Raw genomic sequence first — 72,089 nt, 5'->3', positions numbered from 1 at the left:
GCTTGTTGCAAGCATACGGTGCAGCAAGGCAGAAGGGATGGAGTTTGGAGTTGGCTGTTGAGGAGAAGGGCACAGATAGGAGGGACTTACCAGCTGAGCAGAGCTCATGGGGGGGGGGAATCATAAGGGGAGATAAGTGAAGAGAGATAGTGAGGGGCAGCTGAGTGAGTGCATTTGTAGGTCAGAATGTGGAGTTTGAATTCGGAAATGGATGGGAAGCCAATGAAGTGGCTTAGGAGAGCAGTAACGTGAGTAAAGCGGCTCTCCCAGAATATGAGTCGTGCAGCTAAATTCCTTCACCTCACTTAACCATTCTGGCTGTCATTTGGCTTTCTTTCCTCACTTTTTAATACATGGACTATATCTGATCTGGGGTTCCAAATGGTACTTTTGAATGACATCCACACCTGCTGTAAATTTTTGACCTTTGCCACCTTTGAACTCTTGATGAGTGTCTATGTGTTTGTGATCTTGGTCTTTCTATCTATTCTTCCTGGTTACTGGTACCTCCCCCTAGGCTCTAGGTTACAGGCAGTTGTTCTGATACTGACAGCATAGGAAGGTTAAACCTCAAGGGAAGGTGCCCTGTATAAACAGAAAGCTCTTTACCAGGTTTGCCATATCCTGGAGGGAACTTATTTTCTTCACTTCCCCTCACTCAAATTGGAGACACCTTTTCTTTTAGTCAAGTCCCTTTCTTCACTCCAACCAAGCCACGCTTCTTTCTGCCACTCCTGAGAGAATGACCGAAAGAAACAAACAGCACAAGGAGCAGTAGCCACCCTTTCTCCTTGTAGCTCTGGATATTCTTTTTTTTCTCTCTCATGTTTCTTAGCAATGTGCACTAGATACCTGGTTTCCAATTGACAGCATATAAGCAGTTCAAGTGTGGTATAGTGATTAGAGCTACAGGCTCATCACCCTGAGGTTGTGGGCTCAAATCCCATATTGTTCCTTGTGACCTTGAGCGAGTCACTTAATCCTCCTTTGCCCCCAGTACATTAGTTAGATTGTTAGCCTGCCAGGACAGATAAGGGAAATGCTTCAGTACCTGATTTGTAACCCATTCTGAGCTCCTTTGGAAGGACAGGCTTAAAAATCAAATAAATAAATAAATGTTGTTAGAGGGTACAAGTATCCCCTCCATAGGGATCAGCTCTGATGATAATATGTTATTGTATAAAGTTCAGTAGAAATAATAGTGGTTCTCAGCTAGGAAGTTGTATTTGTTAGTGCATTTTTGGTTCATTGGCACCTCTTAAAAAATTCAGTGCATGCAAAATTAATTTAAATGTGCATTAGCCTACAAATTAATTAATGTGCAATCAATTTGCATGTGTTAAAAAGGTTTAGCACATCCATTACAATGAGTCTTCTCATCTCAACCTTCCACTGGGTGAGAAGCAATATGTCTCCTAATCAGAAATTGCCTCAAATACTGAGGTTAATAGAAAACATGCATGCTTTTCACAAAGAATAATATATTTCTCTGGACATTTTAGAAATAAAAAAGCCTCTATATCTTTAACTTTAACTTGAAACTTATAGACACATGCTTGTACTATATATTCACATATCACTTTGCAAAGCAAGGAGCCTTGCCCCAGCTTCTTGGCATTGGCTCAAAGGCTGGTTACTACAGCTGGGTTTCTCCTCTAACTGGTAGCCGCAGTGGCAAGCATTTCTTCAAAGGGGAGCAAAATGTTTTTTCCATTATCCAACAGAGCTTTCTATGCAACAGGTAGTAACAGAGAGGGTGACGCCACTGAGAACTGCCTTATGTATAGTGGGACAGATGTTTTTGTTGTTTTAACGATTCCTTCCATCAATCTGCTCAGCAGGCTCTCTTTTCCCTATAAATCATACTATACATAAAAAGTCTGATTCCAGTGTCATCTCAGGAAAATAAAATAACCCCTCCCAGAACCAGGACACGGTACTACTCGAAAGGGTCCAGAGAAAAGCGACTAAAATGGTTAAGGGGCTGGAGGAGTTGCCGTACAGTGAGAGATTAGAGAAACTGGGCCTCTTCTCCCTCGAACAGAGGAGACATGATTGAAATATTCAAGATAATGAAGGGAATAGACTTAGTAGATAAAGACAGGTTGTTCACCCTCTCCAAGGTAGGGGGAACGAGAGGGCACTCTCTAAATTTGAAAGGGAATAGATTCCGTTCTTCTTCATCTAGAGAGTGGTGAAAAACTGGAATGCTATTCCGGAGGCTGTTATAGGGGAAAACACCCTCCAGGGATTCAAGACAAAGTTAGACAAGTTCCTGCTGAACCAGAAAGTATGCAGGTAAGGCTAGACTCAGTCAGGGCACTGGTCTTTGACCTATGGGCCGCCGCGTGAGCGGACTGCTGGGCACGATGGACCACTGGTCTGACCCAGCAGCAGTAATTCTTATGTTCTTATGTAAGAAAGAAAGAAAGAAAGCCCCCTTTTACAAAAATGTGAAAGTGGTTTTTAGCATCGGATGGTGCACTGAATGCTGTACGCTACTCCGACGCTCATAGAGTACCTATGAGTGTCGGAGCACGCACCACATTCAGCGCAATTGCCAATGCTAAAAACTGCTTTTGAGGTTTTGTAAAAGGGGTGGGGAGTGGGGAGAGGGTTACAGGGCAGAGGCTGCGAATTATACACCGGTGAGTCTCACATCAATAGTGTGCAAACTCATGGAAACACTAATTAAAAGCAAATTGGACACGATCTTGAATGAAGGGAATCTTCGGGATCCCAGTCAGCATGGATTCACCAAGGGTAGGTCCTGCCAATCCAATCTCATCAGCTTCTTTGACTGGGTAACAAGAAAGTTGGACTTGGGATAGTCTTTGGACGTCGTGTACCTGGACTTCAGTAAAGCTTTTGACAGTGTCCCACACCGCAGGCTGCTAAGCAAGATGGAATCGATGGGGTTAGGAGAGACACTAACTGCATGGGTCAATGATTGGCTGAGTGGCAGACTTCAGAGGGTGGTGGTTAATGGTACCATCTCTAAAACATCGGAGGTGACCAGTGGAGTGCCGCAGGGCTCGGTCCTGGGTCCACTCCTTTTCAACATATTCATAGGGGATCTGACTCAAGGGCTTCAAGGTAAAATAACACTATTCACTGATGACACCAAACTATGTAATATAGTAAGTGAATGCAGTTTACAGAATTATATGGCGCAGGACCTGCTTACATTGGAAAGTTGGTCCTCAACCTGGCAGCTAGGCTTCAATGCTAAGAAATGTAAGGTCATGCACCTCGGAAGCGGAAATCCATGCAGGACGTACTTCTTGAACGGAGAAACTTTAACTAGGACTTCAGCAGAATGAGATTTAGGAGTAATCATCAGTGCAGACATGAAAACTGCCAATCAAGTGGAGAAGGCTTCATCTAAGGCAAGGCAGATATTGGGTTGTATCAATAGAAGTTTCGTCAGCCGAAAGCCTGAAGTCATAATGCCGTTGTACAGGACCATGGTGAGACCTCATCTGGAGTACTGTGTGCAATTCTGGAGGCCACATTACAGTAAAGATGTGCGCAGAATTGAATCGGTTCAACAGACGGCCACCAGGATGATCTCGGGGCTCAAGGGTCTCTCATACGAAGAGAGACTGAACAAATTGCAGCTCTACACTCTTGAAGAACGTAGAGAGAGGGGAGACATGATCGAAACATTTAAGTACCTCACGGGACGTGTCGAAGTGGAAGATGATATTTTCTTTCTCAGGGGACCCTCGGCCACAAGAGGGCACCCGCTCAAACTCAGGGGCGGAAAATTTCATGGCGACACCAGAAAGTATTTCTTCACAGAGAAAGTGGTTGATCATTGGAACAAGCTTCCAGTGCAGGTGATTGAGGCAGACAGCATGCCAGACTTTAAGAATAAATGGGATACCCATGTGGGATCCCTACGAGGGTCAAGATAAGGAAATTGGGTCATTAGGGCATAGACAGGGGGTGGGTAAGCAGAGTGGGCAGACTTGATGGGCTGTAGCCCTTTTCTGCCGTCATCTTCTATGTTTCTATGTTTCTATGACTTCAGCAAATCTACCATTACAACACTAACTTCCATAAATATACAGTGGGCCCTAGCACATCAGTATACCTAATTAGGAAAACTAAACTCCTAGAACCCTTTTACAAAGCTGCAGTAATGATTCCTATTTGGCAAATGTGACATAGCCCATTCCATTCCTATGGGGTGTGTGACATTTGCCACGATGGGACTCACTACTGCGGCTTTGTAAAAGGGACCCACCAAAAAAACTAAAAATATTTCCCCATCTACTGTGCAAAATATGAAGATAGTAGATATACAGTACATTACAAAACCTAATATTGCAATCATAACGTGGCGGTTTACTGTGTGCCAGTTGCCTGTGATAAAAAAAAGGTAGGTAGGAGAAGGGGCACGATAAATAGACAGACAGAAATAGAGAAACACACACTGAAAGACAGGTGGGAGTGAAAGACACACACAGAAGGGCTACTGCTTGGCAGGGGGAACAGGGAAGGGCTGCTACTGGACAGGGGGAGCAGGGAAGGGGTGCTACAGGACAGTGGAGAGGTAAAAGGAGGGGAGAAGGGCTGCTGCTGGACAGGGGGGAGCAGATAAGAGGTTCTGCTGGACATGGGGGAGATAAAAGGAAGGGAGAAGGGCTACTGCTGGACAGGGGAGCAGGCAAGGGGTGGTGGTGGATAGCCGAGGAGAGAGAAAGAAAGAAAGACAGACAGACACATCTATTCTAGCACCGTTAATGTAACAGGCTTAAAGACTAGTATATTTATATATTTAAAATTATTTCTATTCCACTCTATCTATAATTCAAAGTGCATTACAATAAAATATATGTGATTTTCAACACAAAAGACACTAAAAAACCACAGATAACATAAAAGCTCATGTTCAGTTCAAGGTATCTTACAATTCATAAAAACATCTCACACAATATTATGGGAGCTGTTACTTAACCACTGTAAATCACAATGACTTCTCCATCTCAGTTATTTGCACCAGTTCTTTAATTCCCATTGTGTTGATTGATATTTCTCAAATACCACAGTAATGTTATATCCGATCCACGTTGGCTCCACACATATTATTAACTCGATGTCCCGTATCTACTCATTTACTTTAGCTGGTTTGATAGCAGAAACGATCACTCGGTATTTATCTCATGTTATTGACCACAATTCCATTTGTTTGGCTTAAATACTTATGTATTTTTATGTTGCCACAAATGTATTTTCACTGGTGTCATACCTGTTCCTATCTGTATATGTTCCTATCTGTATATGTTCCTATCTGTATATGTTGTTATTTGTTCTATGAAAACCAATAAAAAATATTGAACACACACACACACAAAATCTCACACTATACTGAGAACTCAGGATACCTTATGTTATTCAGATATCCAATACTCTGAAATAATAGTCTTTAAAGTTTAAAGCCTTTTTAAAGTGTTCTAAATTACACATTGATCTCATAACATCAGGTAATAAATTCCACATTTTTGGACCTGCACGATAGAAAATAGCATTTCTATATCCATCCAAATAAGTCATGCTGTATGAAGGAACTTCTAATAAATTGGCTGGCACAGATCTTAATACTCTCCTTGATTGGTGTAAGTGTAAACTGGAAGCAATCACTCTGGATACTTTATTTCTTACACTTTAAAGGCAATCTAAACTCAACAGAGAGTCAATGCAAATGGACCAAAGCAGGCATGATGTGGTCAAAACATGATAAACCATGCAGAATATGAGCAGTCGAGTTTTGTGCAATCCAAACAGACTTGAGGGCATTTTTTGGTAATCCTGCAAATAAACCATTATAGCAGTCAAAGTGAGGAATAAACACACTCTGAATCACTAACCAAAAGTTATCTTTTTAGCAAATGGGTAGCACACACTGAGCCTGAGCATGGCACACTTGCGCCATTTATAAGCACTATTCTGGTTAGCTTGGAGGTCACCCACATGTGAGAATATGCTGCCTGCTTGTCCTGGGATAAAACATAGTTACTTACCATAACAGGTGTTATCTAGGGACAGCAGGCAGATAGTCTCACAACCTACCCACCTCCCCTGGTTGGCTTCTTAGCTAGCTATCTAAACTGAGGAGACATGCGCCCTAAGTCCGGCGGGAAGGCACTCGCGCATGCACGGTGCGATCAGTCGCAAACTTTCTAAGGAACTTTCTACGGAAGTATTGAAGTATTGTGTTCAGTTTTGGAGGCTATATCTGGCAAAGGACATAAAAAGACTTGAAGCAGTCTAGAGAAAAGCAATGAAAATGGTAGGAGGTTTGTACTAAAAGACGTATGAGGAGAGACTGGAAACCCTGAATATGTATGCCCTAGACCAGGGGTGTCAAAGTCTCTCCTTGAGTGCCGCAATACAGTCGGGTTTTCATGATTTACCCAATGATTATGCATGAGATCTATTAGCTTACAATGAAAGAAGTGCATGCATATAGATCTCATGCATATTCATTAGGGAAATCCTGAAAACCTGACGGGATTGCGGCCCTCATGGAGGAACTTTGACACCCCTGCCCTAGAGGAAAGGAAGGACAGGGGACATATGATTGAGACATTCAAATATTTGAAAGGTGTTAATAAAATATTTTCCAGAGAAAGGAAAATGGTAAAATCTGAGGGGATAATTTGAAGTTGGGAGGGGTGGTAGACTCAAGATTAATGTTAGGAAATTCTTCTTTACAGAGAGGGTGGTTGATGCCTGGAATGCAATCCTGAAGGAGGTGGTGGAGAGGAAAACAGTGACAGAGTTAAAAAAAAAAAAAAAAAAAGAAAGCATGGGATGAACACAGAAGATCTCCAATTAGAAAATAATGGTATATATTGAAGAACTAAGGCCAGTACTGGGCTGACTTTCCGATTTGTGTCCCGTATATGGCCATTCAGTTGAGGATGGGCTGGGGAGGGCTTCGATGGCTGGGATGGTTTAGATAAGCTGGAGTGATCATTGACAGAGACTGCAGTAGATGGAACCTAAGCACAGTATCGGTTCGAACTCTAAGTTTCTGGCCCAGAAATATCTAAGATAAAGGACAATTTAAATTAAATCATTAATTTATAGAAAGTGTATTTTGGGTAGATTGGATGAACCATTTGGGTCTTTATCTGCCGTCATTTATTCTTTTTAAGCTTTTATTCATTTATTCTTTTCAAGCTTTGGCGCTCCTTGACCAATACTGCATCCAAAACTAATCATTCTTCATCCCCTTCTGCGGATGCCTTAGCTTACTTCTTTCAAGACATGATCTCCACTATTAGACAATCTTTATCTACAACTGAAATTGATTACTCTTCCTTTAATTGTAAAAATTTTACAGATGAAATTCCAATTGATTGCTTCTGGCATTCTTTTACTCCTGTCTCTGAATCCCAAGTCCTTAGATTATGTGAAAGGATGAGTAAATGTAAATGCTTGTTGGACCCTTTTCCATCTTATTTATTTATTAATATCTCTCCTCAAGCCCTCAAGCCATTATGTGGCTGACTGCTCTACTTAATTTTTCTTTAGAAACAGGTTATTTCTCACACTCTATGGGTCGAATAACGCTTTCTCTTCTTCTTAAAAAAGTTGACCTAGACCCTACCGTGTCCTCTTATTATCGCCCAATTGCTAACATTCCTTTACTGACAAAAATGTTAGAATAAATTGTAGTCAGCCATCTTACTGACTATCTAAATAAATTCTCCCTTCTCGAGCCATCTCAACATGGCTTCTGCTCTAATTTTATCACCAAAAACTTGTTGATCTCTCTCCTCTCTAAAATCCAACAAATTCAATCTCAAAACAAATATTCCATTTTACTTCAGTTTGATCTATCTGCGGCATTTGATGTGGTTCATCATGACATCCTTCTTCAATTACTTACAAATATAGGTCTCCACCATACTGTCTTGGACTGGTTCTCTAAATTTCTTAAATACCGCTCTTATTCAGTTCATTTCCAAGGTAACACATCCATTTCCTGGCAATCTTCTTGCAGAGTCCCTCAGGGCTCCCCGCTTTCACCAATGCTATTTAACCTATACATGACTACCCTTAACTTCTTTAAACTATCCACATATAAAACTCTACTCACTTATGCAGATTACATTTTTATTCTGATAGAGATAGAGCCGGACACTATTTATTTATTTTTTTTATTTAAATTTCTTTATTCATTTTTTCATATTACAAGTGTATCAGAAAAATACATATAATCTTATAAACACACACTTGATTTTCCTTCATGAATACTTTAAGTACAATATATCATATTTATATTCATATTTTTATAATGTTTTAGATAATATGTAAAGCATTTAATATGTATGACAAATATAAATAAAATAAAAAGCCCCCCCAAGCCCTCCCTTCCTATTTCAGAAAATCTAACCTAATACTTCAAAATGCATTAATTAATTCATACAAATTGTGAGATAAATAAAATAATACCCACTCACATCCCCACTTAACAAATCTCTTATTATGGGAAAATGTTATTAATCATTACAAAAATCTGCTAATGGTCTCCAAATCTTCAGAAATTTACCAAAATAACCTTTCTGTGTTGCTATTGTGCGCTCCATTTTATATATGTGGCATACCGAATTCCACCAAAAGTTATAACTTAATCTGTCATAATTTTTCCAGTTACATGTTATTTGTTGAATTGCTACTCCAGTTAATATGAATAAAAGTTTATTATTATGTGACAAAATTTGACTTTTTGCTCTCATTGTTGTACCAAATAAAATAGTATCATAAGTCAAGGCTACTGGATTGTCCATCATCCTATTTATTTGAGGCCAAATTGATTTCTAAAATAATAATATATATGGACAATAGAATAAAAGATGATCTAATGTCCCAGCCTCAAGATGACAGTGCCAACATTTATTAGACTTAGAGCTATCTAATTTTTGTAAACGAACAGAGGTCCAAAAAGCTCTATGCAAAAGAAAAAAACATGTTTGTCTCATAGATGCTGATACTGTACATCTTATCCTCCAAGACCAAAGTCGTGGCCATTGAGATGCATTAATTTGATGCCGGACACTATTAATGTTAGTATCTAAAGTAAATCTATGCATCTCTAAACTTCAAATGTGGGCCCAGTCTGTCCAAATGAAACTGAATGCATCTAAGACAAAATTATTGTGGCTTGGCCCGAAATTGGACTATCTTCCTAATTCTGTAGCACTGGTATCAGGAACCTCCTTACAAACGGAATTTTCTGCCAAGATCTTGGGATTCCTTTTTGATTCCTCACTTTCTTTCAAGGATCAGATTAGTTCTGTGATTAGTTTTTCAATCTATGTATGCTGAGGAAAGTCAGACATCTCTTTCATCAACAACATTTTTCCATTCTGGTTCAGTTGATTATTTTATCTCATCTTGACTTTTGTAATGCTCTCTACCTTGGTATTACAAAAACCTGTCTTTTTAGATTACAATTGGTCCAGAACACTGCTGCTAGATTGATTTTCAGGAAATGTAAATTTGATCATGTGACACCATTACTCTATAACCTTCATTGGCTCCCTGTGTATTTTAGAGTCCAGTTTAAATGTGCTTGTGTCATTTTTAAAATTATTTTTGTTATTTTAATTCCTTTAGTTTCTCTATCTTGGAATCTCTATAGATTCTCTTTTGCAAGGGGTGACCAACAATTTAAGCTATCCTGTCCATCTAGTAAAGGCATTAAAAGAACTAAGGAGCTCATAATCAAAAGAAAAAAACATCTAAAAAGTGGCTACTTGGACGATCAAAAATCCGATGTCGTGGGGAGTTGGGGGTGGATTTTGTAACCGGTGTTGTTTTTGACAGACACCGGTTACAGAATCCAGCTTTTAGGCGAAGGACTGGCTCCTCTTTCGCCTAAAAGCTCTTGTTTTGGATGTTTGGGGCTTAGGCTTTTTTTTGGTTGATTATAGGGTATAAGTTTAGATGTAGTGGTGGTCTGGGCGTTTAAACAGCTGAACGTAGAGGCAGGCCATTATCAAAAAAACCCTCCTTTTGGACGTTTTTTTTTATAATGGACATTTTCCCTGCTTCTACTTTCAACGTTTAAGGCCTTAGGCCAAAAGGGGACTTAGACGTTTTTTTTTATTATGCCCCTCCACGGCTTTTGGTCAAATTCTGTCCTTCAAGTCACCTAACTTTGGAATGATCTTCCCCCTTTTTTGCAAAGATCTAGTTCCTTTCTTTCGTAAGTCTTTGAAAACTATTCTGTTTACTAAACATTTTGGTAATTAATTTTTCCTCTACTTCTGTTATATTATTGTAAGCTTAATTTAATTACTGTTTTATACTTTCATTACCTTAACCGGTGTTGTTTTTGACAGACACCGGTTACAGAATCCAGCTTTTAGGCGAAGGACTGGCTCCTCTTTCGCCTAAAAGCTCTTGTTTTGGATGTTTGGGGCTTAGGCTTTTTTTTGGTTGATTATAGGGTATAAGTTTAGATGTAGTGGTGGTCTGGGCGTTTAAATAGCTGAACGTAGAGGCAGGCCATTATCAAAAAAAAACCTCCTTTTGGACGTTTTTTTTCATAATGGACATTTTCCCTGCTTCTACTTTCAACGTTTAAGGCCTTAGGCCAAAAGGGGACTTAGACGTTTTTTTTTTATTATGCCCCTCCACGGCTTTTGGTCAAATTCTGTCCTTCAAGTCACCTAACTTTGGAATGATCTTCCCCTTTTTTTGCAAAGATCTAGTTCCCTTCCTTTCTTTCGTAAGTCTTTGAAAACTATTCTGTTTACTAAACATTTTGGTAATTAATTTTTCCTCTACTTCTGTTATATTATTGTAAGCTTAATTTAATTACTGTTTTATACTTTCATTACCTTAACCTAATTACTGTAAATCGAGTCGAGCTTTCCTGGATTGAAGTCTCGGTATACAAAACTAAGCATTAGATTAGATTAGATGTTACTGTGTTACATGGTAGGATCCTATTCCATAAAGGAACCCAAGTACCTAGATTGCATTATAGAATACTAGCATAGCCTACTTTCATTATTTTAATCCAGCTCATAGTGCTGGCTCAAGTATGAGCTCCTCAGTATGGGAAGAACCCATATAATTTACAGTATTGTATAAGTTATACACACATTGTAAGTAGGAGCCCCATATATGCCTCACCCACGCTCTGCCCCTTTTTAGTTCTTCTCACCCTCCTTTGAAGTATGCACTATATATATTATAAAGTGAGGGGGGGTTGCAAGATAGTACTTAGGCAGAATTGTTGCATATTGCATGTAATATAGACATACTGTAAATATAGTCACCTAGGTTATTGAATTGCCCCTCACAAGAATAAACTATGGGCCCAATATTACTGACCTTGCAATGACAATAGAAATACTTTCTATAGGTACACATTTCCTCATTTTACTACAGTCATTATTTACCCTCCAAGTGATGAAGTTCTTCCTAGCATTCCATGTTGCCAAAAAATATGTGCTTGACCTAAAGTAACACTTCATTGAAAATATGTACTTTCACATCCATTGTTCATGTGCTTCATGGCTTCCCCCCAAAAAAAATAAATGCTTTGTCTACTCAATCTCTCTACAAACTACAAAATTATCTTTATCTTATCTTTTCTTCCAAAGCCAGACATTAGGCAAAAAAATACCTGTAGTCACCTGCAGGGGCTGCAAAAAAGGCTTAAATCCTTTAAACAAATGGCTATATTCTAATTGTCTCATCTGTTCATTGGTATTATGGTTTTCCATCAACAATGTACTGCTGAACTCCTAGACTTTCAGAGTCACAGATAAGCTTTAAAGCAGGAAGATATCTTTTATTTGTTATGGGCAATAAAACCAGAGTCTCTTCACTACCTATCTAACGAAGAGGTTCCTGATGCTGCGGACCCAGTCGAGCAGAACACAAATTGAAATGGTGTCTGCTGAAGGGCAAGGTAATGAAGGGCTGAGAAGCATAAAGCCTACACAATAAAATTATATAGCGATGAGAACAAATTAGAAAATTAGGATTAATGGCTAAAAATAGACAAAAGTGCATTACTTGAAAATTCACAGGGAACATAAAAGGGAGCTCAAGTCAAAATAGTACTTTGCATGAAACATATGGATGATACCATAGCCAGGCATGTTTTAATTAAAATTAATTCTGCCAATGACACTGCATGTGTGCTCATCTTTTTGGCGGTCTACAATGCATCCCTCTAAGTCTTCTCAATTTTTAAAGCCACTTTATTATGTGCATATATAAATCAATACGTGAATAAAGCATAATGGAAATAAACTGGCACAACATAATTCTTTCAAGCATAATCAAAGATGTTATAAATTAAATAGCTCCACTTACTCAAGGAAATTTAATTTATAAAGGCATTTATATTTTGTTGTTACATGAAAATCCAAGGTCAGGTATTTACATATCAACACATTAAAACAGATAAATTAAAAATAAAGATAAATGCTGCAAAATAATAAGGAAAAGACACTCAGTAATTAATGGCTTAAAATCATAAACAACTGGCTTGTCATAAGGGCATCAATGACAAGTACATTTATGCTCAGAAATCAAAATGATTTGCTAAGCATATGTAAAAATTCCTCCATCTATGCATAAACTTATTAAAAGGTCCTTTTATCAAATGGTGGTAAGCAATAGAACGTGCTTACTGTAGCTGAAAGAATTTTTCAGCAGGATGCACTATGGTAATTTTGCATTGCATGCATGCAAAACATGTGCTAATTTTTTTTTTCACTGAAGTAGTATGTCTGAGGGCAGAAAGTGGACATTTATGTGCTAATCAGCGTATCTGCATTCCTGTATGCTGATTAGAGTTTGATTTGTGAGTGAGGGACCATATATTAATCTTTTTTAATGGCCATGTGTTAATGATTAATTTAGAAAACAGATAATTGACCATTTTCCAGCTGCACTAAAAATGGCCATAGCATGCAGGAAAGTCACTAAGGCCACTTATGAGCACAACTTAGTAAAAGGACCCCTAAAAAATTTCATTCATCATTAGGAAGTAATTTTGATTTCTGAGAAGGTTTAAACCATTAATCAACATATTTTCTAGCATATTAATATCTCTTTCTTTCTTTCTCTCTCTCTCTCCACTCTGCCCCAGTTTTTCTTGATGTTATTATCTAACAATGACATTTGCTAGAAAAGATTTGATTGGAACTGTTGACAACTCCCCTGCAGTTGTTGCCTGTCAATGCCTGCCTCTTCGTTAGTGGCATTCACCAGTTTAATTTTCATTCTTCCCTCCTTCGGGCTACCATTGCTTATAATCACCAGGAGAGAGGCCCTTTTCCTCTCCCAATTTTGGCTCCCTATTGCAAGTGGAAATTATACCAGAAAAGCACTGAACTATCATTCTAGGATTACATCTAAAACCCTTGCCTAGAAACTCATTTCCACAAATGTGGCTTCCTTACTTTTGCTGCAACTTTTAAAATGTACAGTGCTGCCAATTTTAATCATCAGCATTAATATGACCTATTGAGTTTAATTTCTACAAATAACAGGACAAAATATCTCTGCAAAAGAATGCACAAAAGTTCCAGAGATGTTTAGTTTTGCACTCCTTTTAGAAGATAAAAACAAAAAGAAACTGTGAATTTGAAGCTCTTGCCCTAAATGTCTTTAATAACAAATGTTCTTCTCTAATAAAAATGTTACAGACAATAAAAGGTCAATCCATATAACACACAGAGTAAGATAATGCGGACCCAACTGCAAATCGATATGCAATGCACACAACGCTTCCAGTGTTCTGCAATCTCTTTCATACTTTATTGGAACTTACTGAAAATTAAGAACTGATCTCCCCCTCCTTGCAGCCACTGGCCAGTAGTAGGAGAAAAGGCCAGATCTGGGTAGACAACTATGGTCTGTTGGCTGGTCATGGCTGGACAGATTTGGATGGGCTGGAGTGGGGCTTCGATGACAGCTTCAGCAGTTGGAGAACAAGGCCAGTGCTGGGCAGATTTTTACAGTCTCTGCCCTGACAATGACAAGGAGTATTCAAATATGCATATTCTAGTCCTCTAAATTTCCTCTTCATCCTTCCCTCCTCTAGAGTTCCTTTCTACCCTAACTCCTGTTAACTGTGTCGAGCTTTGCAAATGTAGAGATGATGCGGTATACAAACCTAAGGTTTAGTTTAGTTTAGTTTATATGTAGTATCGCATCACATCTTACGCTAAAGAGTTTATCAAATTGGGCAGACTGGATGGACTTTACAGGTCTTTATCTGCCTCAGTGGCATACCAAAGGGGGGGAGGTCCGCCCCGGGTGCACGCCTTGGGGGGGGGGGTGCACAGCCGGCCCGGATTTGAAGACAATGTTGGACACTTAGCTGTCCGGTTCTCACTGCCTCTAACGCCGGCCCTGCAGTTCTGGACTTCCCCACACCTGCTCCCCGCTCCCCCCCCCCGGATCGCTATTATTTTAAATGTTATGGCAGCTGCAGCACTGTATCTGTCAGAGGAGACTTCTAACCTCGGACTACCCCGGAACTCTTCCTGCAACAGTGACTTCCTGTTCCTGTTCCAATGCCTGGCTGACCCGGAACGTCCTCTCCGAGGTCAGAATTGACGTTGGAAAGAAGACTTGTCGGTGATTAGCAGCAGCAGCAGCGGGGAGATAAGACTGCAGCGGCGCAGACCGGGGAAAAGGAAGGAGAGAGGCTTTTTTTTTTCCCGTGGCAGGGAGGGAAGGATGTAGGCAGGCAAGCTGGCTGGCTTTAGCACAGCAGGGAGGGAGGGAGATAGGTAGGCAGGCAGGCAGGCTGGCTGGCTTTTGGGGGTGGACAAAATCTGGAAGGCACTGGGGCACTAAGGACACAGGAAGGAGACACTGGGGGCACTATGGACACGGGAAGGAGGCACTGAGGGCACTATGGACACAGGACGGAGGCACTGGGGGCACTATGGACACAGGACAGAGGCACTGGGGGCACTAAGGACATGGGAAGGAAGGAGGGAGGGAGGGAGGGAATAGAAAGGGACAATTCTTTGGCCTGAGTGCAGAAAGAAAGAAATGAAAGAAAGGATACACAGTCAATTAATAGGTGTCCCCTTTTGATGAAAAAAATAAATGGTCATGTTACCTCTGACTTACTTTCTCTGCAGCAGAGTCGGCAACCGCGCTGAGGTGCAGGAAGGTCCCACAATGACTCGTCTGCTGGTTCTGCTCTGGAAGAAGTAAGTTACATCAGTCGGAGGAGGTGGACCCTGCAGACGCAGTCATTGCAGGACATTACCGCAACTCCCTGCTTCTGCCGGGTCCACCCCCTCCAACGTAACTTACTTCTTCTGGAGCAGAGCCAGCAGACGAGTCATCGTGGGACCTTCCAGCATGCGGCTGCCGAGTCCGCTCTGGAGCAAGTACGTCAGAGTGGGGTGGACTGGCAGCCGGCAGCCACAGTCATCGCGGGACCTTGCTGCATGAAGAGAGAGAAAGGAGCAGGACTGCTGGAATGGAAGAGTGGTGGAGGGAAAGAAAGGGGGCAGGGTGGTATGGAAGGGTGGTGCTGATGGAATTGATGTACAGAGAAAGGGAAGGATATTGGAGGGAAAGAAAGGGGGCAGATGCTGATTGAAGGAGTGGATGGAGAGAGGAAGGGCAGACATTGGATGGTAGTGGGGAGCCTATGCTAGATGGAAGTGCAAATGGGAGAGATAGGGGAGCAAATGCATGAAGGAAATGGGAGGAGAAAAAGAGGGTAGCAGACGCTGGATGGAAGTGGACAGAGAGAGGAGAAGGTACTAGATGGAAGGGTTGGAGAAAGAGGGTACATAATGGAAGGAGGGGATAAATAAAAGGAGGGCACATGATGGGGAGAAAAGGATTGAGTTAGGGAAACACTGGAGGGGTGAGGGAAAGAGATGGAAAGCTTTAGGTAGACAGTAAAAAAGGACATTGATGAGAGGGTAGTATGAACGTAATCTAGATAGATGCAGAAAATAAATTGAAAAGGAAAATGAGGGAAAAGGGAAAGGGATTGCAGAGGAGAGGTGTGGGAGAGGGAAGGAGAGGAAAGAGATGCCAGACCAATGGGGGTAAAAGGAGAGATGGAAGGGGGAGGCATACAGTTTCTGGAAGAGGCATAGAAGGAGAGAAGATGCCATATAGGGGAAGAGAGATGGCAGACATTGGATGGAAGGAGAGAGTTACAAGAAGATGAGGAAAGCAGAAACCATAGAAGACAAAGGTAGAAAAAATTTTTCTATTTATTGCTTTAGGAGACATGTGTCACTGTTTATGTGGAGCATTGTATGCAGAGTCCAGTTTCTTACTGGTTCAGTTTAACCTTTGTCTATGTATTTCTATCTTATCCCCCCTTTTACAAAACTGTGGAGCGTTTTTTAGCCCCAGCCATGGTGGTAGCAGCTCTGATGCTCAGAATTCTATGAGCATCAGAGCTGTTACCTCCGTAGCTAAAATCCACACTACAGTTTTGTAAAAGACGGATGGGGTTAGTTTGTGATTACATATTCCATACTAGGCAAAGGTGTTTTCTGTGTTCTGTGTGTTCGAAAGAGATTTTTTTTGTTAGGATTGACTGCAGGATTGATTTGTACTAGTCTGGCTTGTTTAGTTTTACAATGGGTGTATTGATGTAGTACTGCTCATTGCAGTATGTAAGATGCTGCCTTTTCCTAGGTACACTCTTGTGTGATGTGTGGATTGTTACTAAAAATCATGTTTTCATACAGTTTGGGGGGGTGTCAAAAAATGATGGGCCCCGGGTGTCACATATGCTAGGTACGCCACTGCTCTGCCTTCATCTATTATGTTACAATCCGCCTGATATTCAGCTCTATTTAACCAGCCAGGAACGACTACTCCTGGCTGGTAAAATAACGTTGTCGGCTAACTTTGAATATTCAGTGGGAGAAAGCTGGCTATTTCTGCTGCATATTTGCAGTTAGTAGCTAACCCAGTTACCATCTATGTCATGCAAGATAGCCATTTAGCGCTAATAATCATTAGCTGACTGGCTAAGTTAGTGGCCTGATAGACCTGCAAAAAGAGCAAGTCTATCTTTGACTGTTATAAGTTAGCCGGACGGCTGATGAATATTGGCTTAACTGGCTATGTTTCTAGCAGTAAAAAAAGAAAAAAAGTTGGGTGCCAGCATTATACCAGGTTTTAGCTACAATAAGGGCTCCTTTTACAAAGGTGCGCTAGGGCTTTAACACGCAGAATAGCGCCCGCTACATTGCTGTGCACACTAGACCTTAACGGCAGCATTGAGCTGGCGTTAGTTCTAGAAGCGTAGCGCGCGGTGTAGCACATGGTAATTTCCTGCGTGCGCTAAAAACGCTAGCGCACCTTAGTAAAAGGAACCCTAATTCTAGTGCCCAAAGTTAGGATCAAGATCTGCTGGGTACAGTGGTAACTTGGATTACGAGCATGCTCGTAATCCAAAATACTCGTTTATCAAAGCGAGTTTCCCCATAGGAAATAATGGAAACTCGCTTTGATACGTTCCCACCCCCCACCCCACCCACAAGGCCAGCAGCGCTGCTCCCCCTCCCCGCTCGCAAAGGACCCTCCCTCTGCGTGAAACGGCACCTCCCCCCCTGTGCGAACCGGCCCCCCCGCCAGAACAACTTAAACTTACCCCCCCGGTCTGGCACCGGCACGCAGGCACAGATCGAGAATCTCGGCGAGAGGGAGAATTAGAAGTCCTTGAGCATGCACAGATGCATGCTCAAGGCAGGCAGAAGCCGGAAGATCTTCTAGGCATCGGCACGATCTGTGCCTACGTGCCGGTGCCAGACGGGGGGTGTGTGTAAATTTAAGTTGTTCGGGCAAGGGGGCCGGTTTGCGCGGGGGGGCGGTTCGAGCGAGGGGGCCTTTGCAAGCGGGGGGAGTGATGCCGGTTATCAGGGGGGGGGGGGTGCTCACAAATTGAGTCAACACTCGGTTTGTGAGTCAAAAGTTTGCTGAGTGTTTTGCTCATCTTGCAAAACACTCGCAAACCGGGTTACTCGCAAACCGAGTTTTGACTGAACTTGTGACCTGGATTGGTCATTGTTGGAAACATGATACTTTGCAGAATTCTAGTTTAACACTGATCTTCTCAGTACTTATTTATTATTTGGGATTTATTAACTGCCTTTTCATGAAGAAATTCACCCAAAGCAGTTTACAATACATTGAATAATAATCAGGTACTCTTAATATTTTCCTTATATGTCCCACAAGCTCACAATCTGACTGTAGTACGTGGGACAATAGATGGTTAAGTGAGTTGCCCAGACTCATAGGGAGCAGGCTGGGATCAGGGTGCTGAGGCAGTCACACTATCCACTAGGCCAGGGGGCAGGCAATTCCGGTGCTCAAGACCCAGAGCCAGGTCATGGTTTCAGATATCCACAATAAATATGCATGAGATAGATTTGCATCTCAAGGAGGCAGTGCATGCAAATCCATCTCATACTTATTCATTGTGGATATCCTGAAAACCTGACCTGGCTCCGGCTCTCGAGGACCGGAATTGCCTAGGCCACTCCTCCATTCCTTACATTTAAGCACTATTTACTGAATCCCACCCTTAATGATCACAAAATTGATGTAATATAGGCTAACCTACAGATCAACAAATATGTAATGAAAAGTCTAAAAACAAAACAAAAGACAAACAAAATATTTGACAGTGTGCAGGAATATTCCGCCAGTGTTCCTGCCTTTGAGGTGAGGTATTTTATTTATATTCCGCATATCTTACAATTCTATGTGGATTACAAATTATTCAGGTACTCAAGTATTTATCCCTATCTCTCCTGGTGGGCTCACACTCTATCTAATATACTTGGATTAAGTGATTTGTATAATTCTTATTATGCTTCTTTTAGAAAAGATAGTGGTGAAAGCTCATCTCCCACAACTTTGTCTCAAATGTATTGCTAATTTAAATCAATACTGTTTGAAAGGGGAAATGGCCTCAGATCCCCGTGCGTTGTAAGTATGTTAACTGAACAACCGCACTGGAAAGGGAAGATACCTCATTGGCCCCACACCCCCTCCTGCCTACTATAAATAGTGTGAGCTTACACTCTAGTATACTGTCCACTTGGAAACACCACTTTTCAAAATTCTTCACTTTTCAAGAAACAATGCAAAAAACTTAACTTAGGCAAGGCTTCAGTTATGTTCTGCAGGTGTAATGACTCTCCTGCTTTCTTTGCCGGTCCAATTTTGCCAACAGAGGCTAGCTGGCATTTCGCTGTGTAGCTACATCAGGGCAACGGACCCCAAGGCATTACTTCTCACGCTCATGCAAGCAAAGAGGCCCCTTCCCCTTTAAAACAGTTTTGATTTAAATCAACAATACATTTGAGACAAAGTTGTGGGAGAAGAGCTTTCACCGCTATATCTTCTAAAAGAAACATAATAAGAATTATACATAAGAAGCGCCATCTCCGGATCAGACCTTCGGTCCATCAAGTCCGGCGATCCGCACACGCGGAGGCCCTGCTAGGTATTCACCTGGCTTATTTTATAGCCAACCATATCTTTATATGCCTCTCTCAAGGAGATATGCATCTAGTTTGCTTTTGAAGCCTAGGACTGTCGATTCCGCAATAATCTCCCCTGGGAGAGTATTCCAGATGTCAACCACTCTCTGTGTGAAGCAGAACTTCCTGACATTAGTCCTGAACTTGCCCCCCCTTAGCTTCATTTCATGTCCTCTTGTCCGTGTCAAATTGGACATTGTAAATAATCTTCTCTGCTCTATTTTGTCAATTCCTTTCAGTATTTTGAAGATCTCGATCATATCCCCACGCAGTCTCCTTTTCTCAAGGGAGAACAATCCCAGTGTTTTAAGTCGATCCTCATATTCCAGTTTCTCCATACCCTTCACTAGTTTAGTTGCTCGTCTCTGCACCCTCTCCAGCAGTTTTATATCCTTCTTTAGGTAGGGAGACCAATGTTGGACGCAGTATTCCAAGTGGGGTCTGACCATTGCCCTATAAAGCGGCATTATAACTTTCTCCGATCTACTCGAGATTCCTTTCTTTATCATGCCCAACATTCTATTTGCCTTATTTGCCGCTGCCGCGCATTGTGCCGACGGCTTCAGGGTCCTATCTATCAGTACACCCAGATCCCTTTCTTGTTCACTTTTCCCCAGAGTTGCACCTGACATTCTGTACTCGTATTCCTTATTTTTACTGCCTAAATGCATTACCTTGCATTTCTCCACGTTGAACTTCATCTGCCATTTCTCCGCCCATTTTTCTAACCGACACAAATCGCTCTGGAGTTCCTCACTGTCCTCCTGCGATCTGATTGCCCGGCAGAGTTTTGTGTCGTCTGCAAACTTGATGATCTCACTGGATGTTCCGTTTTCCAGGTCATTGATATAAATATTAAAAAGGATCGGCCCAAGTACCGAGCCCTGGGGCACACCACTAGTCACTCTCTCCCAGTCGGAGAACTTCCCATTTATGCCCACTCTCTGCTTTCGGTTTTCCAGCCATTTGCCTATCCATCTTTGTATATCTCCCTCTATGCCATGGCTTTGTAGCTTCCTGAGAAGTCTTTCGTGTGGAACTTTGTCAAATGCTTTCTGGAAGTCCAAGTATATTATGTCCACCGGCTTTCCACTATCAATTTGCTTGTTCACGGTCTCAAAGAATTGGAGTAAATTCGTCAGACACGATTTCCCTTTCCTGAATCCATGTTGACTGGGTTTCATCAAGTCGTGTGTGTCCAAGTGCTGAACTATGCTATCCTTGATCAGTGATTCAATCATCTTGCCGGGGACAGACGTAAGACTCACAGGTCTATAGTTGCCCGGTTCTCCTCTCGATCCTTTTTTGAAAATTGGCGTGACGTTCGCTTTCCTCCAGTCGTCTGGTATCTGACCAGTTCTGATTGACAGGTTTGCAAGTTTTTGCAATAACTCTCCAATTTCAATCTTCAATTCCTTCAAGACTCTCGGGTGAATTTCATCCGGTCCAGGGGATTTGTCACTTTTAAGTTTGTCGATCTGGTAGTATATCTGATCTAAGTTCACTTCGACTGTGGTGAGGCTGTCCTCTATTTCTCCTGTAAACAGTTTCTCCTCTTCAGGTATTGTTGAGGTGTCCTCCTTCGTAAAGACGGACGCAAAGAAGGAATTTAGTTTGTCTGCAAGAGAGGTATTTTTGTAGAATTAGATTTTTCTCTCTTATTTCTGTGTACATATGTTTTTTGCATTAAGTGACTTGTCCAGGGTCACAGGGAGCAGCGTGGGATTTGAATCCACAACCCCAGGGTGCTGGGGCTGTAGCTCTAACCACTGCATCACACACTCCCCACAATAATATTGTGATTTCATAGCCTTACCTCATGATTAAAAATGTAAATTTTTTGTGGATCAGCTGTCCTCATACTTTAAGACAAAAATGCCCCCCTTTCAAGGTGACTCAGTAAATCATAGAGTGCTAGTGGTTCAAACAGTACCCCATATAGCTTCAGTTTGGGGGTAAAAGGTAAGTATTAAAGACAATTCATTATTTCTGTCCCCATGATTCCAACCTCACCCTAACAAGCTAACTGAATATTTGGTTATAACGTGGCTGATGCCTCATGCATAACCTACAGTAGGCAAGAGTGATCCCCAGTTGCTCCTGCCCTGGTGCTTCCAGAATTCAACATTTTGGCCCTTGACCCTTAGTGGCAAATTGGATTGAATTGCTAGTGGGTCAGTCTGTCAAATAAGGGATCATCGACTTGATTGTGGAGGGTAGATCTAAGATCACAGGTGTGAGTCTGCCTAGGAGACCTCAATATTTATTGTTTGACCTGACAGAACACTGAAGGGAGCATTGGTTAGGCCAGTATCTCACCTGGAATATTTACTTTTTATCAGAAAGAGGCAAATAGAGGGAGGGATGATTTTTTTAAAACTGTCAGCCCCTTTAAGAATTCCCCAAGAGCATCAGATAACTCATTAGAGAGCCAATGCAAAATTAACTACGCCTCCCTAAGCGTAATTAACAATCTCTCCCCTGTGACGTATTAACCCTTTTACTTAGTAATAAGCTTACATGCTTGCAATTGCAGGTGAAGTAGTTTCTTAAGTTACTGCTTGTTAGGCCTGATCTAATTTGAATTAAAACATGTTAATTGTGTTTTAATGTACATTAATTGCCCAATAGCATTTGTCTACAGAGCTTTGTAGTCTTCTAAAAGTGGCAGAAAAACAACTTTTCTACCTTGACAAAATGACTTCTATCAACTGTGAAGCATAGTTCATCAAATTAATGTTGTTTACAGTATGATTGGACTCGTATATTTTTGGTCTTTAATTATTTCAATATATATAATTCTTATGTCAAACATGACTTTTTTTTTAAATCTCTGGAATCATACCTTACCATAACTTACCAATCATTAAGGGGCTCATAATAAAAAAAAAACCAAACATCTAAAAAGTGGCCTAAATGGGTACTTGGACGATCAAAAAGCCTGATTGTCCAAGTACCCATAATCAAAGCTGGTTTTAAACGTATCTAAAACCAGCTTAGGTCTTTCCCCTGCCTCTAAACACATAGAGCGAAAAGAGGCGTTTTTAGAGGAGGGGAAAGGGCGGGTGGTGGGTGGGAGGTGGGCCGACCTACTCCTGGGCGTACAGCAGGTATAACCAAAATTTTTGACAGGTTACCTAGTCGGCACTTATACGTTTTGACTTAGAACAAGTCAAAACAGGTATAAGTGCCGAAAAAGGGGCCGCTGAGCTGATGGCGGCTGGCACGATCAGCTCAGCGGCCCAGCAACCTGCCCACTCCCCACTGCAACCATTGTGGCAGGAGAGATGGCTCATCTCCCCTGCCGCGATGCGAACACCTCTCTACCCGAACTGCCATGACCCGTGGCAGGAGAGATGCCCAATCTCACTTGCCACGGGTTGTGGCAGTTCGGGTAGAGGGGTGACCATCGCGACAGGGGTGATGGCTAATCTCTCCTGCAGCGATGCATCACCCCCCTCTCGGCCGACAATGATCCGTGCAGGAGGGAGCCCAAGTCCTCCTGCCTTGGCGAGCTGTGACCCCCCCCTCTCGCTGACTTCGGGCAAGAGGGAGCCCAAGCCTTCCTGCCCCGCAGAAAATCCCTATCCCCCACCCCCACTAAAATACGGGCAGGAGGGAGCCCAGGCCCTCCTGCCCTCGACGCAACTCCCCCATGACCGCCCCCGAACCCCCCAACCCAGCCCATGTGCCTAAGGCCCCGCCCACAGGAAGGGGCCTAAGGCTACTGGGCCTATTCCAGTTGGCCCAGGCGCCTCAGGCCCCACCTGTGAGTGGGGTTTGAGCCGCCTGGACCAATTAGGCCTTAAGGCCAGTCATTCTGGGATGGCTGGCCTGTTGGACGGACAGGCTTGGCACCCATCTGTCCGACCAATGATTTTCAGGTACGGGGATTGGGGTGGGGTGGGGGTGGGGGGGTCGATCAGGGGATTTGGGGGGCGGTCATGGGGAGGTGCATCGAGTGCAGGAAGGCCTGGGATCCCTCCTGCCCGTATTTTAGTGGGGGTGGGGGTAGGGGTTTTCTGTGGGACAGGAGGGCTTGGGCTCCCTCCTGCCCGGATCGTTGTAGGGGGGGGGATTCTGTAACCGGTGTTGTTTTTAACAGACACCGGATACAGAATCCAGTTTTTAGGCAAAGGACTGGCTCCTCCTTCGCCTAAAAGCTCTTGTTTTGAGCATTTGGAAGTTAGGCTTTTTTTTAGGTTGATTATATGGTGTTAGTGTAGACGTAGTGGTGGTCTGGGTGTTTAAACAGCTGAACGTAGAGGCAGACCATTATCAAAAAAAACTCCTTTTGGATTTTTTTTTTGATAATGGACATTTTCCCTGCTTCTACTTTCAACATTTAAGGCCTTAGGCCAAAAGGGGACTTAGACTTTTCTTTGATTATGCCCCTCTACACCTTTAAGACCTTAATCAGACCTACGAGTAGGTCGCAAACTTATCCTTTTTTTTTCTATGATTATTTCTGCCTTTATGTCTCCTTTTCTTTTTCTTATGCGTTCCCATCCTTCCGCAAACACCTGAAAACTTGGCTCTTTTCAAAAATCTAACACCCCCCGCTCTTTGGCACCCTGTCCCTCTTTATCTTCCTAGCTCCTTTCCTATAACCCTTCATTGTAGCTCCTTTTCAACCTAACCCTGTAATCCGTGCCAAGCTTTACGCTTGTGGAGATGGCGCAGTATACAAACCTAAGGTTTAGTTTAGTTTAGTTTAAATGTTTCTTCTCTTTCTTTAAAGATTGTAGTTCATCCCCCTTGCCATCTGTACCAGTTATGTATTAGAACGTATATAATTTGTATTCAATTGTATAAAAACATTTTGTTTTGTCCTCCTTTTTTAAAAAAATCTTATACACATTGAAGTATATGATATTGTGTAGATAACAACCTTAATAAAACTTGAAACTTGACACCCACTGTTAGAGAAACAATAGCATCTACTTCTACCAAGTGCTCCAACAAAAGAGTTCATTGTCAAGTTTCTGGTATATTTTTCAGAAAAGATATACCCCCTCTTTTACAAAGGTGTGCTAAGCTTTTTAGCATGCGCTAAACGCTAATGTGGTTGAAAGCAGCAGTTAGGATCTGCGTACTGATAGCCTGAATTTAGCACTAAGGCCCTGAAGCAGTGGTTTCCGGCCATGAAATGATCGTCGGCCTGGCCTGTTTGTGTTCAGTGGTTTTTACCATTAATCGTTCTCAGCTATTTTTTTGCTCCCACCTGCTAACTTTAAACTTGTGTGAAAGTTTTTTTTGCCTTTGATGCTTTGGTGGAAGAGTGTGGGTACACCTCTCTATTTGTCTGAGGCTTTTCTTTCACTTAAATAATAATGTAGCTTTCTTGACTTGTGTGGTGATTTTGTTTTGGAGTGATATTTTTTAATTTTTGTATTGCACTTCCCTTCCTTGTTTTTTTGCGTTATCCTATGGACACATTAGCAGTTAGCGCACGTGTTGATTCAGCGTGCGCTAAATCCATGCTAGGGGCATAATTTTTTTTTTTTTTTTTTTTAAGTTCAAAATAGTTTTATTAGTTTTAGGTTCAAAACAGTAATACAAAAATACAAACAGTATGATGTGTAAAGTATGTATAAAGTATTTCGGGGTACAAAGCACCAACAACAAGCCATCATGTATTACATTATAAATGCCATTTCAAGAACATGTAGATATAGTGTACATAAGAAAGAAATATAAGATATTGTACCATATCAATATATACCAGATATATAGTATACCTCAAATAAGTAAGTATAATACAGATACTAAAATAGTTGAAAAGACAAAAGGTCATGACTTTGTATATTCAATTAAAGGTTTCCAAACCCCCTGAAAGTGAGGCAATGTGTTCGTCTTTTCTGCATATACTTTTTCATATTTACTTGTGATACACAACGTATTCCACCAAGTGTGCCAATCTGCTTTGGTAAGATCTTTCCAATTGTGTAATATTATTTGTACAGCTATAGCTATCATTACTGTAAATAGGTTAATTTCAGATGAATTTAGTGTCTCCGATAGGGCTTGGTTTCTTATAATCAGAATAGGGAAAGAAAGAGTATCAGAAATTTTTAAAATATCACATATGGTTTTCCATACTCTCTCCCAATATGTTTGGATAAGTGGACATGTATATAAAAGATGTTCAAGTGATCCAGTATGTTGCATACACGACCAACATAATGTAGAAGATTCTCCATTTATCTTATTAGCTAACACCGGGGTCCATACAGCTCTGTGCATCATAAAGAATATAGATTGTAATAAAGACGCAGATTTAACAGATTTAGAGAACGAGGACCACACTCCAATCCAATCTATAGCATCAGAAGGCAGTTTCAATTGTTGTTGCCATTTAGTTTCTGTTTCTAACGGTCCATTAAATAAAGATTTCTGCATTAGTTTGTACCAAAATGACGCCTTAAGTGGAGTGTTATCCATACTGTTCAATGTGGTCTGCAATCCTGGGACATCTTGTAGTACTGTGTCAAGGGACATAGATTTTTTGATACAATGCTGGAGTTGCATCCATCTGAATTGTTGCGTCAATGGTAAACCTCTCTTAGACACTAGTTCTTTAAAAGGTATCCAATCTGCTTCCACCATAATGTCCTGCAGGAGCCATATGTCGCAGTTCTGCCAAATACTCCAGTTAACTGTTGTGTTTTGAATCTTAAATTTCTCATTTTTCCATAAAGGAATCAAAGTAGAGTTATTCCATTCCACTGAATAGGTAGAGTCTATCACATCAATAGCTTTTTTGTAAGAAGTTAGGATGGGATCAAGCTTATCTCTTTTAGTCAAAACAATACCAGCCAGGAACCTGAGTCTTTGAATGTCATAGAGGTCACATTCTAGAGATAGCCATGCCGGGGGATCGAGAGATCTAAGACCATGATATCCATCTGCCCATTGTCTCATAATAAAGGCGTGGTGATAATGTGTAAAGCTTGGAAAATTCACTCCACCGTGTGACTTGGGGGCTTTCAACTTATGTAAAGCAATTCTCGGTTGTTTGTGAAGCCAAAGAAATTTGGAAAGTAAAGAGTCTACATTTTTGTAGAAGTTTGGTGATAAATGAACGGGTAACATGCTCAAGACATAGTTTATTTTTGGCGTTAGCATCATTCTTATAGTTTCCAGTCTTCCCCACCATGTCAATGTCAACGGGGTCCATCTGTTAATATTAATTTTAAGTGAGTCTATTATGTAATCTTCATTGAGTTTTATGGTATCTTCAATCGATGGTCCAAAACAAACACCTAGATATTTCATGTAGGAAGACACCCATTTTATTCCATACGAGGTGACATCAAATTCTGCCGCAGGGCAATTAATAGGCATAGCTTCGGTTTTATTTGTGTTCAGTTTATATCCAGATACTTTAGCATATTCTGTGATCGTGGATAGCAGGTACGGAATTGAATGTGGAGTGATGTAGAGTAGTATATCATCAGCATAAGCTGAAATTTTAAATTCCCGTTCTTTTATTTTAAAACCCACTATATCATGATTGTGTCTTATCCGCTGGATTAGAGGCTCCAATGCCAAGTTGAATAACAATGGCGACAATGGGCAACCTTGCCGAGTACCCCTGGTTGGATGAAAAGCTGAAGATAAGAAACCGTTAATGAACACTCTGGTAGTAGGTTCTGAGTAAAGTACCCGAATCTTGTTTATAAATTCTTCTGAGAAACCAAACCAGCCCAGTGTTTGGAATAGAAAAGGCCACTCTATCCTATCAAAGGCCTTTTCCGCATCTAATCCTACCGCAATGATTTCTTGTTCTTGTTGTTGGACATGGGAGATAATATGCGCAAATAATCTAGTATTGTCATTAGAGAATCTCCCAGTAATAAAACCACACTGGTCAGGGGAGATCAATTTGGTAATTACAGTCTGAAGTCTAACTGAGAGTAGTTTGGCGTATATCTTCGCGTCCACATTGATTAAGGATAACGGACGGTAGTTTGCAATGTATTTATTGTCCTTTCCTGGTTTCGGCAATACAATGATGGATGCTTCTGTAAACGTCCCAGATGGTTTCCCATTTTCTATAAGGTGTTCAATAAATTGTAAATAAAACGGGCCTATAACATCTAGAAATGTTCTGTAAAATTCAACAGTCAGCCCATCAGGTCCAGGAGCTTTCTTAAGAGCCATCGATTGAAGCACTGCATTTATTTCGGCAAGAGTTATCGGTATATTCAACCAGTCATTGTCCGATTGTTCAAGCCGAGGATGCGGGATGTCTGTCAGAAAGTCTTTAGTATTTTGTAGATTACATGGCTGAGACGTATACAAAACACGATAGTAATCCATAAAGGCCTGAGAAATAGCAGCAGGATCCGTGAACTCTTTTCCAGATTCTGATCTAATATTCACAATGTTGGCTCTTTCCCTACGTTGCTTAAGGAAGTTCGCCAGCAGGTGTCCACATTTATTACTCTCTGCGAAATATGATGCTGATTGTTGGAATACAGTGTGAGCTGCTTTCTGACTCCTGGTGTTATTGTATTGAAATCTCGCTTTATTCAGGCGTATCAAAATGGAGACATCAGATGGTGAGCTTTGATGCTGTGTTTCCAAAGCCTTTATGTCCTCCTCTATCTTTTTCTGTTCCTCTTTCCATTGTTTATTTTTATGGGATGAGTAAGTAATAACCATTCCCCTTATAAAAGCCTTAAAAGCATCCCAGCAGCAAGGCCAAGACGTATGCTCAGGTTTATTAAATTGAAAATATTCTGTGATTTGAGTTTTCATATGTAAGCAGAATTGTGGATCCGTAAGCAGAGCATTATTGAACCTCCATTGAGAAGCGGTTACCTGAGGCGACTTTTGTTTAATGTGGAGGGAAATAGCTGCATGATCTGACACTAGAATAGGGAAAATATCCGATTTTAAGACTGTGTCAGACATTGATTCACTAATCAGAAAAAAATCAATACGTGAATACGACGAATGCGGTGAAGAAAAAAAAGTGTATGAGTCTATATCATTATGCAAGTGACGCCAAATATCTAAAAGGTTCACATCCTCTATCATATTGCGCAAGGCATACCAAGCTTTGGATTTTTTGTATGCACAGGAAGACTTCCTATCTCTCGTAGGGTTCAAAATAAGATTGAAGTCCCCAGCTATTATCAGTTGTGAACCCGCATTTTCCAATAAGGTCTCCTGCAATGCATGAAAAAATTCTGGAGAATCATTATTTGGACCATATATATTAAGAAGACAGTAGTCCGTACCTGCATATTGAAAGCTGACCTTAACCCATCTCCCGTTTAGATCTGCTGATGAAGACTGTATGGTGATTTCACGTTTATTCCTAATTAGTGTAAGAACACCACCTTTCTTATCTATGGCAGGTGAATAATATGCTGGTAAAGTCCATGTGCAGTGAACTTCTGCAGAAGCTTTCGAATCTAGGTGTGTCTCCTGCAACATGATGATGTCAGGCTTTTGATCCTCCAAATATGTTATGATTTTCTTCAATTTGATTTTATTATTAAGACCTTTTGTGTTCAGAGAAATAATATTAAGTGACATTAAAATGTAGTGAGGTTATGAAACGTATGTACACATGTGCATTTTTAATGTACATCTGGACAGAAGAGATAAAAAAGATTAGTGCAGAACTGGCATTTGAGTGAAAACATGACTTCATAAAGGAAATTACTACCCATGTTATTATATTTGAAATACAGCACCCCGAAAGTACTATGGCGAAGGCTACTTCGCTCCTAACAGACATTGCGAGTGTGACTAAACAAAAACATAGACAGCAACCCGAACATGGCTACCTCACACCCTTATATTTGTGAAATATATAAAACCATAACTGTGTAACTAGCAATTACACTCCTGTCCCTTAAACACAAACAGTATCAGGGCACATATGACTGAGCGACCCTAAGGACACACAACATAATATATGCAGCATAATTAGTCACTCAGACTCATGTGCCAGTGAACAGTTCTTCAGGATGCTATATTACTTTAAACCTGGTTAATGGGGGTTGGCGAATGCAGTTCAATGAAGGACGCCAGATCATCTGGATTCGTGAAGTCTTTAGTGCTGTTGTTCAGGGTCACCCTCATGCGTGCTGGATACATTAGCCCATATCTGGCATTTAAAGCTTTGAGTTGCGGCCTGTAGGACAGCAGGGCTTTGCGATGGCGTGCAGTGGTTTTGCTCAAATCCGGTACAAACATTAAAGTGGATCCTTCAAGCTGAATCGGGGATTTGATCTTTGCCCTCTGCATGATTTGTAGAACATGCTGGTACCGTAGGATTTTCATTACCACAGGTCTGGGTCTCCGGTCAGCAGGGACCCGGTTAGAAGGCACGCGGTGTGCCCGCTCAATTTCAAGATCTCGTGTAAAAGTAATATCAAGGACTTTTGGTATCAGAGATTCCAGGTAAGGAATGAGTTCTGCATCTTTCCCATTTTCTGGTAATCCCAGCAGCCTTATGTTACATCGACGAGACCTGTTACTTTGATCCTCCACTTCTTGTTCCAGCGCTGCAATTCGAGTGTTCTGACGGCGCATATCAGTCAATTGTACTGTAGTTGCCTCCATTTTGTTTTCGAGGGTGCTCACCCTTGTCTGGATTTGGGCAAATTCTTCCGTGAGAGTGGAGAGCTTGTTATTAATTTCATCAGTGCCCTGTTTGGTGTCAGTTATCAGCTCCTTCAATTCCCTTAATTCAGCCAGAATTTCATTAGTGGAATCGGCTGCCGAAACCGGAAGTGGTGTTTTCGAGGGGGAGGCCGGGTCGGGCTTATGACGTTTATTAATTTTTTTGTCCGACATTGCACGCGCTTCGCTTAGCAACCCCCGACGGATTATTTACTGCCCTGAAGGGGATGAAGTTGCAGGAGCGTTTTCGCCGGTATTAATCACGCCGGTAACTGATTTTTTGAGCGGATTCTTGCCGTCGGGTGTAGGAGCACGATGCTCAAGCAGCCATCATGTTCAGGCTCGGCCACGCCCCCTGGCATAATTTTAAAAAATGTCTAAGTCTCCTTTTGGCCTGGGCCCTAAATGCTGAAAGTAGAAGCAGATAAAATGTCCATTCTCAAAAAAAAGTCCAAAAGGAGGGTTTTTTAAAATAATGGCCTGGCTTCTATGTTCAGCTGTTTAAATATCCAGACCACCACTATGTCTACATTAACAACGTATAATCAATCAAAAAAAAGCCTAAGTCCCAAACGCCCAACACAAGAGCTTTTAGGCGAAGGAGGGGCCAGTCCTTCGCCTAAAAGCTGGCTTCTGTAACCAGTGTCTGTCAAAAAGAACAACGGTTACAGAATCCACACCCCCCCAGCAACGATTGCGGCAGGAGAGATAGCCAACCTCTCCTGCTGCGATCTACCCCCCTCCCCCGATCGGATCTGGCAGGAGGAAGCCCAGGTCCTCCTGCCCGGCAACTCCCCACCCCTCCTAACACGATCAGGGCAGGAGGAAACCCAAGCCCTCCTGTCCCGGTGAGCCATAACCCCCCTCCCCCCAACAACATTGGGGCAGGAGGGAGCCCAAGCCCTCCTGCCCCGGTGAGCCACGACCCCCCTGACAACATCGGGGCAGGAGGAAGCTCAAGTGTTCCTGCCCCGGTGAAACCCCCTACCCCCCCCCCTCTAAGATATGGGCAGGAGGGATCCCAGGTCCTCCTGCTCTCGTCGAACACCGCCCCATGATCGCCTCCCCGAACCCCCGCTTGGCCCCCCTATACACCGCGGACCCCCCACACCCGGCAACCCCCACCCCCAACCCCCCCAGTATCTTAAGAAAGTTGGACAGACAGGCGGGTCCCAAGCCCGTCCATCCGGCAGACCCACTATCCCCAGAATGGCGGGCCTTAGGGCCAGATTGGTCCAGGTACCTCAAGCCCCACCCACAGCTGGGGCCTGAGGCACCTGGGCCAACTGGAATAGGCCCAGTTTCCTTAGGCCCCTCCCACTTATAAAACTAGAACTGTTAGTGGTCACTACTAACTACTGAAGAACTAACGAAAGTGGTAATAGTACTGTATATTGTTTAGAGAAAAATATAGCATTAGACATAAGTGGTTTACAGATTATAGTTTTAAAACAAGAAAGTTCCATTTTTATGGTCATTTAAGCTATATTATGATGAACTATGCACATCCTGCTTATAGAAAAAATCAATATATTTGATACATTAATTACACTAAAATCATATACCAAGGTTATGAACAAAGAGAAAGCAATCTTTTCGCTTCTCATATCAAAGACCTGGAGATAAGGTATATATGAAACCATTTATAATGCAGCTAAAAATGAAGACAAGGAGACTGTAACATGAGTGTCTTTGCTGCAGTTGTCTGAAATATGTGCAATTAGAATTAATATACCAATTAAAAAACAAAAGAATTATAAGCTGAAATCAAAACGCACTCTAAGGGGGAATGTTAAAAGGAGGCATTTAGAGTTAGGCAGCTTGAACACATGCAGATCCTGGTATGCTAGCTATTTACACACACATCCTTCTATATGCCAGAGCCTGAAGGCACCACACTTAAACACAAAGGCCTAAATTCTCTATTACTGCGTTTAACTTAGGCGTGCTTTGGACGTCGGATATAAGTGAATAATCATGGAGTTAAGGGTCTTAATTAATGTTAATTGGGTAATGGACGACACATAGACGTCCCTAGGTAGTACATAAGGAACTAACGTCTATCGAAAGCATAGGGGACTATGCAGCTCTGGACGTGGGCGTTCCGTGGGCGGTCTATGGGCGTGCCAAGTGGGGACGCTGGATAGGCGCTACCTGGGCGAACGCGTGCGTCTAACTCTCGTGAATTATGTAGACGTAAGAAACCCTGGTCTAACTTGGATTTCAATGCCGTTTCAACTATCGTAATTGCGGCTCTTTGTTACACGCGAGGCAGACGTCTGCTGTATTTTTTATCAATAATTCCAATAGTAAATTTCAATAGGTATTTTTCATCTTTTCTCTGTCCTAATAAATATAATGACACCATAACAATGGAACACATTATATTGCATGGATAACAAACCACATTTCAGCCCAAACCATAATATAATATTCCCATGGCTTTTACAACCCCCTTTTTTGTCTCAACAAACAGCACTGCAATCGGCTCTCTTTTGAAAGCAAAGAAAAACCAGCACACATTATCAGCACTTAAAAAGAGAATAAACAGATACACACCTTAACATTCCAGCTTCCCTCATTGCAAAATGGAGGTGTTCAGTTGCACAAAACTGACCTCATTGTGACCTCATCAATCTGCATCTTCCAAAGTAATATGCCACAATTAAAAGACGTGGTGGGTGTTGAACCCACAACCTCTGGATGTTAGCAGCATAGGCTGGGCTCCTAACTGATAGAGCTACAGCTGTTTGACTGAGCTGTCTGTGCTTCATTAGGTATCATATCAGGATGAACTCAAATAAGTTTAAGCAAAGGAATGCCTAAAGATTTGGAACGTTTTCAAGTAGAAAACAAATATGAAATATGTATTAAAGAATTGCAGCACAAATAACGCCTAAACGGAACAGATTATTTACAGTCCTATATGCATTAGTACAGTGCTCAGAATGAAGATTAGCGTGTAAGAAAAACAGAGCTCCACCTCACATGCATTCAAGCACACTTGGGAATATGGGTTTGGGGCTCAGTGAAAGCAGCGCTTTTAGCCATTGAGCTAACACTCTTTTGTCTCAGCCTACTATGACATTATAGCTAAACTCCTTTTCCCTTAGCACTTCACTAAGATATGATATGACAAGGGAACGAGAGGAATTGGAGGTGTGGGTCAGTGAGGAAAGGCACTCTCTACCAATCGTGCGGCCTTTAAGGGTTCAAATCCCAGCCTGTATTTTACTTGTGGCGTATCAGCTTTCCAGGTGCACTTTGATGATGGTTTCCACTTCTTATAGGAGTTGAATATAACATTTCTCCATTTAAACATGGCATACGTTGTTAGTTTTGATCGTGGTAAAGTATACATTTCTGAAATGGTGAAGAAACAATAAACAACGTCAGTAAGCGGTATAAGCAAATCCAAACTGCTATAAGCGCAAGAAAGCATTTGTAGCTCAACACGCTAATGCTCCTTTTCTGAGCTTTGCCATCTAAAACTCCCCGGTTTGACTCCCACCTTTGCTCATTTTAATAAGGTCCTAGTTTTTTCCTATTAGATCTTATAACATTTCCCTTTGCAGGCAAACCTATTTTCAACTTACCATGGCTCGGACATCCTAAGCAGTGATAAGCAGCAAGATGACATTTGTGGATCGCCTGGTTAATGTGCTCTCATCACTGCGTAGGATGTCCGAGCCATGGTAAGTTGAAAATAGGTTTGCCTGCAAAGGGAAATGTTATAAGATCTAATAGGAAAAAACTAGGACCTTATTAAAATGAGCAAAGGTGGGAGTCAAACCGGGGAGTTTTAGATGGCAAAGCTCAGAAAAGGAGCATTAGCGTGTTGAGCTACAAATGCTTTCTTGCGCTTATAGCAGTTTGGATTTGCTTATACCGCTTACTGACGTTGTTTATTGTTTCTTCACCATTTCAGAAATGTATACTTTACCACGATCAAAACTAACAACGTATGCCATGTTTAAATGGAGAAATGTTATATTCAACTCCTATAAGAAGTGGAAACCATCATCAAAGTGCACCTGGAAAGCTGATACGCCACAAGTAAAATACAGGCTGGGATTTGAACCCTTAAAGGCCGCACGATTGGTAGAGAGTGCCTTTCCTCACTGACCCACACCTCCAATTCCTCTCGTTCCCTTGTCATATCATATCTTAGTGAAGTGCTAAGGGAAAAGGAGTTTAGCTATAATGTCATAGTAGGCTGAGACAAAAGAGTGTTAGCTCAATGGCTAAAAGCGCTGCTTTCACTGAGCCCCAAACCCATATTCCCAAGTGTGCTTGAATGCATGTGAGGTGGAGCTCTGTTTTTCTTACACGCTAATCTTCATTCTGAGCACTGTACTAATGCATATAGGACTGTAAATAATCTGTTCCGTTTAGGCGTTATTTGTGCTGCAATTCTTTAATACATATTTCATATTTGTTTTCTATGAGTTAAATCAAACTTCAGAGGGCTTGGACAGGTGTTGAAGAATGATCCAGTTAGGGGGGGATGTTTTTGGTGGGGGGAGGGTGTTCAGCATGAGAGAGAACAGGTTGCATTAACTATTAGACAATGGGCTGCACATAATAAAAGCTGAAGCAAAATATTGATATGTAAAGGCAAGGCTAAAGAGTTACCAGGTGTCCTGGCTGAGAAATGAATATAACCTATTTGCTAACCTTACTCAAGACTTGAACCCCCTGATGTATGGACGATGAAAAAAAGCAATGCCTTAAGGCATAGAGCTATAGAGGTAACTTTGTTTAGAACATAGAGCTTAGAGATGTGAAGGAAATGACTACAACGTCACTACAGCTGTATATTGCAAAACCACATCCAATGCACATCCAATTAGATTTGAATCCTAACGGTTTCTATGACGTCCGCCGCTAATTAGGCGTGCTTAGTATATAGAAAGCTTTGGCACAGCCATTTTGCCTATGTAAGACCCCCTCATGTGAGTTGGTGTTTGTGGTGTTCTGTTTCCTCAATGATGAAACTTTGTGCTATGACTTGCCTGTTCTCCTTTATACTCCCTTCTGCCTTTGACACTCCTCCCCACCCCCATTATCTGTATTTCCTTAGTTTATGGATTTTTCTGGGTGTTGGTGTGAGGGATTGTTGGGGACTTAAATTTTGTGTTAAGTGTGGAGGGGAATAAATTGTTAGGGAAAAGAAGGGGCCAGGTCAGGTTACACACAGATGCCCACACCCACCACTCTCCCTGCTTTCATAATGTCATTGTCTGCCCCACCTCCATTTTCCATAGTAGCAGAGTACACCAAAAAGAAAGAGCAGAGGGGGCCTACAACATTCAATTAACTCCATGTGGAATGGATGGGAACCTTTGTTTAAATATGGGAAATATGTCATCAACCAAGGCAGCTACTGCACCAGATGGGATACATATTAATGAGATTCTTAAGTTGAATGCAGGAGAGGTGTCTAGATATGGCCAGACTTGGGGGAGGGGGGAGCAGAGATATGCTGGATAGTAGTCTTGAATGAGAAAAGATAAAAGCAAGAGGTGGAGGATGTCATGGAGGCAAGGAGAGATTAGGGATGCAAGGGTATTTGCTAACAGAAAGGGTGAAAGGTTGCCACTGGGGATGGAAGGAGATTAGGAAGTAACACTAGGTTTTGAGGTGGAATGGAGAGATGGCATGTAGGTTCCAGCCCTCTCCTCCCCTCCCCTGGTATGCATCAAGGAAAATAACAAAAGAGAGGGACAGATGTTGATGCATAGGGAGCTAGGTTGTGAAAGGTGGGATAAGAGGATTGTAAGGGATAGCGCTAATGAGCATGCATGAGAGACCTGCATCTAATGGAGGTGTCAGCCATCAAATCTACCACGATGCATATCCATTAGGGGTATCCTCAAACCCTTAACTGGCCTAGTGGTCGTTCATGACACTGTTGGGACATACCTCTGTAAACCACATGATACAGCAATGTAGCTCTGGGAAGCACCTAACGAATACAATATAAGCTGAAACACAAACACACTGTCAGCTATATATGTTTCATTTATTTGATGGATTTTATTGTAAAACATAAATCCATTGACTTGCTGTTGTACATAATAGATGGAAATATGCATAATATAGGATGCAACCACAAAAAACAAAAGGGAACAAGCCTGAAGAAGTATTTAATACCTTATTTAACTCAGATGGTGCTCAGAATCCACGGATGGAATACAAAAAACTCAGGATGGGGAACAAACCCCTAAAGAGATTGGTCATTGAAAGTGCTTCATTCTGTTTAGCATGTCCATAACATAGGTGAGTATTCAATGATTCCAAAAAATATAGTTTCAAAACGTGCAAGCAAACTTAACTTAAAAGTCCATACAGCGATGGTCCGGCAGGGTTCAGACGCGTTTTGCCAAGGAGGCTTCTTCAGAGAACCCGCTGTGCTGTGTGCAATTAATAATTAAATGCTTCCTGGTTCAAAGAAAAAAGTTTTTCATTTCCTGTGACAAGGATGAAGTCAGGCAAATGTCCAGGCTGCCAACAGATGGCAACGGGTTGCACCTTAAGATGAAGTCAGGCAAATGTCCAGGCTGCCAACAGATGGCAACGGGTTGCACCTTAAGATGAAGTCAGGCAAATGTCCAGGCTGCCAACAGATGGCAACGGGTTGCACCTTAAGATGAAGTCGGCAACATGGCTCCTGGAGAGCTACAGATCCTTGGAAGGGTGTAATAGTTATTATCCAACTATGATGCCCTCGATGGGAGTTGAAGCTGATGAAGATTGGCACTCAGGCCAGGATGCTATCTGGATGAAAGATCTGCAGTGACTGAACCGTGATATAGAGGCTGTGGCGTGTACATGCAGAGGAGGTCCAGCGGAGCCCCAGGGTCCATGCGGCATGACTGGCCTGGGAGTGTTCAGAGGACATAGTGGGTCCTAATGGCGGTCCTTTCCTTTTCCCTTTCCCCGGCCACGGCCTCGACTCCGGCCACGGGTGGCCGGGGGGGAACCTTGCCTGGTGGGAGCCTGGCTGGAGGAGGTCTGGGAGGTGGATTGAGGTCCAGGATCCCCATGGGAGGCAGTCTGGGTGATGAGCTGGGGGAGAAGTTGTGAAAGAATGCCACACATGTTCTCCAGCGCCCGGCGAGTCCCTGCCTGCTCTTCCAGGATTGCAGTCTGCACAGCACGTGTTGCAGACTGCTCGGCCACCAGGGAGGCCAGGTGCTGGTTCATTACATGTGTGGCTTCTTTTATCTCAGCCACCTCCCTGATGAGCAAAGTTTGTCTTTGGTGGAGGTGGTCACCCACCTCCACCAATTGACGGTGGAGCTCATCAGGGGGGGCCTCCAGCTCATCACCCTGATGGAAATCTTCCTCCCCCAGGGCTCCAACCTCATCCACCTCTTCTTCCCCCTCCAACTCTTCCCCCTCCTCTACTGCCCTGTTGTCATCGTGGGGATGAAGGGGGGGCGCCGGTGCAGCTTGTGTAGCAGTGTTCTGAGGAGGAGGGGTGGCGTATGATGTTCCAGCCACTGCTTCCTCCTCCTCCTCCTCCTCATCCCCTTCATCCCTAGCAGCAGCAGAAGGAGGATGGGACGCCTCTGCAAAAAGACAAGAAAATACACATTGGTATTAGTTGAAAGCGGTAACATCTGAGAACATCATTTGAATTGCATCACAGGTCACAATACTGTACATCCGGTCATTTACAAGGTATTATGCAGGCTAACATATGGAACATTAGCAACGTATTCCACATGTTAGGCTTCCAAGAGTATCAAAACAGGCAATGGCTTTTATTATATTACTATGAATTGCATTGGTTGTATAGTACTGTTGTAGTTTAGAAAGATATAAAATATGAGTAAAAACACCAACAAGTCAATGGCTTCTATGTAAAGTGATGTTACCTTGGTGCCCCAGGGAAGTATCAATGGCTCCCACAACAGGACCTATTCCAGGACCCACTATGTCCATCACCTCACTCTCCAGGACAGTCAGCTGGAGGTTGCCGCAAGGACCCTGCGCATTAATTCGTTCCTGCTTCCGCCGGACCTCTCTCCGCAGGGCACGCCACCGTTTTTTCAGAGCCTCTATATCACGGCCCTGATGGTGTACAGCATCTATGTCACTGCAGATTCTTCTCCAGATAGCATGCTGGCCTTCTATCCCAATCCTATCAGCTTCCCTCCCAAAGAGGGAATCATAGTTGGCCCCAACTTGGGCCACAAGGATCTGCAACTCTCCATGCAAGAAATTCGATTTTCGCTTTGAAGCCATGTTGCAAGGTGTAGCCATCTTTTCAGGCTACTTATAGAACACGTTCAAAAACACCCCCTGTACAACACCCAATGAGGTGTGATGGGCGTGGTTAGGAAGCGGGCTAAGGAACCGCACCCGAACGGCGCCCAATGGGCATAGAGAAAGTTTTCCCACCATGATGACGTCTCACGCTACATAGGCGTGCAGGAGTATAAGAAGGTCCAGGTGAGCAGCGTTTCCTTTCTATACTATCCTATCGCTTATGCAGATGTTTCAGACTTTACTCTGTCTTAGTCTTTTACATTTCTTTCCCTATCTCTGCCTCCCATTTCCCTCTATTCCACAGAGCCATTAATACTGGCCATTCTAATATGTGGTTTTATCTTTTCTAGAAGCAGCTCAGATAGTAAGTCCAGGTGAGAATGATATTTTGTAAGCTACTTTGAACTATCATAGAACTAAAGAAACTAACCAACCAAAAGTGACTTCTCTTTATGGCCTTTCATTGTGTGCTATTGTTTATACTAGTTATTTTATTTCTGATATCTCCTACTCTCCATTCCACAGGGCTGATAAAAATGACTGAGAAGACTGATAAAGACCATGCTGGTATATATTTTGCTGGTACACAAATGGATATGTAAGTAAAATGGATGTGTTCATACATCTGAGAGGGTTTACTCAGAGTTAAAGTTAATTCTTTGTAGAATCTAATTACAGGCAAATTAAAATCAGGTGAGGAATGGTTCTGTGTACTAACTCATTGATAAGAATAGGTCGGGTATGTTGGGGGGGGGGGGGGGGGAACACTGCCATTCAATGGATATCCAATCAACATGGTTCAGGTGGAAAACTCCTAATGAGTGCCTAATGGCTGCCATATTTAATAAGGATTCTAAAGGTATGTTAGCAGCTCTGTTACTTCTAGGTGTGTGTTCTGCCACAACTTCAGTGTTTAATTTAGGAGACATAGGTCTTTGTTAACAGTTTCTCTGTATTCTTCATTTCAGACCAGAGCAGCAGCTCAGCACACCAGTTTGCACCTAGCCAAACAGTTGTAGGTGAGAATGATATATGGTAACCTTTATTTGCTTACTCTTGAGTCACTCTTCACACAGGTATCCTTAATGACTTTCAGGAACAATAGTAAATTGATAATGTTGGCCTCATAGAACACCATGGCACGCATTCCTGCTGTTATATGCACACAAACTTTTTGTTTTCAGTTAGTCTATTCCCTCACATGAGTTCTAAACAGTAGCAGTGGAGGATTACAGGTGATACTAACCCACACCATCAGCAAGTTAAGGTTATTGCCTTAACACCTATACCACGGTGACATCTAAGCAGCTCAACATATATGAGGTTAACACATTGCTTCAGGGAAGGGAGGACCTTGGGGGTTGAACCCCCCTGTTTGTGAACGTTGTGTAAACCAGCTTCTCCTCTTTTCTGTTTTCAGGTGTCTTAGACAGGCAAGTGCAGTATTGTCAGATGGAGTTTTTATAGTACTGAGAGCAGTGCAGCTGTGAGCATCTTTGTGGTTTCCACACCTGCTTTACCAAAATAGTGCAGCTCAAGAACCAGGAGGATAGATTGAGGTATCTGGCCTTTACTTCCATCACCTTCCGTGAAAGGAAGTAAAACCCACATGTCTCATTTGGATTCTCCTGGTGTGGAGCCAACTCATACTAGCAGTAACCCTATTCGTTAACAACATATCTACCACAGTGACTTATATTCTCTTCCTTATGTAGCCATTTACTTTGGAACAGGGTCTGGTTTACTTTGCACATCATAGCTGAGATGTTGTCATCTACCTACAGTTGCATATACCCTTGCATTCACTTACTTTTTTCCTAGATTCTGCAATGATTTGACATCAAAGTGGCTAGCAGGTAATAGAATGAATGACAGACCCCAATAAAGATTGTCAAACTTTCTATATGTCACCTTGTTGTTATATTGAAAAGGGCCCATTCAGCAGTCCCTCCTGAACCCCTATCTACCTTGGACTCTGTCCACTAAACTTCTGATGCTACAAGGTTAAAACCACACAGGAAAGTTTAAACCATAACCAACTTTTTTATTAAAATATCAACTTTTTAAAACTTGGAAAACTTTTTTTTTAAATAACTATTTACATACACATAACACAGGGAAAGAGGGTGGGTGCCCCCCAAGAGCAGCTTGAGCTACCTCAGGCGAGGGGGGCGGAAGAGGTGCAGTCATTGAGAGGGTGTATGGCTGCTGGCACCATGCCCTCTTTCGGCTATCAGCCGCAAGAGGGCATGTTCCATCCTCTCCACACACCCTCTCAATACCTGCACCTCCTCCAAGATGGCAGAGTAGGCCGCCATCTCCCTGGCCACCCCCTCCTGAGGCTGGTCGGGCTGCTCCTGGGGGGGAACAGCAAGGAAAGGGGGTGGGATGGGAACAGGAAGGGCAGGAGAGTGAGGGGAAGGGCTATGGGTGGGGGAAGGGGAAGGTCCAACAGGGGATGGTGGTGGTGGTCCTGGAGGTAGTGGTGGGGCAGGCGGTGGGGGTCCAGGGGGCAGTGGTGGGGCAGGCAGTCCAGGGGGCAGTGGTGGGGGCAGTGGTGGAGGTCCAGGGGGCAGTGGTGGTGTGGGCGGTCCTGAGGGCTGCCAGGCCTCCTCCTCCTCCTCTATCTCCTCCTCTATCTCCTCCTCTTCCTCTATCTCCTCCTCTATCTCCTCCTCTTCCTCCTCCATCTCCTCTTCCTCCTCTGCCGAGGACCAGGGTGGGGCTCCCTCCATCACCTGTGGGGCCTCCTGAGGGGGTGCCTGCGCTGCTGCTTGACAAGAGAGAAATAGGATACAGTCAGATATGTCCACAACACTTTTGAACATGACATTATTTACTACGTTATTTTCTTCAAATGCTAATAACAGGATGCAAAGCACCTACTCCACTGTAAACATCAAAATGTAGCGTAAGTAAGTGAGGCAAGTAGAACACCATAAAGCCATTGTGACATGATATCACAATAGCAGCTTTACTGCAGATTTTATGATTAAGAATGGTTTACAGCTACTCAAGCATTTTCATCTATTTATTCTGGTAAGCTGATCACAAAGAAACACACACTGGACTCATTACTCACCGGCTTGTGCACGCAATTCCTCCCTCACCCCCTCAAGGAAGGCCCGCTCCTGGCGCCTCAGCAGTCGCCCCCTTTTCCTGAGATCCTCAACCTGGATAATAGAGAGAAAGAAAGAACAGAGAGGGAGGGATATGATGAGTGCCATCTAGCACTATGGCATAACATGTTTACTTAAGTATTGACCTCTATAAGCACAAAAAATGGAGTACACTGCCCTCCAAGAGCCCCTATCCGCTTTGGTGTCTGCCTCCACCCCCTTCTGCCACATGTTTTACATGAATTTATTCACGTACACCAGCATTTCCCCTTTCTGTGCTGGAGGCATCGCTATCTCTCTACTGTACCTGGGACAGTGGGGGGGGGGGGGGGGGGGGGGGGGGGGGGGGTGTGAGGTGACATGGACAGCATCACAAGGAGGAGGTGGGATTGAACTCACAACCCCAGGGTGCTGAGGCTGTAGCCTATCAGCACTGCCCCACATTACAGCATGTCCTGGTGAGCTTACAATCATGCAGCAGGGGCAATAAAATAGTTTGGTCAGAAGGAGCAGCGTGGCTTGAAACCCCTGACGTCAGGGTACTGACGCTGTCACTTTAAACGTCATGCCACTATCTCCCTAGACCAGCAGATTGATACAGGAGTGTTTAAGGTATTTGAAATGACATAGCAGCACTTTGGGAAAGTTGATGTCAAGATGTTTCGATTACAAATGTGAAGCTTGTGACCCAAAAATTAGTTGTGTGCATGTTGTGAATGGAATAGATGCCTTCTAGGAGCTGAATTTGTCATTTGAAATCCTACTACTGCTCCTTTGGGATGTGCTTTAATTTCAGTATTCAATGTAAAAGATTTATTATGCACAATTGTAGTTTTTAAAAGGAATCAAAATTTACCCACAAAAACATGAACAATTTGATTGAGACAGGGTTCCATCATTACATTTTACATGATTATTTGTGAGGGCCTGACTTGGAATACTTACTTCCCTGGGACAGGAGGCTCTACGATTGTAGCGCCGGGTCAGGCGGGTCCAGGAGTCCCTGAACTGCAGGTATGACCTGCGATGGCGTGCCACTCTGAAATAGTGGTGCTCATGCACTAAAAAGAGCCTGGCCAGCAGCCTGGAGTCTTCAGTGGTGAAGTTTGGCTGTCTCCTGGCAGCCATTTTAGGAGAAATAACTGCGTATGAAGAACGGGCGATTCTATGACGTCACAACGCATAAAAACGCGATGACGTGTTTGTGCCGCTTGGGCGTGCTTGCAGCAGCCGCTCCGCGTTACATCAACACTATAGATTATACCCTAAACCACGCCGATATAGCTGTTATACAAAAAAGTACAGCAGAACGCTTAGAAGCTTACCATGTAAACCGAATGAAACTTCACCTCCCCCAAACACAATGACAATTTGTAAATTAAATAAATGAAGATTGGGAAGTGAGGTTCACATATTTTAGCTTAGCTATGCATGGGTGGGTGGAAAAACAAAATCATATTCTGTCTTTGGTAACCTTAGTCAGGACTTGAACCCCTGACCTTTGGGGAAGATACAAGCAGTGCTTTTAAGCACTGAGCTATGTTGGGGACTTGGGAATGGGAGTCTCCAGAAATGGCTATAGGTACAAGCTTTGAGAAAGGGTAATCATTGCAAGTATTTACAGGTGTATTTGATCTATGCACACCCAATGACTGTGCAAATAGATTTCAAAATTGTAACGGTTATGACGTCAGACGCTACATCGGCGTCGAGAGTATATAAGGATCTTTAAAAAATCATTATTTTGTCTCCTTTAGACTCCCGTGCGTTCGTGCTTCTGGTGGTTGATTTGTGATAGTGTGACTTTGTACTGTGATTGTATTGTTTCTCCTTTCCCCCATCTTCTCCCTTTTGTTGTGTACTTGTCAGTTGTGTCTTTGGTCTGGTATTGGTTTGAGAGATGATTGATGAGTTTGAGTTTGTCTTACATGTGGTGGCACATGATAGATTGCTGCGCAGAGGAAGGGGTCTGGTGGCGGCCCCGGCCCCAGCCCTGGCCCTGGCCCCGGCCCCAGGGCGTGGGCAGGTTAGAGGTAGAGGAAGAGGTCCGGCTGTGGCCCTGGGGCGTGGCCAGGTTGGAGGCAGAGGCCCAGGCCGACGCCGACGCCAGGCCCCCAGGGTATATAGGCCCAGGGCAAACTTCCTTGATATGACAGATGAGCGGTGTATTGGTCTCTTTAGATTTAATCGGGAGACCATAGTTCATCTCTGTGAGCAACTGCAGGTGGATTTGGAGCGCACCACTCTTAGGGGACATTCCCTTCCAGTTTATGTACAAGTAACTACAGCCCTGGGGTTTTTGGCTACAGGAACCTTCCAAAGGCCCCTGGGAGCTGGGGCTGGCATCAGTCAACCGTCTGTATCCAGGATAATCAATAAGTTTTTGGAAGTCTTTTTAAGGCGTATTGCTATGTATATCCAGTTTCCGATGAGTGAGGCAGAGCGGCGACGCACAATGAGGGGTTTTGCTCAACTGGCACGTTTCCCCTCTGTCCTGGGAGCTATAGACTGCACACACGTAGCACTCAGACCACCTGCTGAAACTGAAAGGCAATTTAGGAACCGGAGGGCATATCATTCCATGAACATGCAGGTGGTCTGTAGTGCTACCATGGAGGTGACAGATGTGTGTGCCAGCTTTCCAGGGTCCTGCCACGACGCTTATATCCTGGCCCACTCCGGCCTAGGTGGCAGGTTCCAGAGGGGTGAAATCCAAGGTGGATGGCTGGTTGGTGAGTTAACATACTACTGCAGATAAAGCTTTGCTACATTAACCGCCTTTCTCTCATTTTACCACAGGGTCATGGCTAACTTTGGAGGTGATGCAGAACAATGGACAACAGATATGTGCCCCTTTTCTAATATTGTTTCTCCTTGCAGGTGATCGTGCCTATCCCCTGAGGACATGGTTGATGACCCCAATTGTGCGTCCCCAACAGCCAGAGGAGGAGCGATATAACCGGGCCCTGAACACCACAAGGACCATCGTGGAACGTGCGTTTGGGTTGCTCAAGTCCCGCTTTAGATGTCTACACCGCTCAGGAGGGCAACTGCTGTACAGGCCCGACAAGGTGTCCAGGATGTTTGTTGCCTGCTGCATGCTACATAACCTAGCGCTGAGAAGACGGATGCCAGACCCTCCTGAGCCGGTCCAAGACAGTGACGATGATGAGGACATCCAAGCTAGACGCAGGCCTCTACCTGAGCAAGAAGAGCGTAGGAGAGGGCAGGTGGTCAGGGACAACCTAATAAGAGCCCATTTCTTGGGATAATGGTGAGTATATTTATGTGAACCCCAAACAGCTTCTCTGTCTCTGTCTGTCTCTGTCTCATGTGAGTGAATGTGATGATGCCTCTTTCTCTAGGCTGAAGTTAAAGTTCAGATGTCCCTGACCAGCAAAGCAAGAAGTTATTGGTAGCAGCTCAAGTATTAAAGGTAGAATAATAGGTAAGCTATCTTTGTTTTTGGCCTCATTCACTATGTTGCTCCTGTATATCATTCCATTAGCAGGCTTTATGATGAATTGCCCACATGTCAAATAGCTAACAGCTTTCATACTCTTGTTGCAGGTTGGATGTCCAAGACTTTCATCGTCACCATACAAGGGCATCGTAATGTGCTTCTCGATGGCCTGGTATGAGCTAGCAGTTTAGGACCTCTTGGTTTTTTGTTGTTTTACCAACAACAAATTGTATATCGACACATGCTGGTGTTAGGTTAGCATGTGTGTTGATTGAACACCCCCTTAGTTTTAGGTATAAATGACATCTATATTGGGAGCTCAGAGAAAGCAGATTGGATGAGTTATACTGCTAAAATGTTAAAACTATGGCTATCAGAAGCCTATATGCTGCTCAGCTTTCCACACCTTGTAGGAGTTAATGATGGTATGGGTCTACAAGTTTCTGTGTAGAATAAGACTAGCACCCCCCCCCCTCCCTTCTCCATGCTGGTACTTCAAGTTCAACTGAAGCTATAGGATAACTGTAGGTATTGTAACAGTTTGAGGTGGGGGACTTTTCCAATGTATTAACATGCTTCCCCTCTTTGCAGGTGTTCGGGCCCAGCTGATCTCCTCCTCCTCCTCATGTGGCTAGCATCTCATCGTGAAGCTGTTCCTGTGATACGGGCGGATCCTGTGACGTATTCCTGATACTTGTGCATAGGTAGGTATGAGACATTTGTGCTCACTTCTACTAACCTTCAACATTCCAACCAGTGTGTGTAGGTTATTAGCTCACATATGGACTCTGTAACAAGGAGGATGGCTTTTATTTCCCTTGCTTCTCTGGCATAAACCTCTGGCCTTTATTCTCTGACCTCCTTACTTTCCTGTCTTTTTCCTACATCCTGCCTTACCCTACCATGAGGAAATCTTAATATTTCACAGGCACTGACATTGTACCCTTTCCTCCTGTAGGCTGGGAGTTGATTTGGACCTAGGAGGGGCTTACTCTGTATACCGGTGTAGCTGTGATCCATCTCAGCAAACTGCAGTTGCATGTGTTACAATTTCACACCGCTTTTCTGGACTTTTGAGTGTCAATGAAATGACATAATATTCTACAATAAAAATCTTAAACCACTTAAGGATGTTGTGATTACTTACCAAAGGAATGCCATTATTGTAGCATATAGGACGGCGAATGTTAAGCGCCTAAACGGAATAGATTCATTGAGTAGTACAGTTCGGTTTTAACACCCTCAACTCCTTCAGCTGACACAATACTCATTTGAATAAAATTACAAGATACAGACCAATCACATCTCATTTTCATCTGAAACAGCACATTAGCAATACCAGATACAAAACATTTGAAAAGTTGAATTTGTGTGTGATCAAGACAGCACTTTTGAACTATGTATTCAACCATACTTGAGAATATGGATTTCGAGTCAGTGAAAGCAGTGCTTTAAACCATTGACCTAACACTTTTTTGTGTCAGCTAATTGTGATATGATAGCTAAGCTGATTATACCTTGGCACATCACTAAGGTATGCTATGACAGGGGAACCAGAGACACAGGTGTAGGTCAGTGAGTAAAAGCACTATATCGATCATCTGTAGGTTGTGAGTTCAAGTCCCAGCTTGTCTTTTACTTGTGGCATATCTACCTTCCAGGTGCACCTTGATGATGTCACAATGAGATCAGCATTGTGCTGCTTGCTACTTCCTCTTCCTGTGAACTGGAAGCCACATTCAGGTTGAATCAGTGTTTTGATTCTGTTTCTTGTTGTGAAGAATGAGCTGATTGTTGCAATGTTTTAAGACCAGGAGAGTCTTCTTTCAAGCAACCTCTCTGAAATAATGTCTCTGGCAAATCGAAAGAAAGCTTATTGCATGACTTAGGTGCCTTTTCTACCAGTCTTTGTGGAACTTAAACGAAGTTTATATGAGGTCTATATGGTGTTCAAAGTCCTATCCTTTCCACTTCCCTGGGACATGAGGCTCTTCTGTTATACCACCAGGTCAGGCAAATCCAGGAGTTTCTCAATTGCAGATATGACCTGTGATGGCCAGGCACTACAAAGTAGTGATGCTCGTTTGGTAGGAAGAGCCTGGTTTGGCTGTGTCCTGGCTGCCATTTTATAGGAAATAACTGCATATGAAGAACAAGTATAGAAAAAAACATCGATGACGTATATATGCCTCATGGGCGTACTGGAAGCAGCTACTATACTCTACATCAATACAGTTCATTACATGCGCAACGACGCCGATATCGCTGTTATACAAAAATGTACAGCAGAACGCTTAGAAGCTTACCATGTAAACCTATTGAAACTTCTCCTGCCCCAAACACAATGACGTTATAAATTAAATAAATGAAGAGGTTCACATGCTTAGCTATGCATGTTTGGGTGGGTGGGTGGAAAAAAAAAATATTCTGTCTTTGGTAACCTTAGTCAGGACTTGAACCCCTGACCTTTGGAACATACATGCAGTGCTTTTAAGCACTGAGCTATGTTGGGGACTTGGGAATGGGAGTCTCCAGAAATGGCTTTAGGTACAAGCTTTGACAAGGGGTAATCATTGCAAGTATCTACAGGTATATTTGATCTAAGAACACCCAATGAACGTCCAAAACTATTTCAAAATTCTAAACGGGCCTTCTATAATGTCAGATGCTACTTTATGGTTAGGGTTAGGGCTACAGTTAAGTAGCTCGGTAGCTCAGTTAGTAAACAAGCTGTACCAGTTATCCATAGGTTATGAGTTCAACTCGCAGCTTGTCTTTTACTTGATTATAACATGAGGGGTTTATGCTGCAGGAGTGTGTTGTTGGGGTGTTGCAGGGGTGTCTAGGATGACACAGAATAGTCACTTGCATTTTCTACAATGCATTTGAATTTCTTAAGATGAAACCTTAGTGAGCCGGGGAGCAAGGTCACCGCAGCCTCACACCTCAGATGAAAAGGTTAATTTATGAGCGATCTGGGACAGTCTTCAGCGACTCGGAGCCCTCCTCCCGGCTGGCCAGAAGGAGGAAGCTTTGGCGGTGGTGATTTTGGTGGTGAGGGAGGGAGGGAGGGAGGGAGGGAGGGAGGGGGGGAGTCACCTGGCTGCTGCATCTGCACTCCTGCTGGCCACAGACCTACTGATCACAGAGCAGAGATCACAGAAGCACGCAGGTATGTGCGCATGCGTGGCTAGGGTTTATATATATACACGTATCACATCTAATTTTCATCACAAACACATTAGCGAGACTATACACAATACATTAAAAAGTTGAGCTTGGGTTTGATAAAATAAACAGCATAATTTTGACTCTGTATTACATTTATTGAACCATACTTAAGAATATGGGTGTTGCATCCGTGACAACAGTGCTTTACACCATTGAGCTACTAGTCTTTTGCCTCAACTGACTGTGATATGATAGCTAAGTAGAGTATACTTTAGCACATTACTAAGGTATGCTATGACAGAGGAATTAGAGACACAGGTGTAGGTCAGTGAGTAAAAGCACTATATCGATCATCTGTAGGTTGTGAGTTCAAGTCCCGGCTTGTCTTTTACTTGTGGCATATCTACCTTCCAGGTGCACCTTGATGATGTCACAATGAGATCAGCATTGTGCTGCTTGCTATTTCCTCTTCCTGTGAACTGGAAGCCACATTCAGGTTGAATCTGTGTTTTGATTGTGTTTCTTGTGAAGAATGAGCTGATAGTAGGAATGTTTTAAGACCAGGAGAGTGTTCTTTGGAGCAAGATATCACTTCTAAACTATCCTCTCTGAAATAATGTCTCTGGCAAATCGAGAGAAAGCTTATTGGATGAGTTAGGGTGCCTTTCCTGCCAGTCTTTGTGGAAGTTAAACGAAGTTTATAAAAAGTCTATATGGTGTTCAAAGTCCTATCCTTTCCACTTCTAATAGGAGGTGAGTATGACATTCCTGTATAGCTTTCTGTGTAGCACACATCTACTGGTTCCCACCTTCCATTACTGATAATGTAAGTTCAACACCCACTTGGTACGTTTCATTTTCTAGTTTTCCTTTGAAACATAACATATTTCTTTTCCTTGTATTAATGGTAAATTGTACAATTCTGATACAGTGTTTTAGTTATGTTTTTCATCATCCTATACTTATCAATGCTGAATGTGTGATAATAAAGAGTATATATAAAGTATAATTTTAAACAAAAACAAATAACAAAAAACAAACCCGTACTCACGTCTATCACGGGTCCATTAGAGACGGTTCAGAAACCTGCGTCTATTTTGCGCGACGAGGGACGTCTAATTTGAGGGACGTCTATTTTGCGCGACGAGGGACGTCTAATTTGAGGGACGTCTATTTTGCGCGACGAGGGACGTCTATTTTGCGCACGTCTATTTTGCGGGACGTCTATCTCACGCCTAAATATAGTTAATTGTTATTTACGTTTACCGGACGTCCAAAGCACGCCTAAGTTAAACGTACTAATAGAGAATTTACTCCAATCTGTGTCCTGTGTGTGACAAGATGGATCAGGTGCAAGTATGTGTATTTTATACCACATTCATATCATCCAAGTGAAGGTCTAGCTTATCGTGTGGAGGGGGGACATCTTATAGAAGAACTTAGCAAGTAAAATTAGTAATTAGATGGTGAGTGTGAGACTGCTGGGCAGACTGGATGAACCACACAGGTCTCTAGATCTGCTGTCATATATTATGTTACTCAGTTACTGCTATTTAGCCAGCCAGGAGCTGTTCCTGGCCAGCTAAATACTGCTGAATATTGAGGTGATAGAATTTTGAACTGAATTTCAGGGAAATACCGTAGTGAAAGCTTCGTAAATAAATAAGCGTATGCTGCTTTCCCTGTCTGGAGTTGATTTGAATAGAGCACCATTTACTTCAATAAGATGATGCAATCTCTCCTTGCACCCAAAAAAGGCAATCCAATATTATCACGGCATGTGATAACCGTATAGCAGAGTGATGGAGTATGCAATGTACAGTAGCTTTTTTGATTGGGGCTCTTTGTATTAATCTCTAAAAGGGTTAATTAACATTCCCATTTCTTGATGTCATGCCCTTTAATGAGACAGCGAGTGACAGACTGCAGCAAATCATGGACATTTGAAGAGTACTTAGGCTGAAGTGCCACTCTGGACGGATGCCTGGCATTCTGTATTCTAATACTGTAAGTCAAACACACAGTTGAAACGGTGCCCACAAATACCAGAGATAAAAGAAAAAATTATCTTTGTCAGTCTAAAATGTAGAATCTTAAACCCTCAATTACTTCTGCAGGGTAAGTTATACACGATCGCTTTTCTGATGCTTGTTAGAGGTGGAATTATCTTGATTTAATGTTCTAATGAGATAAAAGTTCTATTTAAAAAAAAAAGTTCTAAAATAGTTATAATGATATAAGGATTCAAGCTACAAATTAGAGGTTCTTCAGACCAATGATTGGAGTTTAATCGCCTGGAAGCAACAGTTTATGTGCTTAATGAGGCTTCTGAGGTATTTTCCTCCATGATTCAAATAAGAGCAATATATGATCTTTAGAATTTCCAGTTCTTTATGGGATTAAATGGTTATATACCACAGAGGTGATTTCCCTTTAATGATTAGGTGATTATAATTAATGGTATACATTTTGTGATTTATAGCTGTGTCCTAGTACAGGGGTAGGCGTTTCCGGTCCTCGAAAGCCGGAGCCAGGTCATGTTTTCAGGATATCCACAGTGAATATGTATGAGATGGATTTGCATGCACTGCCTCCTTGACATGCAAATCTATTTCATGTGTATTTATTGTGGATATCCTGAAAACATGACCTGGCTCCGGCTTTCGAGGACCGGAAACGCCTACCCCTGTCCTAGTCGAATAAGTCTCAAATGGAATTTCTTTATATATAAACTAAACAATAAAGCACATAATATACAGAATCATCAGCCAAACATCAATGCAGGTAAATCAAAGTAGAAAAATTCTGACAGATAGTTGTAATATGTTGCATACCCACAGGCTGAAAGAAAACAAGGAATGGATGATTTATAAAAGTACGTATGTGGGAGTGTTTCGTGCACCAGCATTTTAGAGATTAGATGTGTAGCTTATTTAGTAAGGGTTACCTAAGGATTACTTGGATAGTGCAATTAGCTACCTCCTAATAACTAATGATATAATCAGTGCTGCGATTGAGGGATGATATGAACGATGTTTGATTGAATGTTGGTGGTTTTCTATCCCTCTGTTCTAAAGTGTGACTGCATGCAAAATGCACTGGGCAATGCTTACCAAGCTTGTATAAGGAATAGAGCTACAAAAACACTTAACATTACAGACCTGATGTTATTTCCTTTTTTGTTCTCTTTTCTTTAATTAATGGAGTTCTCCCCCCTTTTCCCCTTGTTTTATATCCCACCCTATGTTATGTTAGTAGATCTGTACTAAATCATGTTTGTTTTAATATCAATTCCCCCATTTATTTTAATGTACAACGCTTTGAATTCTATGTTTAGCGTTTAATCAAAATTATAATAAACTATGAAACTATGTGGGTGTGGTCTGCCTCGGGTGCAGGCAGTAAGGGGGTACATGGGGAAGCCATGGGGCTGCAGCCCGCACACATGTGGCCGTCAGCTCCTCTAGCCCCCTTTGACATCAACTTCCTGTTCCAGAGCAGGGGACCGGCAGAGCCAACAGCCGTGCGCATGCAGACCATGACCCCGCGACCTCTCTATACATCCCTCACTGCTTGGAAGGGAGGGGGGTGTTGTGCCTGGAGAAGGGGTGCTCCGACCCCGGTGGCATGTAAACTAGGTACATCACTGTCTATGTGAGAAGTCCAAAAAGGCACCTATTTTAAGCTAGTAATCTAGAAAAGAAATGAAGATAGTGAAAAGCTGCAAAGCTTTTCTCATGAGGGAATTGGGCCAATTCAACACAGATTTTCATGCTGCTTCTTTTACATATGTGGTATCTTTCCTGTGAAGTGGCAGAAAAAACTTTTCTCATTTGCAAATGAGACCAGGATATGGGATCTTTAAAATGCTTTTCATCAACTGCACCTTAGTTAGATGCTGGGATATTTTAGGAAGCTCTGGGGCATCTATACTCTCCATGCACCCTGGATTCTTCCTGAGGAGGAATGGGGAAGTAATAGTTTTTGAAGGCCTTAGGCTTGTGGAATATCCTCTTGCAAGTCACAATCAAAATAAACAATGGGATGCTATTCTAAAAATAATCTGTGTGCAATTAAATAATCTGGTGCCCAATATAATACAACTGGGTAATTGAATAAATTGAATATTGTTCCAAAGGAAATGTAGCACAAACAGCAAAAAAGGAACAATAATAGTTATTAATACAGTTTCAAAAATGGCGTTTAGAATCCAAAAGTAGAGTAAAATAACTCAGCATAGGGAAAAACCCTTTTATAAATTTTCATAGAATCAATCATTGCACCATCTTGTTAGAATAAATGATTTTTAAATAACTTCATAGATTCATAAGTAATTCTTAAATTAATACTCAATTTAAGAATTACTTATGAATCTATGAAGTTATTTAAAAATCATTTATTCTAACAAGATGGTGCAATGATTGATTCTATGAAAATTTATAAAAGGGTTTTTCCCTATGCTGAGTTATTTTACTCTACTTTTGGATTCTAAACGCCATTTTTGAAACTGTATTAATAACTATTATTGTTCCTTTTTTGCTGTTTGTGCAATTAAATAATCTGACATAGAGTGCATTAAATCCTAGTATAATCCATTCAGCAAATCAAAAGAGCCCAGGCCAAAATCTGGAAAGCATAATAAGTGGGACTTTCTGCACACACAAGGGATTTCTTCAGACACTCTCTATCAGAGGCACTTTTGTGGAGTTTAGATTATCCCTGGATTTCCCCTTCTCTGAAGGCATGGATATCTGTAGGCTCACGGTTTATTTGGAAAGCCCCTGACAAATACAAATGAGCCTCAGCTGGCAAAAAGTACCTCAATAGCAGCTTTCCAAACTTTCTATTGAATCCAGCATAAAACTCTAGTTTGTAAATATTACTGCACCTCTTAGCAGTGGCGTACCTAGGGGGGGCGGGGGGGGGCGGGCCGCCCCGGGTACCAGCCCTGAGGGGGTGTTCCCGGCCTTGCCGCTCAGTCCCCCCCCACGCCCGAAGGACCGCTCGCCCCACTGACCTTCCAGCACACCTATGAAGCAGCCCGCAGCAGGATCGCGACGTCAGCAATCCCTCAGCTGCTTGGGCGCTGCTTCCTGCGCCGCGGTCCAGTCCCTCCTCTGACGTCAGAGGAGGGGGCGGGACCGCGACGCAGGAAGCAGCTCCTAAGTAGCGCAAATATAGCTGACGTCGCGATCCTGCTGCGGCTGCTTCATAGGTAGTGCGGGGAGGCCAGGGGGGCGAATGGTCCTTCGGGGTGGGTCGGGGATCTGACCCAGTTCTAATACCTCTCCGTCTCCGTGCCGACCGACCCCCTCAAGGACCGACCCTTGGAAACATGTTTTCAGGCTTGGAATCCAGTTAAAAGGCAATAGACGCTCTGTCTATACCTGGGACCAAACTGAAAGAAATTTGTCCAGCCCTGGCAAGTTCAAACCCAACTCAAACCAAATTCTGCACTCCTGGGGAAGGGGGAGGTTTTGCTTCTGAGAAAGTGCTCCTTAGTACATCAGAATCTCTGTCTGCTTCTTGGCACCAGCACTGGAGAAATAATGAGACGCCCTACTTTCTTTCTGCATGTGAAGCCATCTGGAGGGGGGGGGTGTGTGTTTGTGAGTACCAGAAGGCACTGCGAGGAAGGAACGGGGTATATTAGTAGATCTGTGTGTGATGGAGGGCACTAGGGCCAGCAGGAGTGAGGTACATAGTTAGAGCTGTAGAGGGGGGGGGGGAGAAGGAGGGTGTCCCTATTGCAAGGGAGGAGTGAGGTTTTCCCTCGCCTTTTCTTCAGTCCTAAAGTTCACATTTTCTGGCTTTGGCTGCCTTCAGCAGTCATGCGACCGGGTAACAAAGCCCCCCTGACCCTGCACGCTGTCTGATTCGGCTGCTGTTGAACAGTTTGCGTGCCGGAACCCTTCTCAGGCTGAGTGGAATTTGGGTTATGAGCTGCAGGGAGTGGTTGTGAATTTCTCCGTGAGAACCTTGTGCATCCTCCTCCAGCTTGAGTCCGCACTAGACGTCCCCACGTAGACGTCCGCAATAGACGTCCCCACTAGACGTCCGCAATAGACGTCCCCACTAGACGCCCGCACTAGACGTCCGCAATAGACGTCCGCACTAGACGTCCGCACTAGACGTCCCCACTAGACGCCCGCACTAGACGTCCCCACTAGACGTCCGCAATAGACGTCCCCACTAGACGCCCGCAATAGACGTCCCCACTAGACGTCCGCAATAGACGTCCGCAATAGACGTCCCCACTAGACGTCCGCAATAGACGTCCCCACTAGACGTCCGCAATAGACGTCCGCAATAGACGTCCGCACTAGACGTCCCCACTAGACGCCCGCACTAGACGTCCCCACTAGACGTCCGCAATAGACGTCCCCACTAGACGTCCGCAATAGACGTCCGCAATAGACGTCCCCACTAGACGTCCGCAATAGACGTCCCCACTAGACGTCCGCAATAGACGTCCGCAATAGACGTCCGCACTAGACGTCCCCACGTAGACGTCCGCACTAGACGCCCGCACTAGACGTCTAGTGCGGACGTCTACGTGGGGACGTCTAGTGCAGACGTCTACGTGGGGACGTCTACGTGGGGACGTCTAGTGCGGACGTCTACGTGGGGACGTCTAGTGCGGACGTCTACGTGGGGACGTCTAGTGCGGGCGTCTACGTGCGGACGTCTACGCGTGCGCGTCCTCGTGCGCGCGTCTTACATTCAGCACCAAGTGGCAGAAACCTAAACCCCAAACTCAGATAAATGCATTCCCAGGCCTTGTTCTCCCCTCCTCCAGGTCAGATTGCTGTTGAAAGCTGAGGCAACAGGAAATACGTCAGCCTCGGGGAGGATCGGAACTCAAGCTGGAGGAGGATGCACAAGGTTCTCACGGAGAAATTCACAACCACTCCCTGCAGCTCATAACCCAAATTCCACTCAGCCTGAGAAGGGTTCCGGCACGCAAACTGTTCAACAGCAGCCGAATCAGACAGCGTGCAGGGTCAGGGGGCTTTGTTACCCGGTCGCATGACTGCTGAAGGCAGCCAAAGCCAGAAAATGTGAACTTTAGGACTGAAGAAAAGGCGAGGGAAAACCTCACTCCTCCCTTGCAATAGGGACACCCTCCTTCTCCCCCCCCCTCTACAGCTCTAACTATGTACCTCACTCCTGCTGGCCCTAGTGCCCTCCATCACACACAGATCTACTAATATACCCCGTTCCTTCCTCGCAGTGCCTTCTGGTACTCACAAACACACACCCCCCCCCCTCCAGATGGCTTCACATGCAGAAAGAAAGTAGGGCGTCTCATTATTTCTCCAGTGCTGGTGCCAAGAAGCAGACAGAGATTCTGATGTACTAAGGAGCACTTTCTCAGAAGCAAAACCTCCCCCTTCCCCAGGAGTGCAGAATTTGGTTTGAGTTGGGTTTGAACTTGCCAGGGCTGGACAAATTTCTTTCAGTTTGGTCCCAGGTATAGACAGAGCGTCTATTGCCTTTTAACTGGATTCCAAGCCTGAAAACATGTTTCCAAGGGTCGGTCCTTGAGGGGGTCGGGCGGCACGGAGACGGAGAGGTATTAGAACTGGGTCAGATCCCTGAAGAAGCTCATTCTCCTTCTATCGGTTTGGTTCGGTGCAGTGGCGTACCTAGGGGGGTGGGGGGGGGGCGGGCCGCCCCGGGTACCCAGCCCTGAGGGGGTGTTCCCGGCCTTGGCCGCTCAGTCCACCCCCCACGCCCGAAGGACCGCTCGCCCCACTGACCTTCCAGCACACCTATGAAGCAGCCCGCAGCAAGGATCGCGACGTCAGCAATCCCTCACTGCTTGGGCGCTGCTTCCTGCGCCGCGGTCCCGTCCCTCCTCTGACGTCAGAGGAGGGGGCGGGACCGCGGCGCAGGTAAGCAGCGCCCAAGCAGCTGAGGGATTGCTGACGTCGCATCCTGCTGCGGGCTGCTCATAGGTGTGCTGGAAGGTCAGTGGGGCGAGCGGTCCTTCGGGCTGGGGGGGGGGCAGTAGCTTAAAGGTAGCCCGGCGCAGGAAGCAGCTCCTAAGCAGCGCAAAGATAGCTGACGTCGCGAGTCCTGCTGCGGCTGCTTCATAGGTAGTGGCAGGGAGGCCAGGGGGGCGAATGGTCCTTCGGGTGGGTCGGGGCATCAGGCCTTCAGGGTGGGGCGGGCGGGCGGGCAGGCAGACTTTCAAGGGGGAGGGGGGTGACAGGCAGGCAGGCAGGCCTTCAAGGGGGGGTGCAGGTCTTCGGGGGGGGTGCAGACCCTTCAAGGGGGTGCAGAGGCCTTCAAGGGGGGGAGGCAGGCCTTCAAGGGGGGGACAACAGGCCTACAAAGGGGGGGGACAGGCCACAAGGGGGTGCAGGCCTACAATGGGGGGGGGGGACAGGCCTTCAAGGTGGGACAGGCCTTCAGGGGGGGTGCATGCCTTCAGGGGTGGGGCCGACCTTCAAGGGGGTGCAGGCCTCAAGGGGGGGGACAGGCAGGCAAGGCCTTCAAGTGGGGGGACAGGCCTTTCGGGGGGTGCAGGCCTTCGGGGGGGGGTGCAGGACCTTCAAGGGGGTGCAGGCCATCAAGGGGGGGACAGGCAGGCAGGCCTTCAAAAGGGGGGGGACAGGCCTACAAGGAGGTGGGACAGGCCTTCAAGGGGGTGCAGGCCTTTGGGGGGGGTGGCCAACCTTCAAGGGGGGGTGCAGGCCTTCAAGGGGGGGGACAGGGCCATACAAGGGGGGACAAGGCAGGCATGCCTTCAAGGGGGGGACAGGCCTACAAGGGGTGGGACAGGCCTTCAAGGGGGTGCAGTGCCTTGGGGGGTGCCAACCTTCAAGGGGGGGACAGGCCTTCAAGGGGGGACAAGCAGGGCAGGCCATCAAGGGGGGGGGTACAAGGCCTTCAAGGGGGGGACAGGCCTACAAGGGGGTGGGACAGGCAGACCTTTAAGGGGGGACAGGCCTACAAGGGGGTGGGGACAAGGGCAGACCTTTAAAGGGGGATAGGCCTTCAAGGGGGGACAAGGCAGTGCAGGGCCTTCAAAGGGGGGGTCAGGCCTTCAAGGGGGGGGGACAGGCCATCGGGGGTGCAGGCCTTCGGGGTGGGTGCAGGCATTCGGGGTGGGTGCAGGCCTTCGGGATGGGTGCAGGCCTTCAGGGGGGGGACAGACCTTCGGGTGGGGGGTACAATCCTCGGGAGGGTGCAGGCCTTCAGGGTGGGGGTTTAGGCGTTCAGAGGGGGACAGACCTTCGGGTGGGAGGTAAAGTCCTCGGGGGTGCAGGTCTTCAGGGGTGGGGTGTAGCCCTTCTGAGGGGGGACAGACCTTCGGGGGAGGGGGTCCTGGTGTAAAAAGTACACAGAGGGAGAGAGGGAAGGGGGGGTTCAAAGATACGTGCATATGCCAGACGTTGGGGGTTAGAAATAATGGGTCTAAAAACAGAGGATGGGAGAGAGATTGGTGCATAAATGGGATTTAGGGAGGGAAGGAACAGAAAGGGAGAGAACTTGGAAACAGGGGATTGGTGTGGAGGGGGGATAGAGATACTGGATAGGAGGATAGTTGGGAACAGAAAGGGAGAGATGGTGGATCCTGGGTGGTGGGGGAGTTGAGAAAAGGCGAATCTGTGGATGGAGACAAAAAAAGGGAAGAGATGCCAGATCTCCGGGAGAGGGAAGGGAAACGGAAGGGGGAGAACAGAGATGGCAGACGGATGGGTTAGCACGAGAAAGGAGACCCTGGCAAGCAAGACAACAAGAGCCTGGGACCAACAAGATTTGAATATTGATCAGAGAACAAAAGGTAGAAAAAATAATATTTATTTCTGTTTGTGATTACAATATGTTAGATTTGAAAAGTGTACATGAGACAGCTTGAAATGGGAACTTTCTATTTTGTGAGAATGGCAAGGCTGAGTTCAGTTAAAATATATGCTTATAAGAAAATATAATAATGTGTTTTATAAAGTTTATAAGCATTGCTGGCATACTCGGTGAGGTGTTCCTAGTGTTGGTGGTGGTGGTAGCATGTCAGTGTGTTGAGAGGAAGAGGTAGTCTGGGAAATTCTGCTGAGCAAACTCTGGGCCCATTTCCACCCCCAGTTAGTCCACTCCACTCAACTGGTTCACACACTGAGTGGGTCTTTGGGTGTTATTTCTGGGTAGTTGTTTTAGAATCTCTTCCAGTGGTTTGTCAGTATCTCCTTCTGGTCCAAGGAAGGAAACTTTGTCAACCTTAGCATTGACCTTCAGAATATGTTTGTAACAGCGCTGCTTGTGTGGCATTAGGCTATGTAGTGATCGAAAGAAAAAAACAGACCTTTGCACATTTTTGCACTATATGGTGGGTGTATGAGGAGATTCATTTCCTGCACAGTTAAGTCCATGTGAAGTTACCTTGTGCTGTATTTGACATCTAGCAAGGGTCTCTGTTTGGAAGGAAGATCTAAGCTTAAAAATGAAGTGGCCAGAAGTTATGTTAAAAGTAGATAGCGTAGCTGGTTTAAGAAAGGTTTGGACAAATTCCTGGAGGAAAAGTCCATTGTCTGTTATTAAGACATGGGGGAAGCGTCTGCTTGCCCTGGATTGGTGCACTCAGTTGTTCCCACTTGGAGAACCTATTGACTTTTACTGCTTGTTCTGTGTGGCTTTAAACATTTTTGCTATTCAGTATACCTAAACTATTATTCAGTAAAAAAAATTGTTTGTTCAATCAAATCTGTGTGGACATTGGACTTCTATGAGTGAATGTTCTGCTTGATTGAACAAACTAAATTTTTTCTACTGAATAATAGTCTAGGTACAATGAAAGTAAATAGCAAAAATGTTTGAGTAGATAATTAAGGAAATCTTTTTCATATTGCTTGCTTATGGACTGGGAAAAAAGACTGTTCAAGCAAATGTCTCCAGAACTGCTTTAATGGAAAAATGTGATTTTTTTTTTTTTAAGTACTTTGTGAAATTTATTGTTGTTGTGAAATTTATTGTTATACTTTGTTTAAACTTAAAAAGCGGTGTCATTAACAGTGAATCTAATCGAAAAATCGATTCAACAGGGTGAATCGGATCGAATGAAATATTTTTCTCTGAATCGGGCAGCACTATTGGCTACCATGAGAATTGGCTACTGGGCATGATGGACCATTGGTGTGACCCAGTTAGGCTATTCTTATGTTATGTTCTCATCTGTAGGGGCCTTTGTTTTCACTTCTTATTTTAATGTATTTTTTTCCTGGGAACTTATCAGTGTTTTTTTATAATGGGAACAAAAATGGAAGAGAATTAATGTGTGTGGAATGGGGGGGGGGTAACTAATTTCTTCAGCTAAATAATTCAATCCACTTCAAACAGACATAGGAGAACTCACGCACCATTCACACACCCTCCAACCAAAAACGTCAAAAGAAAAAAACTGTTCGACAACCTCCTAGCCATTCGAGCTACAACACTTGACCCCCAACTCTACAACCTATTGACCTCGACCACAAACTACAAAACCTTAAAAAAAGAAATAAAAACCCTTCTATTAAAAAAACACATAAAACCAAACTAACATAATCAGAACTGTCCCAAGCATCACCTGCAACTACTCCATATGTACTTCTGATGTCATGACAATTCAGACATAATTTATGTTATGTTTATTTTGGAATAATGGTTACATAAATGAGGTTCAATAAAAGAAAAATTTCTGTGGGAGCATTTGTTGAAACTTCTGTTATCCTGATTTTCTTCTATCTGTGGGCTTTCTTTAGCTAACCTACTTATCTGGGGCTTTCCACTTTCTGCAGCTGCCCTTTTCACGGTCCACTTTGCGCTTGCACTCTCTGGGGAGGGGGGTTGGGTCTGGGCTTGGTGGGGTAGGTGTGTCTGGTAGTTTTGTCTGGGTGGTGGCTGGGTGTTTCTTGGGTGCTTGTTGTGCGGATTGGTGTGTCTGGTGAGCGGTCTGGGTGTTGTTGCTTGTGGGGGTTTTTTTCATTATAAAATATGGCTGAGGGTCTAGTCCGGCTTATTATTCTTGTGGGTTCTGGGGTGGGATTTGTTTGCTTGCCCCAAGTTTTGGCCTTTTGTTGTGTATTGCTATGCCTCTCATTGGCAATTTTCTCTTGGGAGAGGCTTGTTCATGCTTGTTGTTGCTGTTACTCTCATTCTGTGTTCTTTTTGATAATGTATAAGTTTCTGTACAGACCATGGTTGCTTGTCTGGACCTTTTGCCATTCTCAATAAAAATACTTTGAAAAAAAAAAGAGAAAATTTTCACTGCCTGTTTCTATTCTGACCATTTATTCCATTTCATGGTTATTGCAAAAAAAAAAAAAAAAAAAATTTTACATGAGGGGGGGGGGTGTCAAAAAATGATGGGCCCCGGGTGCCACATACCCTAGGTACGCCACTGCCTCTTAGCAAACTGGAGGAGTATGGATTTAACTGCGTCACCAACATCAGTCTTTAAGTAGTGCCAGTGGCGCAGAAGGGGGGGGGGATGGCCCGCCCTGGGCACCATCTCAGTGAAAGCATACAAGCACTCATCCTCCTCACTGCCCCTCTGATTTTTCCCTACTCCCCACCACTGCCTCATGTGCGCGCCGTTTCCCTTCCCCTCTGTACCTCTGTAACATTCCTGGCATGAGCTCCAACCCCCAAGCTGCTATCGCGCCAGCATTGGCTCTTCCTCTGACATCATTTCCTGGACTCCACGCCTAGGAAGTGACATCAGAGGAAGATCTGACGCTGGTGTGACAGCAGCTAGGGGGTTGCTGCTCGTGCCAGGAACGTTACAGAGGTACGGGGGAAGGGAAGTGGAGCGTCTGGCAGAAGGGGCGGGAGAGGAGCGTGCGGTGGTGGTGGGGGGATGGAGAAGAGGGTGGGGAAGGGGCGCCTCTCACCCTCACTACTCCACTGAGTAGTGCATCTTTAAATTTTCTATGGATCCTCAGAAACTCCAACTTCTGGATGATCAAGGACTCTTCCTTGAGATGCAACATACTTCCAGGACAGGATGGAACAGGAAAACATGAGGCCAAATGGTTCCTTAAGTTTTATACCATTATCCCATTGCATTCCTCTGAAGACACTTTCCACTGGAGAATGTCAGACTCTAGTAGACCTTGGGCAAAGGTAAAGGCACAAATTAATCCAAAAACAATCATAATAAAGGTGACTACAGCAGTCTATTTTTATCCCCAGAACAACTAGATTTTATTTTGTGTTTTTAATTTGCATGTATTTTTGGAACCTGCTTAGGTTTAGGCAGACTATAATATATTTTTTAAAATTATTTTTTTTTATATATATATGTAAATGTTTCCAATAATTACATACCACAGAACTTCTGTGATAAAACAGAAAAGGGAATATTATAATAAGAATTGATCACTACAATTGAAATAACAAACTCATCATCTAGTCCACAATAAAAGGAAATATGATCCAAGATGAAAAAAATATATATCCCCCCCTTTTACTAAGCCACGATACAGTTTTTCCTGTAGCCTGAAGTGCTAAATGCTTTCATGCTGTTCCGACGCTCATAGAATTCTATGAGTGTCAGAGCAGCATAGGAGCATTTAGTGCTTTGGGCCGCGGTAGAAACCTTTATCGTGGCTTAGTAAAAGGGGGGGATACATTTTTTTCCTTAATATTATTTCTTTTCCATCTTGGATAACCTGACCATTTATTTTTTTCCTCAAAATGGGACAGGACTCCCCTCCCCCCCCCTCCCCGATACCTTTTTTGAATCCCAGCGGCTGCCTCCTGTCCTGATGTCTTCCAGCAGCGGCAGAGCGGCGCATAAGGCAGGCACAAGTTTTTCGCGTGCCTGCCTGGTCCTGTGCTGCTCACTGAATGGCTGCCGTCAGTTCTCTCCAGCCTAAATAGTATAATAGCGCTAGATAATGTATCAATGTTTTATAAATTCTTTCTTAGTCCAGTTTCTTTACAACAGTACATCTTAGGAATTCAGATATCCACCCTTATCAATAGATACAAGTGGTGGGATTCTTCATGATTCCAAGTACTGTTTCCCAACTATTTACTTATTTCAATTATTTTATATAAATATATAAATAATAGACTTAGCTTATTCAAAGTCCATTCCACTTCCCAACGTGTTTCGCCGAACTTTCTCAAGGTCGGGGGAACTGGACATTACAGCATAGCTTCTCCTAGCATAACCAGCCATTCAAAATGTTATTATTTATATATTTATATAAAATAATTGAAATAAGTAAATAGTTGGGATATAGTACTTGGAATCATGAAGTATTGGAAAATTTTGAATGGCTGGTTATACTAGGAGAAGCTTGTGGAATTTGGTGTATGTGAGGAATGAACAGTGAATCTCAGGATACTTCATTGGGGGTGGTGGGGGGTGAAGGCTAGTTGAGGCTGGAATCTTATTTTGGTTTAGAGTGTAGACTGGAATCTTATCTTGGCTTAATGAATGTCCATGCCTGCTGTATACTGCAGAAGCACAGAGTGAAGCATGATAGTTAGGCACATAGACAAATATTATAAAAGGAGCAAGTGAGGGACTTTACTTGGAATCCATCTGCACGCAGAAATGGGAGAGTCCTGTGATTGACCCGGTCCATTGGCTGCCTGAAAAGGGGGATTTCCCGGCTGTGAGGGGCGGTGTTGCTACGATCATGATGAAGTTGTTCTAAATCATTTGTGTTTTGTATATTACTGCTATGCAATTTATGCAACAATTAAATTAGTATAATAGCATTACCTTGTGTATGTCTCTTTGTATGCCGTGAAGTGCTGACTACCTAATGAACTTGGCATTACAGTAAGTGATTGGGGTCCATGAGGCCAGACCCACATGAAGGGCTTGAGGGCAGATCTGGAGGGAGTTGAGGTAGACTAGAAATATGCATGGGGGAGGGTCCAGCAGGGTGAAAAGTATGGGAGGGGAGATGGATGGATGCTGGAACTATAAATAAGGGGGTGGATAAGTAAGTGACTCAGACCAGAAAGGGAGATGAGAATGGAGGAACAGATGCTGGACCTACAAGTGGGGGTTGGAGATGATAAAGAGAGGAAGAGAGTAAGGTGAAAACGGAGACAAATCAATTTTTATTTAATTCATTTTCTTTCTCTCTCATGTAACGAGATACTGTAGTTATCCAGCATCTGCTAGTTCCCATGGATTCTGATTAACTGAGAGTTTACTGTAGTAGTAAGTCTGGCCTCACTTCCTGAGTTGCAGCAATTCCTGTTGAGCCTTGACGGTTTCCATGGATAATGGAAAATGACAAAAAACCTTCCTACTCAAGGAGTTTTATGCTTCTACTATCACAGATGACTGCTCTCCGGATCAATTCAGAGTCATTTACATAAACACTCCTACCTTTCACACCCATGCAAGCAGAGATTAACCACTCTTTGAAACCACTACAACATAGTACAGGGATTCTTTGCTCCTCCTTTCATACAAGAGGCGAAAGTGAGCCTCAGTCATCCAAAATTCACCTTATCAACACAAATTCTCAAAAGAGCTGTCAAACTTCATTGGTCTCCTCATGTTGCACTACTCTGATTCCTAAACCTGTCCCAGGGGAATCCCAGTCAGTCAGGTTTTCAGGATATCCACTGCATGCAAATTTCTTCCATGAATATTCATTTGGGATATCCTGAAAACCTGATTGGCTCTGGGTTTCGCCAGGAGAGGTTTGGGAACCACTGTTGCACTGCCTGCCTCCTCACTCTTCATAATGGAATCAGAGATGTCAAGTTACGTCATTTCAGGCCTGAGACATTTTGGCTAGTCATGGTTTTCACCTTATATCCTAAATCAGTGTGGGAGATGTACTTACTGATTCTGTCCATTGAAATCAAGTCCCATAATGCACCATGATTGGGTGGTCAGAAATCCAGGACCACCCAAAATCTCCAGCCTGGAACTGAGTACAGTAACAGCGTTTCTGTGGAACTCTCCTCTGAAATTCTTGTTCATAAAAGTGGACAGTGTAAAACAATATTTAACCTATTTTGTATTTATGGATAACTTTTTTTTGTATCTCTGCTTTCTTAATATTTACCCCTTGTTAACACAGAGCTGCCAAATTAATCAGTTCTAGGAGGCAGATTTTAGGCCAGGTCTGGATTTCTGACAACCCTATCAAGTGCATTATGGGACTCACTGCACTGTTCGTAATAGATGGAACCATGGACTCTAAATACTGTCATGCTTTTCAATGTAAGCTCCAAACTAAGACTGGCCAAAAACAGGATAGCTTGGCAGCTCTGTTAATATTCTTTATAAGGTAGTAAAACTTCCTTCTTTGTCTAAGTAATGGTCTATTCACTCGTGCTGATAAGATGGAAAATAAAAACAGGAAGTGACTTTATTTTGACCTCATGAGAAAACAGTGATAAAGCAATTTAGCATGTAGCATATGAAAATCCATGTGACTAGGAAGAAGTAATATTCTTCCACATGATAAAAATAGCGAGGCTGATGCGGTAACCTGTGGGATTTCCCACAGGTCAGAGGCCTCGTTGGGCAACAGGTTGCTAGCCATGCTAATTAATATACTGGGGTGTCCAAACATAGAATTTCGCTTCTGCAAATTGGCACTCATCGAAATAATTCACACTTTTCAGCTACAGTGGCAAAATAACCCTCAGAATTTAGGAAGCTGGTTGGTTGGGTTGAGAATTTTCAGCACCCCTTTGTATGTAATAAAAGTGAGCCAAGTATAGGACAATCAAGCCATTGTGACATCACTGATGAGGGTGGCTATTATTGGTGGCATTATGACATCACAATGTCAGCTCTGATTACCAGAGACTGAACCTCTTCACACAGTGAGGAGGCTGAAAAGTTCTCAGCCCAACCAGGAAGAGAATGACGTGGATATGGTTCAATCAATGATCTGAAACAATGTCAACACATAGAATTTCGCTTCTGCAAATTGGCACTTAAAGAAATAAGATAACACTCTTGTCGACCACCACCTCCTCACATCCAGACTCTATGACCTCGGAATCAAGGACACAGCCCTCCAATGGATCACCTCCTTCCTCCATCAAAGGACACAGACTGTCCTACTAGGGTCACACAAATCTAACCCCAAGCCTATCAAATATGGTGTTCCTCAAGGCGCCCTTCTATCCCCCCTTCTATTCAACCTCTACATCAGGCCTGTCATTGATATAGCACAGAAATATAGCATTAAAATCCACTCTTATGCAGATGACATCCAGCTGCTCCTCCCACTAGGCGAGAACCGGTCGTCCCAAATTGCTAACCTCCAACACTGCCTCTCTGACATGAAAACTTGGATGTCAAAAAACAAACTTCAACTGAACGCCTCTAAAACCGAACTCTTATGGATTAGAAAAAAAAGCACCAAATACACACGTCCTACACTAGCATGGGACTCCACTCTACTAACGGCAACAGATCAGGTTCGCAGCCTAGGAATAACCCTAGACAGACATCTATCCCTATCTGCCCACATATCCCAAGTAATCTCCACCTCCTTCTACTTCCTTCGCCAACTGAAAAGGATCAAACCCTACATCTCCACACCTGACCTCGCCCAACTCCTCTACGCATATGTCCTCTCCAGAATGGATTACTGTAACTCCCTATTTAATGGACTAACCAAAAATAATCTCAAACGCCTCCAACGGGTCCAAAATGCAGCTATCCGCCTCCTACACAACCTCAACTACCATGATCCCATCTCCCCAGCACTCCGTGCTGAACACTGGCTCCCAATTAGCCAACGCTGTGCTTTCAAGGCCCTGGCAATAGCCCACAAGAGAATTTACTCCACCACCCCCTCCTACATAAAATCCAAGCTTCTCATCTACACCCCCACTCGCACCCTCCGCTCAAAATCGGAAATACGCCTATGCACCCCCCCGGAAGGTCCCTTCTCTCAGAAACTGCCCGTAATCGATCCTACAGCCACTTCATTCCACATCTCTGGAACCAACTCCCCTTTCAACTCAGACAACAGAACTCATTATTAACATTCCGTAAAATGGTAAAGACCCTCCTCTTCAGCTAAAGATCACACTCAGTCTACTCCCCCCCCTTAAGCCCACCTCTCTCCTCTCCCCTGTCTATCTTCTCCATAAATTTCAGTATAGTCCTCTCTTAGTCTATACTCTGACAAATCGTATCTAAACTCAAATAACTTATACTTAAACTAAACTACTTATTCTTAAACTCTGCTCTTAATTTGCTGTATACTCCCTGTATTTAAATTATGTATGTAAATCTCATATGTCCAAACACTTAAACCTATTGTACTTCTTATATGTCTAATTACTCTCCATTGTGTATGTTCACTTGTAGACCGTTCTGAGCTACTGGGAGGACGGGATAAAAATCTAAATAAATAAATAAATAAATAAATAAATTTTCAACTGCAGTGGCAAAATAACGCTCAGAATTTAAGAAGTTGGTTGGTTGGGCTGAGAACTTTTCAGCAACCCCTCGTACGTTAAATAAAATAAACCAGAACCCATTGCTCTACAGTGCTGTTAAATATATTTCTGATACTGTTTCATGTTAGTGCTATTACGAGGATTCAATTTGCAGTTTACAAGTTTACCTCGTTGTTGTATTTATGCTTTTATTTGGTCATCTTACTATTGTTGCAACAAAATTCTAAGGGCCCTTTTACCAAACTGCAGCAGAAGGTGGCCTCAGTGTACTTTGCCATGCACCAAGGCGCAGCGGTAAAAGGATTGAAAATGCTATTTTTTGTATTAATGGCCATGTGATCATTTTCCCTTTAGCGCGTGAATGTCAACCGCCACCTCTTTTGTAGGCAGTAGGGCCCAGATTCTGAAGTTAGGCGCCTAGATCGGTGCACCTAGCTTAATTTTATAATTAGGCTTAATTTAGAAATTTATATTCCGCATATCCTACAATTCGATGTGGATTACAATTTATTCAGGTACTCAAGCATTATTCCCTAAATGTCCCGATGGGTTCCCACTCTATCTAATATACCTGGGACAATGGGGATTAAGTGGAAGAGTGGGCCAAAAAATGGCAAATGAGCTTCAACATAGGGAAATGCAAGGTCATGCATGTAGGGAAAAAGAACCCGATGTTCACTTACAAAATGGGGGGATCACCGCTAGGGGTGAGTAACCTTGAAAGATACCTGGGAATGATGGTAGACACATCATTGAAGGCGTCGGCGCAGTGCGCCACAGCCTCAAGGAAGGCAAACAAAATGTTGGGCATCATTAAGAAGGGTATCACAACCAGGACGAAGGAAGTCATCCTGCCACTGTATCGTGCAATGGTGCGCCCACACCTGGAGTACTGTGTCCAGTACTGGTCGCCGTACCTCAAGAAGGACATGGCGGTACTTGTGAGAGTCCAGAGAAGAGCAACTAAGCTAATAAAGAGCATGGAGGACCTCTCATATACTGACAGGCTGAAAAAGCTAGGGCTTTTCTCCCTGGAAAAGCGGAGACTTAGAGGAGACATGATAGAAACCTTCAAGATCATGAAGGGCATAGAAAGAGTAGACAGGGACAGATTTTTCAAATTATGGGGAACCACAAGTACAAGGGGGCACTCAGAGAAATTGAAAGGGGGAAGGTTTAGAACAAACGCCAGGAAGTTCTTTTTCACCCAGAGGGTGGTGGATACATGGAACGCGCTACCGGAGGATGTGATAAGCAGGAGCACGCTACAGGACTTCAAAGAAGGTTTGGATAGGTACCTGGAAGACAAAGGGATTGAGGGGTACAGATATGAGTAGAGGTAGGTTATAGGGATAGGATTAGAAAATTAGAGGCAGTTACAAAATCAGTCAGGGACACTGTTCAGGCAATTAGGCCTGATGGGCCGCCGCGGGAGCGGACCGCTGGGCAAGATGGACCTCTGGTCTGCCTCAGCGGAGGCAACTTCTTATGTTCTTATGTTCTTAAGTGACTTGCCCAGGGTCTCAAGGAGCAGTGCGGGATTCGAACCCACAACCTCAGGGTGCTGAGGCTGTAGCTATAACCACAGCACCACACACTCCTGCCCCGTTAATTGAAAAGTGCCATTAGGAAGCAATTTAAAAACATTTGATTAGCTGGTAGGTGCCCAACTTGGTAGGCATCCAGTCCAAGGCACCAACCAGAAAGTAGGCATGGTTAGGGGCAGATTCTGGGCAGATTTTGGGTGTCGACTCAGGAATTTATGCAAGGAAAACCTGGCATAAATGGGAGTACGCTTAAGGTCTCAATGCCTACCACTACCTAACCCTGTCCTGTAGGACCACCAGCCAATCAGGTGTTTGGGATAACCTTAATGAATTTGCATGGGGCAGACAGGGGGGGGGGCAGCAAATTTGCATGCCTGTCACATTCATTATATGCAAATCTCTCTCATGAATATTCATTAGGGCTATCCTGAAAACCTGACTGGCATGTGGTCCTCCAGGACAGGGTTGGGAACCACTGCTATAAAGGGTGCCTAGTAGATGATTGACAATTGTGCTCCTCAGAACTTAGAAGTTAGGTACCGTTTAAAGAATCAGGGCCTAAAGGCTCACATGATAACCCCGTTCTATGTAGTGTGTGTAGCTGCACTAACTGATTAGTGCATAACATTTCTACTTTCCAGCCCTGACCCACCTTGGTGCTAAAATATTTTTTTAGCTGATGGGAAGCATGTGCACAATGCAAAATTACTGCAGGGCACTTTTTTTTTAACTGAGGTAAGCACTAGAGAATGACACGGGGACAAATTTTCCCCCATCTCCTCAGGAACTCAGTTTCCCGTTCCACCCTGTCGAGTTCTTTTCCTGCCCCTGCCCCATTCCTGCAAGCTCTGTCCTCATCTACACAAGCCTCAGACATTTTAAAATCATCAGTATTTGAGGCTTGTGCAGTTAAGGCCGAGCTTACGGAAATGGGGCAGGGACAGGGATATTGACAAAACTTGCGGGACAAGATAGTGAAATTGAGTTCCTGCGGGGACGAGGAAAAAGCTTAGTAAAAAGGCCCCTAATAATTATGCTAAGCTGTACCTACTGTACACCACCTAGGATGATTTTTTCATAAAGGTAGTTAATTAATCCCAGTCAATAAATAAATACATAGGGCCTAATATTCAGTGCTATTTAGATGGCCAGGAATAGCTCCCAGCCATCTTAATAAAACATAGCTGGCTATGTCTGCCAGGAGCCAGAATCAGGGATGTGACCATAAGCATAGGGAGACTAATCAAGTCCCAAGACCACTATCCAATGCTTCTCATCCACGTCGGGACGAACGACACCACCAGGAATACCCCGGAAAAGATACCTGAAGACTTTGGAGCCCTGGGTGAGAAGCTGAAGCAAATCGGAGCACAGGTGGTCTTCTCCTCCATCCTTCCAGTGAGAGGCAAGGGTAGAGCCAGGGAAGATCGTATCCAGAAGACAAACGAGTGGCTACATGGATGGTGCAGAGAGATGAACTTCGGCTTCCAGTACCACGGAGAGGCACTACAGGGACTACAGGGATCGGACGGGCTCCACCTGACCAGAAGAGGGAAGAATGTCTTCGGTAGATGACTGGATCGCCTGCTCCAAAGGGCTTTAAACTAGGTGAGTTGGGGGAGGGAACCCATTCTCATCCTGGTGTGGTAAGTAACCATCCCGGTATGGTAAGTAACTACTCCATTACTGAGTCTGAGGTAAGTACTTACACTGCAGTCAGTACTGCAGGGGACAGACCAACTCAAAAGGGACAAACTAACTCTTACAGGGAATAAAGGGCAAACTAAGTCAAGCGGGAAAATCTCCATGCAGACCTGGCAAACACGAAGTTTAGGCAATAAAATACTGGAATTAGAGATGGAGATGAGGAGTGCCGACCTAGATGTGGTGGCAATATCTGAAACTTGGTTCACAGATTCCCATGGATGGGATATAGCTATACCAGGTTATAGCATACTCCGCCAAGACAGAGAAGGCAAAAGGAGGAGGGGTAGCACTATATATCAAGGAAGAAATCAAAGTTACCAGAATCACAAGTGTCAAGTATACAGGGGAGTCCCTCTGGGTGAACCTTGCCAGGGGAAGTGGCAAATGCCTGTATCTGGGCATTGTATACAGACCTCCTAAACAACAGGACAACATAGACAAAGAATTAATTGAAGACATTGAGACCATCACTCTGCATGGAGACACTGTACTGTTAGGGGACTTCAACATGTCAGATATAAACTGGAACAAACTTTCAGCTACGACCAGCAGCTGCAGAAAGCTACTAACCTCTATACGGGGAGCACAACTCAAACAAATGGTACTGGAGCCCACCAGGGATCAGGCGATTCTGAACCTGATACTAACCAATGGAGATAGCATCACAGAGGTTTTGGTAGGTGAAGCGTTGGCCTCCAGCGACCACAACATGTTGTGGTTTCACCTCAGGAAGGGATCCACGAGGTTGAACACGTCAATGAAGGTCCTTAACTTTAAGGGCACCGACTTTGAGAGCATGGGAGATTTTGTCTATGAGGCGCTGCAAAAACAAGACACAACAGATGATGTGGAGGTAATGTGGTCAGCTCTGAAATCTACCCTACAGGAAGCAACCAACCTCTTTATAAGAACCATGAGTAAACGGCGGAGAAATAACAAACCCCAATGGTTCTCTGCGAAGATCTCGGAACTCGTAAAACAGAAGAAAAGAGCATTTGTATCCTACAAACAATCACAACGACCAGAAGCCAAAGAAGCTTATCTAGAGAAATCTAGAACTGTTGAAACAGCGGTCAGAAACGCCAAACTCCGGATGGAAGAAAATTTAGCTGGGAATATTAAAAAAAGGGGATAAATCCTTCTTCAGGTATATTAATGACAGAAAGAGGAATACAGACGGGATAGTGCGCCTGAGGAAACCCAAAAGCAACTTTGCAGAATCGGACTCCGATAAAGCCGAACTACTGAACAAATACTTCTGCTCAGTCTTCACCTGTGAGGCACTGGGATCCGGTCCACAGCTGCAAATTTAGAATTCAGGAATTTAGAATTTTCTACCAGCAGCATCTACCAAGAATTGTCAAGACTCAAAGTGAATAAAGCCATGGGACCGGATAAATTGTACCCCAGAGTGCTTAGGGAATTGAGAGATGTCCTGGCAGAGCCATTAGCCGCACTCTTCAATCTTTCTCTGAGCACGGGAAAAGTTCCATTAGACTGGAAAACGGCTAACGTCATTCCGCTTCACAAAAAGTGATGCAGGTTAGAGACTGCAAATTACAGACTGGTAAGTCTCACGTCAATAGTGTGTAAACTTATGGAAACATTGATTAAACACCAATTAGATACGGTTCTGGGACGATGAGAGATTGAGGGATCCCCACCAGCATGGATTTACAAAGGGGAGATCCTGCCAATCCAACCTGATCAGCTTCTTTGACTGTGTAACAAAAAAGCTAGATAAGGGAGAGTCCCTAGATGTAGTGTATCTGGACTTCAGTAAGGCTTTTGACAGCGTCCCAAACCGTAGACTTTTGAACAAGATGAGTTCGTTGGGGCTAAGATAAATATTAACTGCATGGGTTAAAGACTGGCTCAGTGGCAGACATCAAAGGGTAGTGGTAAATGGTACTCCCTCTGAAAAGTCGGAAGTGCACAGTGGAGTACCGCAGGGCTTGGTCCTGGGTCCAATCCTTTTTAATCTTCATACGAGATCTGCCTCAGGGACTTCGGGGTAAAATTGCATTATTTGCCGATGATGCTAAATTATGCAACATAGTGGGTGGAGGTACCGTGCCCGACACTATGACACAGGACTTACTTTTACTGGAGCACTGGTCTACTATTTGGCAGCTGAATTTTAATGCCAAAAAGTGTAAAGTTATGCACCTTGGAAGCAGAAACCCATGCAGAACCTACACTCTGA

This window comes from Geotrypetes seraphini, chromosome 2 (assembly GCF_902459505.1).
Source record: "Geotrypetes seraphini chromosome 2, aGeoSer1.1, whole genome shotgun sequence".
Lineage (NCBI taxonomy): Eukaryota > Metazoa > Chordata > Amphibia > Gymnophiona > Dermophiidae > Geotrypetes > Geotrypetes seraphini.
The sequence above is the reverse complement of the archived record's forward strand: the minus strand, read 5'-3'. Positions refer to the sequence as shown.